Genomic DNA, 72,089 nt, shown 5'->3' with positions numbered 1-72,089 from the left:
CCTTCTGAATGACTCAGATATGGCTCCACTTACAATCTTGCACCCACCTTGTCCCCATGCAATTTAGGCTATTTTTTTTTCTTAAAAAGAATTGAGGGGCAGCTAGGTGGCACAATGGATAAAGCACTGGCCCTGGATTCAGGATGACCTGAGTTCAAATCTGGTATCAGACACTTGATACTTACTAGCTGTGTGACCTTGGGCAAGTCATTTAACCCTCATTTCCCCCCTCCCAAAAGTATTGACGCTATCCTTCAATCTTAACTGGCCGCAGGGGACTAAAGGCTTGTACTATTGACATTCCAAGTACAAAACAATCACAACAAACGAGGCACTGTCTGATGCTTTGCTGGTGTATAACCATGGGCAATTCAGAAGTGGGAGAGCTTCACTCAGCTGATTCAACTCAAGGGGTCCTCAATGCAAATCCTTGTGTAACAACCTTCTTCTGTTATCTCCTTTTGTAACCATGAGTGATCAATGGATGTTTCATTTCATTTCAGTATTGTATTTAAACTGTTAAAGGGGATTGCAGGGATTGAGACCTATCAGGCCACCCCAATTGTAGGCTCAGCAGGTTCTCTCTTCTATACTTCTTGAGACAAATGTCCTTTGTCCCATTCACTTCAGATTCTATTCTCTTCTATGAGGCTTCATAGCAATGTAGACAGAATGCTGAATTCAAGATAGGGAAGACTTAGGTTCAAATACCATCTCCTGGCTCTCAGTAATTGTAATTATACTCTAGTGAACAAGTCATTTAACTGCTTTGAGTCTCAGCTTTCTCATCTGTAATAGGGGGATAAGGTTGGTATGAGGCCCAAATGAGATAATGTAAAGAAAACATTTTTCAAATTTTAAAGTGCTATCTAAATTTCAGCTATTTTTATCACATGAAAAGGGATAGTCATAAACTAATCATATAAATCATTCTCAGCAATTGTTTTTACTAGGGAATGCTATCCCTCTATTAGAAATATTAATGAAAATGTTCTTTGCATTTGGGGTTTGAGAGCCAAGAGGCAAGACCTGTGAGTAAAAGTCTAGGCATCTCTTGCCTCCTCTTGTTAAAGGAAGGAAGGATCAAAGGAAAATCACAGCAAAGGAAAATCACCACAGCATAGTGGAAAGAATTTTGGATGGGAATTCAAGTAGATTTTGCTTCAGGCCCCAACTCTCTTAACAACTTGATGGGTGGTTTTGAGTAAGTCACTTAATTACTCTGGGCTTTCATTTCTTTATTTGTAAATGATAAGGTCGGACTAAATGATTTTCAAAGGTCACTACTGAGCTAACATTCTATGTTTCATAGTGGTTAGATAGCCCCTATGAATTTGCACAAGTCATTGTAGCTATCTGGGCCCTAGTTTTATAATTTTTTAAATTAAATTTTATCTTTTATAGTAGAAAATGATTTTGTATAAAATTGTGAATTATTATAAATATAGTTTTAAATTACATATTAAATTTAGCATAAGAGTGATAAAAGCTCTTTCCTTATAATAAAGTTTCCCTTTGAAACTTTATTCTGGCTAGGAACACTGAAAAATATTTTGGCAGAAAAATGGCATAGACCAGTATCTCCCACAGTATACCAAAATAAGATCCAAATGGGTACATGATTTAGAGAGAAATGAATAGTTCACTTGACAGATCTATGGAGAGGGGAAGAATTTATGACCAAATAAGACATAGGGAACATTATGAAATGCAAAATGGATAACTTTGAGTTTTGAAAAAAACAACAACAACAATGTAACCAAGATTAGAAGGAAAGCAGAAAGCTGGGAAACAATTTTTTTAGAGTTAGTATTTCTGATAAAGGCCTCATTTCTCAAATTTGTAGAGAACTAAATCAAATTTATAATGTTAGTCATTCCCCAATTTAGAAATGGTCAAAGGATATGAATAGGCTGATTTGGGGTGAAGAAATTAAAGCTATCTATAGTTATATGAAAAAATGCTCTCAATCACTATTGATTAGAGAAATGCAAATTAAAACAACTCTGAGCTATCACCTTCACACCTGTCAGATCAGCTTAATATGACAAAAAAAAGTAAATGATAAATGTTGGCGGGGATATAGGAAAAATTGGAACACTAATGCACTGTTGGTAGAGTTGTGAACTGATCCAACCATTCTGGAAAGCAATTTGGAACTATGCCCAAAGGGCTATCAAACTGGGCATTCCCTTTGACCCAGCAATATCATTATTATGTCTGTATCCCAAAGAGATCATAAAAGGGAGAAAGGCCCCATATATGCAAAAATATTTATAGCAACTATTTTTGTGGTGGCAAAAAACTGGAAATTGAAGGGGATGTCCATTAATTGGGGAATGGCTGAATAAGTTGTGGTATATGAATGTAATGGAATACTGTTGTACCTTAAGAAATGATAAGCAGGCAGATTTCAGAAAAACCTGGAAAGACTTACGTGAACTGATGCTGAGAGAAGTAAGCCAAACATTGTACACAGTAACAGCAACATTGTACAATAATCAACTGTGATGGATTTAGCTCTCTTCAACAGTACAATGATCCAAGACAGTTCTAAGAGACTCACAATGGAAGATGCTCTCCACCTTCAGAGAAGGTACTATTGGAGGCTAAATACAGAGGCATGCTTTTTTCACTTTTTTCTTTGTTTTTTCTTTCTTGTGGTTTTCCCCTTTTGTTCTTATTGTTCTTTCATACCATGATTAATGAGGTAATATATTTAACATGATTGTACTATATAACCTATATTAGATTGTTTGCTGTCTTGGGGAGGGGTGAGAGAAGAGAAGGAGGGAGAAAGATTTAGAACTCAAAATCTTACAAAAATGAATGTTGGAAACTTTCTTTACATGTAATCAGGAAAAATAAAATACTATTAAGTGTAAATAAAAAGTGAAAAAAAGAAAATTTATTCTGCTTTCTTCTATATATAATATTTCATTTTTTATTTATTTTCTCCTTTTTTGTTTTACCATTGTCACTACCCATCAATCCTTCTTCCTCCCCCACCAAATGTCCAAATGTCCCTACACACACACACACACATTCTGGACCTTAGTTTTCTCATTTGCAAAGTGATATAGTTGAACTAGAGGTTCTTTGAAGTCCCATTTAACACTAGCATATTTGAATTTCATTCTATGAGAGCAAAAGTCATTTATTTCTTGAACTCCTTAATGGAATTTAGATGTTTAGTTAATCTAGGAAATCAAATCTTCTCTACTATGGAGTAATCCAAGTCTTCTCTCTGCAGTGTCATTCATTGAGAATAGGTAGTTGTAACTATATAAACAGATTAGTAGAATTTGAAATGCAGAGTAATTCAGTCTAAGAATTCAGAGCAATCATTCAAAAATAAAATTACTTTTGCAAAAGTTTTGGAGTTTGTGTGTTTTTTTCCTTATAGGACCTATTTTTTCATTATTGTAAGGAGCTACTCAGGAGAAACTGCTTGTCAATGTAGACTGCATGTTCTTTGTAGTTTAAGATCTTAGAAAGTTACTGAAGGTCAGCCTCTCCATTAAGTGATTTGTCTAGAGGTCATGAAGCCAGAAAGTATGGGAGATGTGACTTGAACCCAGGTTGTCCTCATTCTAAGGACAACTCTCTCTCCCCTCCACCACCTACTTCTCAAAAGTGTCAGATGTAGTGCAAAAATATAGCAACCTAAATATTAGCCCTATTCAATAAAAGCAATTAAATCAATTTAACTAAGACAAAGAGGATGTTTAATTTTTAGAATATTAATAGCTAATAATTGCTAGCACTTGTATACTGCATTAAAGTTTGTGAAGTCACAACCTATGTTATCTCATTGGATTCTCACAACAACCCAGGGAGACAAGTGCTATTATTCCCATTTTACAGATGAGGAAACTGAGGTAAATGAGTTAAGTGATTTGCTCAGGTCACACAGTTAGTAAGCATCAGAGACAGGATTCAAACTTCCATACTCGAAGTCTGGCCCTCTAACCATAGGGCCACCTACCTGATAGAGATGGTATTTTGTTTACATGGACCAAAAAGATGACAGATGACCCTGGATGCAGTGCATGACCCTGGCATCTTCCATGTCCGAACAAGCTCTAAGGGCTCCATATTGCCTGCTTCAGCCACCTTCAGGGCCACTGAAACAAATTGTTCCCATCTCCCCATTCCACCAGGGAAAGTTTTCACATGGACTAACTTTTGCCTATTGGCTGCTGTTAAAACTAAGCTCACCAGCGTGAACTCAAGACCTATTGTACCCACAGGGGGTACCCAAGGAACTAGGGCTTCTAGTGTAGAGCCTTATGCTAGACCTTTCCAACATTCGGTTCACGTCTTTTACTTCTATCTTGTTTTTAAGTCTGAAAAAGGTATGGAGAGGCCTCACAGTGTAAAGGATACATTGATGGACCTGGAGTCAGGAAGACCTGGGTTTAAATCTGATCTTTGGCACTTACTAGTTTTATGACTGTGAAAAAGTAATTTAACTTCTCTAGGACTCAGTTCCCTCATTTTTAAAATAAGGACATTGGAAACAGATTCAAATGTGTGAGAACAAATGTCAATAAATGGTCAAAAGGGGAAAGGGACCCACATGTACAAAAATATTTATAGCTGCTCTTTACGTGGTAGCAAGGAATTGGAAGTTGAGGGGGTGCCCATCAATTGGGGAATGGCTGGACAAGTTGTGGTATATGAATACAATGGAATACTATTGTGCTGTAAGAAATGATGAGCAGGAAGAGTTCAGAGAAACCTGGAGGGTCTTACGTGAGCTGATGATGAGTGAGATGAGCAGAACCAGAAGAACATTGTACACAGTATCATCAACATTGAGTGTTGACCTACTGTGATGGACTATATTCTTCTCACCAATGCAATGGTACAGAAGAGTTCCAGGGAACTCATGATAGAAGAGGATCTCCAAATCCAAGAAAAAAAAAGAAAGAAAGAACTGTGGAGTATAGATGCTGATTGAACCATATTATTTCTTTTGTTTTGGGTGCTGTTGTTTTTTTTTTTTTCTTTCTATTTTGAGGTTTTGCATCACTGCTCTGATTCTTTCTCTTGTAACAGGATTAATGCAGAAATAGGATTATTGTTATTAAGTGTATATATATGTGTGTGTGTGTATATATATATATATATATATGTATATGTATAGATATATATATATATATATAACCTATATCAGATTACCTGCTGTCTAGGGGAGGGGGGAGGGAGGGGTGGGAGGGAGAAAAATCTGAAATTGTAAAGCATGTATAAACAAAAGTTGAGAACTATCTTTACATGTAATGGAAAAAATAAAATACCTCATACATTAAAAAAAAAAATAAATGGTCAAAGGATATGAAGAGGCAGTTCTCAAGGGAAGAAACCCAAGCTATTATTAACCTTATAAAATTCTCTAAGTCATTGAATAATTTTTTGTTTTGTTTTGTTTTTTTAGTGAGGCAATTGGGGTTAAGTGACTTGCCCAGGGTCACACAGCTAGTAAGTGTTAAGTGTCTGAGGCCAGATTTGAACTCAGGTCCTCCTGACTCCAGGGCTGGTGCTCTATCCACTGTGCCACCTAGCTGCCCCTAACAACTTTTTAGGAATAGTTTCTAATTACTTTCCAGAATGACTGGACCCTATGTCATAGTTCCACCACACATTAATGTGCCTATTTTCCTGCAGCCTTTCCAAAATTTCATACTTTCCTTTTCAAAACATCAATTTGACCATTCTGAAGGTTGTGAGAGAGAACCTAGAAGGAACTTTAACTTGTATTTCTGTAATTATCAATGACTGGGGGCAGCTAGGTGGTGCAGTGGATAGAGCCCTGGAGTCAGGAGTACCTGAGTTCAAATCCAGCCTCAGACACTTAACACTTACTAGCTGTGTGACCCTGGGCAAGTCACTTAACCCCAATTGCCTCACCAAAAAAAAAAAAAAAGTTGCTAAATTGTGCCTACCTCTTGATACTATTATAGGGGCCTATACTTCAGAAGACATCAAAGAAAGAGGAAAAGGACTCAAATTTATTTTACAGAATATTTATGGTAGCTCTTTTTGTCCTGAATTACAACTGAAAAAGAAGAGAGGACCCATCATTTGGCAAATGGTTGAACCTGTGTTATATGAATGTAATAGAATACTATTATGCTTAAGAAATGTTAAAAGGGACAGTTTCGGAGAAACCCAATGTGGAAATTTATTTTGATTTGGGGACCCTACTTTTAGGCTGAGATTAGAAAGCCTTAGGCCCTCAGGGTCTCTTCTGTATGGGAGGTGCTGGTGCCCCTCTCCCTCCTCTTCAGCTGAGCCCAAAAGCCCTGTGGGCTGTACAAGATGCCAGGTCAGACAGTTGGGGAGGAAAAGGCCCCCAGCTCCCTCCGACCTGAGTGGAGGTATCTGAGAGATGCTGGGCTCTGGCATAGCCTGTGCTGAACACGTGAAGCTGGAGCGCACCACCCCTCCTACAGACACACACCAGCGGCAGCCCTGGCTAGCGGATTAGGTTGGTGTGTGGGTACAAGAAGCCCTGAGATTTGAGTGGAGAGCAGAAAAGGTATATATAGACCTAGGGGTTAGGGGGGGGGGTGGGGGGCTGACAAGGTACAGGGGCTGACAGGAGGACTGGAGGCCCTCGGACAAGACTCAGAGTTCCGTCGGACAAGAAGGGAGGAGAGAGGCTGAGAAGAGGTCAAGGGGGACCAGACGAACAGTAACGCAGGACTAGGAGCAAGGAGGAAAGGCTGGCAGACAAGATTAAGAGAGGCAGACAAGATTAGAGGGGCGGCAAAGGCGGCAGAGGGGAGACTGACAGAGCAGACAGACAGGCAGACTGACCAGGAGGCAGCGGAGCACAGAAGCCATCAGCACAGGGTACAGGTTGGAGAAAGTGAAGGTTAAGAGGAGTTAGAAGAAAGTAGCTGAGCAGGGAAAGTATAATGTGCCCTGAGGTGAGAGGTGGCTAAGGCCCTTATTGTATTAAAAAAGTTCGAGGCACAGCAGGTGGGAAAGAGACTGAAGTGGAAAGAGAAGCACCACAATGCAGTCAGGTTGTACGTTTTATTTCCCTGTATTCTTAATTTGAAATAGTATCTCATAAATAAACTCTGCTTTGATTATTTAGTTAAGAGACTTCTTAATATTTTGCTTATCAATTTGGGAGTGGAGCAGTGTGGTGGAACTTTATAAATGGCCCACATTAAATTAACAGCTGTCTGGTAGCCAGTAAGTCAAAAATCCCAGATTAAGTACCCCCGTCAGCTTTAGCCCCCAAATTAGGCCTAGTCATAAAAAATATTCCACACCAAGAAGACTTGTATGAAGTAATACAGAGTGAAGTGAACAGAACCAAGGGAACAATTATAAAAAGAAATAACTTTGCAAGACCTCAGAACTTTTATCAACACAATAACTACTTCCAAAGGAGAGATAATGAAGAAAACTACCCACCCCCTGACAGAGAAGGAATAGACTCAATTTACAGAATGAGACTTACATTTTTGGACATAGTCAATGTAGTATGCTTTTTTTTTTTTTGACTATGCATATTAGTTCCAAGGGTTTTATTCTTTGGAAGGGGCGGGGTGTAGGAGGAGAGAGGAGCCCAGGAGGGTGAGAAGGAGAAAAAATGAATGCATGTTATTTTTTTAGAAGATTATAAAATAAAGGAATTAAACTAGATGACCCCTAAAGGTCCTTACAGATCCATGATACAATGTTTGTCACTCATAATTACTATGAAAAGGTCATTTATGATCCACCTAGCTTTTTTCCTTTAAGTACATATATGTCAAGGCTTTTGACCCATATGTATATTTAATATTGGCTTTTTTTTTCAACTTTGGTGCCTTTAAGCAAAATACAGGTTTTTAGTCTCTCTTGAACCAAGCATACTGTAGATTCGGTCTGAGATTATGACAGCCAATCTTTCTTTTCTGGGATTCAATGAATTTATAATAAATTCTACTTCCAAGTAATTTTCTTTATGATTTCCTAAAATGTGACATCAAGACCATTCACTTTATCATTTTTTTTCTGGAAGTTCATGATTCTTAGATTCTTCCTTAGATCTCCTATTTTCCTGGTTAATGTTTATGAAGGTAACTATCTCACTCTTCAAATTTTGCTATCAGTTGTCTTTTCTCTAATTTTTGTTTTAATGTTACTTTTTTGAGCTTTGTCTGATTTTTCCCCCCAGGTATCTATTGCTTTGTTTGTTTGTTTGTTTGTTTTTTGGTGAGGCAGTTGGGGTTAAGTGACTTGCCCAGGGTCACACAGCTAGTAAGTGTTAAGTGTCTGAGGCCGGATTTGAACTCAGGTTCTCCTGACTCCAGGGCCAGGGCTCTATCCACTGCGCCACCTAGCTGCCCCTCTATTGCTTTGTTGAGGTTTTCCAGCTTCTCTTCTAAGCTATCCATTTTTTTGTTTACATAAACATATCAGATTTCACTCTTTAACTCTTCCCTTAGCTCTTTTTATTAAGTCTTCTAGTCATTCTCAAGAGTTTTGTGGCTACTCCAATTTTCTTTTCTGAGGTTCTAGTTGTAATGATTATAGATTGAGTCTTTCTCATCGGAAGATTTCTCTTGGCATTCTCTTCCCTCATGGTATTTCTTCACTGTGGTAACTTTTTTTTTCCTCATTTCTTAGAGTCATAAATAAGAATTAGAATTAGATAGGGTGTTATGAGGCCATTTAGTTAACTCCCTTATTTAATATATGAAGAAGTTGAGGTTTAGAGAGATTAAGTGATTTTCCTAAGACAGTGATATTCTGGATAAACATTTCACAACTGATGCACCAAAAAAAAAATGTTCACAGGACACACTTTTAAATTTAATCTGAATTATTAATATGTTTTCTATCACTTTCTTAAGTCTAGACAATCAACCAAATAATAAATCAAGCCCTGAATTGTAGCATTTAGTGATTCCCAAGGCATAAATGCTCCCCTTGGAAATTTAACAATAACTCCTGTGAACAGTTCTAGCTGGCTCCAGCAATATCCCTTGCTTAATGTCACAAAAGTACAGAGTCACAATTTGAACCCAAATCCAGGTCACTTTCTGACTCCAAATCCAGCACACTTTGTACTGTACTCCATTTGCTTATTCTCCCCATTGTTTTCCCCTCTTGTAGTATTTTCTTGTAAGGATTTCCTTCTTTTCCTCTCCCAGTGGAGGGAATTTTCACATCAGGGAATAACCTACACAAATGACATTATAGGTATAGGAAAAAAGAAAATGGTATTGTCAAAGTTGGCATTGACATTATTTATTTCCATATATTTGGAAATTGTGATAAATACATAATAATTGTTGACATTTATATAGCACTTTAAGGTTGGCAAAATGCTTTATATTTATGATCTCATTTGAGCCTCACAAGTACCCTTTTCAATTCTTATTTTTCAGATAAGGAAGCTAAGCCTCAGAATTTAAGCAACTTATCACCTGACTAGTAAGTCTTAGTGGTGGAATTAATAACTGGGTCTCTTCTGACTTCAAGTCTACGGCTCTTTGTATCATATTATGCATTTCCAAATTTTTCTCATAGACATTCAAGATACTGTTTATTCAGTTGACAGAAGGTATGTTTGCCAATTTATTATATTGAGTTGTAATAGATTTTTGTTGGATCTAAATAAAGATGAAAATGAATGTCTGGGGTGCATATGGATTTATGGAGCCCTTGAAAAAAAAACTCTCTGGTCTTGATATGGTTCCTTGGCCAGAAGGGATAGATTGAGTATGTCTAATGTCAATCTATCTATGATTCATTATATGATTCCTTCTAAATCTAACATAAGAGATGATAGAAGATGGAAAGGGGGCAGGTAAAGGGAACACTCTCAACCCTTTTAGTGAGCCAGTCTTTAAAGCAATTAATATTTATTTTTAAATCTCTCTTAAGTCAAAATACTATGATTCCAGATGCCTGGGAGAAGTCCCTTTAAGAAAAGGAGGGGATAATCATCATTCAAAGTTATCAAAAAGTTCCTGATTAAATGCATAAGAACCTCATCAGTTCCTTCAAGAGCCCAAATTCAGATCACCTGCCTACTGCATATGTATAGTCTAGATTTTTATGTTTGGATCTTCCACTTTGACTTTGGTACCTTAGAATCTCAACCCCCTTTTTATTGGACCATATTATTTTCAGCACAGCTTTGCAAAATTTCCTTTTCCAGTATTTTTCCCATCTACAACAGGTGGAATGGATTGTACATTAGCCAGATACCATTTTAAGTAGCTCCCTGCTGCCCTCTGCCGGCTGATCAAAAACCCATAAGTTCAAGAATTACTTGGCTTCCCAGCCTCTATTTATTCATGTAATTGCCAGACTTCGGTACAATATTAAACCCTGAGCTGCCCTTGTACCTTACCATCCCTCTTTAATTTGACTTGCTAGTCTGTCATTGGGCATGTCTATCTGAGAGGAATGGGGGGTGAGGTGGGGTAGATCACTGTCATGGGGAGAATGGGGTAGGGGGTTTGGGTCGGGGTTGGGGTCCTTAGGAATTCCTCTTTAAAGAATTACACCCTCTTGCACACAAAAGCAGTTACAATAACATGGTAGTTTATTTAGGGGCAAGGGAAGGGAGGGGAAGGGAAACCATGAAAGAAATCCTTGGACTTCTCATGGGGAGAGAGGCATGGCACAAAGAATGTGGCTCTGAGATACCAATCTCCTAGAGCAGGAGACCTGCGGGTACTTTTACAGAGGACTTATGGGGGGGTGACCATCTGACTGTGGAAAGTTCCCTTAGTGAGGGAGGGCCATCCCCCACAGGTGGTGGCTGGAGGAGTTGGGTGAGGGGTGGCTGCTGATCTCTCAAACCATCTCCTGAGAACACAAAGGAAGCAGCCACATCTAATCTTATCCCCCCAGGGTTGAGGGAGACTAGAATGAAGGGTGGGGTCCCAAAACTAGCTCAGTCCAAACTGGTGAACTGGTTCCACTTATCTCTCTAGGCATATCTGTCCTCTGGTTTAGTTTCTCAAGGAGAAGGTTCTTTGATGTGCCCCAGAGAACTTCTGGAGTACTCTGGGCCCATAACAATCACTATCATCTCCAGTAGGGGAGGGATACTGAGGGGACAGTTACCTTGGGTGTGCAGATTATCTGACCTATTAACTGTTGGTATCATATAATCACTAATAAGCTCTTGAAAGTATCTCTGAGAGAATTGAAAGGACACTAGAACTTATTAGTGTATCTTTTCATATTGTTTAATATCTCAATCTAAAGTCTTAGTTGTGGTGCATTTTCATAGAAATTATTGCTATAAATATTTTATTAATTTGTGCAAATATATCTATCACTATAAATAATTTACATTTGTATACAATAGAATATTGTGTGTATTTAGCTATGGTTATATGCATTTCTTCCAAGTCTCTAAATTCTGAAAAATAAGCTATTTATAACATTACTATTTCCTGAAGACCCTGAGGCCACTGAAGTTTGTGGAAGTAGCATGATGTATCATAAAATATAGTCAAGTAACCTAATAACCAGGTACATGAAAAATGAATTGAACTCCATTAACTTGTTGCCTCCTTTACCATATATGTAACACATTCATTCTGAAATTTCCATGTTACTTGGTTCAATGCAGGAGTAATAAATGGCTCAAGCTCCCCATCTAGTGATTAATCTATTAACAATCCAGGTAGGAACCGTAAACTGAATAGTCAAGTATTTAATTCTGACAGAATATCAAAGTAAATAACTGGAAAAGCTCAAGCACCAAAAACAATCTCAGCCACCATGTATAAATTACTATCATCACCCACAGAGATCACATGCTAAATGTAGAAGAGTTGTTTAGGGTAAAAGACAGTTCCTGCTCTCAAGAAGCTTACAATCTAATGGAAGAGAAAACATGAAAATAAATATATGCGAACAAGACATATCATATGTGTGTGTGTGTGTGTGTGTGTACATATATAAGATAAACTTGAGATAGTCTCAAATAATGCGGTTAAAAAAATAAAGAAAGAAAGAAAAGATAAACTTGAGATAATCAAGATAGAGAAGACACTAGCAATAAGGGGAATTGAAAAAACCTTTTTGTAGAAAGTGGGATTTTAATTGGGACTTGAAAGGAGCCAGGAGGAAGAAATGAAGAAGGAAAGTATTCCTGGCATGGGAAATAGTAAAATTTGCACCAACTCAGGAAATAGTGGCTTTTTCAAGAAACAACAAGGCCCTGGATCATAGAATCCATAAGGGGAGTAGAATAATATATAAAGACAGAATGGGGCTAAGTTTTGAAGGGTTTTAAATGACAAACAGCAGATTTTATATTTGATTCTAGAGGTGATAAACAGCCCCTGAAGCTTATTGAATGTGTATATGTGTTTATGTTGGTGTTGTGTTGTGTGTGGGGATGTGTGTGTGTGTGTGGGGGGGGTGTCTGTGTGAGTGACATGGTGAGATCACAACCTGTGGGCTGCATTGAAATGTAGGCAACATCAGGAAATCTAGAGGAAGCCCTCTACTACATTGGTCTGAGTCTTGAATTTATGAAATTATAGAAACAAGAATTGCAAAGATTCAAAAGCAATAAACAGGTTGGGTTCTTAAACCATTAGGTGAATATCACCTAATGAGATAATAGATTTATCAAAGCATTTAAGTATTAAATCTAATTTTTACCTGAATAAGACCATGTTATATGAAAATGTCTAACATTGAAAAAACTCTCACTTGCCTGGGTTTCCTAGAGCTAATTTATTCTTGTTTGACTACATATTTCTCACTCATTTTCAAAAGAAGGCAGGTGTCAGAAAGAAGGAGGAATAGCAGCCCAGGGCACTAATTATGGGTGCACTGAGTACAATGGAGGAGAAGGATTTCAATGAATATTTATCAAATACCTATTGTTAAAAGGTACAGCTTGATTTACTGCAAGGAATTCTGAATTCCAAGTCAGTGGACTTGGATTTGATTTTTCCCTCTTTGACTTACCACCTGTAGGACTCTGGAAAACTAATTTCACCTCTCTGAGCTACATTTTTCTCATTTTCAAAAGGAGGATATTGCATTAGATAATTTCTAAAGTTCCCTTTAGCTCTAAGTTCTATGATCATATGTACTTAGCACTATCTTCAATGCTGTGGGAGACACAACAGAAATTTTATTGTTACTGTCGCATGGAGTTAAGATACACAAATCTCTATTTTTTATGTGGAGATAAGATATATGCAAAATTAAGAAATAATGAGACCCAGACACTAAATGCTATAGGAATTCAAAGAAATAGGGATCAATGATGGAAATAATAGTTAAAGAAGACTTCATGGAGGAGGTAGGATCTAAGCTGGACCTTGATAGGCAAGATTTGTATAGATGGATGACAAAGAAGAAGGAAAGTTTAAAGCAAGTGAAATATCAATACAGATTCAGTAAGAAGGACGCTATATTTGTAGGATATGGAGCTCTAGCTTTCTAGAATGAAGGGGATTTCTAGAATCCTGGGGATTAATAGGAGAAGGGATTGGTTATCCAGGGTGATGCTCTCTCTACTCTCTATCTGCTCCCTTGAATGATCTCAACTTCACAGGAACAAGATGCCCCTTTCAGGTTAAATTCCTCATTTCTAATCTCATCACCATGCTGCTAATTCAAGTCTTGCTTGATAGTTCCTTCCTCAGCCTCCTTTCTCATATGATTGAAGTGCTAGAGAGTAGAGTACTAACTGCCTCCCATTTCCTTCCTTAATAGAGGACAGAAACTAGTCTTCTACACTCACTCCTCTCTATATCTGCTGTTTTTCCTGGTCTTACCTCCATGGAACAATGTCCCCTTGCCAGGTACCCCTTAATGTGCCTCCCTTCCCTGCCTCTTTTTGTGTGTTGTCTTTCCTCATTAGATGGGAAGCACCTGGAGGCCAGGAATTCTTTTTTTTAATTAACTGTGTCCCCATCACTTAGGACAGTCCCTGGCACATAGTAGGCACTTAATAAATGGTTATTGGATTAGATTGGACTAGGTAGCACTGGCCCTGGATTCAGGAACACCTGAATTCAAATCCAGCCTCAGACACTTGACACTTACTAGCTGTGGGGCAAGTCACTTAACCCCAATTGCCTCACCAAAAAAAAAAAAAAAAAAAGATTGGACTAGGTTTCTGAAGGGCTCAGGAAAAAATTATTCATAGATTGAAACTGTTGAGGGTGCAGAGCATCCCAGAAGTTCTCTGGGGCACACCAACGAATTTTCTTGAGAAACTATATTTCCTTCCCTTCCCTTCCCTTCCCTTCCCTTCCCTTCCCTTCCCTTCCCTTCCCTTCCCTTCCCTTCCCTTCCCTTCCCTTCCCTTCCCTTCCCTTCCCTTCCCTTCCCTTCCCTTCCCTTCCCTTCCCTTCCCTTCCCTTCCCTTCCCTTCCCTTCCCTTCCCTTCCCTTCCCTCCCCTTCCCTTCCCTTCCCTTCCCTTCCCTCCCCTTCCCTTCCCTCCCCTTCCCTCCCCTTCCCTCCCCTCCCCTCCCCTCCCCTCCCCTCCCCTCCCCTCCCCTCCCCTCCCCTCCCTTCCCTTGCCCCTAAATAAACTACCATGTTATTGTAACTGCTTTTGTGTGCAAGAGGGTGTAATTCTTTAAAGAGGAATTCCTAAGAACCCCAACTCCTACCCCTAACCCAACCCATATCCCATTTCCCCCATAACAAAACCAATCAGAATATTTGGAGAAGCTATCAAAATATTTCAAAAAACTGAAAGGATACACCAACCAAGTCAAAGAAAAGGAAAAGGATTCATATGTACAAAATATTTATAACTGCTCTTTTTGTCATGGTAAAGAAACTAGGAATCGAGAAGGTGTCAATTGGTCAATGGCTGACAAATTATGGTATATGAATATAATGGAATACTCTTGTGCTGTAAGAAATGAAGAAAAAGATGGTTTTAGAGAAATCTGGGAATATTTGTATCAACTGATGCAGAGTGAAGTGAGAACTAGGAAAACAATATATACAATAACAATATTGTAAAAACCAAGAATTCTGAAAGGTTTAAGAATTCCAGTCATAAACAAATATTTATTAAATAGCAATATGTTTCACTTGACTTCACATGTATAAAGGGTATCATTTTTCTTGCCTTCTTGATGGGTGGGGGATGAGCTAAAAGGAGGGATTTGAATTTTTAAAAAAATTTTTTAAAAAGAAGAGAGTGGGAAGAGAAAAAAGTAAATAAGTATTTTTAAGTGCCTACTATGTGTCAGGCACTGTGCTAAGGACTGGGGATACAAAGAAAGGCAAAAGACATTCCCTGCCCTCAAGGAGCTTGTAGCCTAATGGGGGAAAGCACATGAAAAGGAATTGAAAAGGGCAGGGGGAGAGGGAGGCATGGGAGCATAATGAAGTCCTATAGTCAGGTAACTGGAAGCAGAGGGAACCTCCTTAAATGAGAGATACAGGAGGATCTCTCCCATGTCTACCCTCCACCTTTTCCAATCAAAGAAAAGCAAGGGACCCAGAGGGAATGGGTATTGAAAGAAGGGGAGGGGGATAAACATTTATATAGCATCTACTAAATTCCTTTTACTGTGTTAATAGCTTTATAAATATTCACTCATTTGATCCTCACAATCACCCTGAGGGATGGGTGCTGTTAATTATTCCCATTTTACAACTGAGGAAAGCTCACTGAGTTTAAGTGACTTGCCCAAGGTCACACAGGAGCAAAATTAGAGCAAAAATGGACATAGAAACAAACTAAAAGATCAAAGGCTAGATTTGAACTCAGGTCTTCCTGACTCAAAACCAAGTATTCTATCCAGTGTATCACCTACCTGCCTATGAGAGGTATGAATTTCAGAGTTGATGTAATCTTTCAGGATGGTGAGTTTCTAGGGACAATCATGAAATCTAGGAAAACAGTCATGTGGGAAACCTCTTTAAATGATGGATGGAGGAAGAAGTCACCAATGTCCATCCTCTACCCTCTTCAGTAAAGAGGAGGGAGGAGCTCCAGAGGCAAGGAATACTGAAGGGGTGTTTCAGCATTGATGTGATTTTGCAGACAATGATAATTCTGGAGTAAGGATAATAAAGAATGCTGCTCACCTACGGACAGAAGAGATAGTGGGACAATACACAGGATGAGGTAAACATTTGGACATTTCCATTGTGGAAATGTATTACAAGGATTTAAAAATGTTTTTCATGGGGTGAGGGAGAGTGTGAAAGAACAAAAATAAATAAATGTTTGATAATTGAAAAAAAAAACTGAAAAGCAAAATATCCATAAGGTACTTAGGAAACGTTCTCTAGTTCAGTCCTCCCATTTTACAGGTGCAGAAACTGAGATTCCAAAAGATTATGTGATTTATCCAAAGACAGCATCAAAGATCTAGAGCTATCAAGGAACTTAGATGCTATCTAGTCCAAACTCCAATTTTACAGATGAGGAAACTGAAGCCCAAAGAGATCAAGGGTCTGGCCTTAGATGACACAGATAATGAGTGACAGGGCTGGTATTGAGTTAGGATTTCTGATAATAGATTTAACATCCTTCTCACTGAACCCTATTATCATCCATCCCACCTCTCAGAGGTGGAATGAGAATGCAGCAAGCATTTATCTGGCACCTACCAGGGGCAGCTGGGTGGCACAGTGGATAGAGTGACAGACCTGGAGTTAGGAAGATCTGAGTTCAAATTAGGTCTCAGACATTTGTAGCTGTGTGATCCAGGGTAAGTCATTTAAGCCTGTTTGCCTCAGTTTCTTCATCTGTAAAATGAGCTGGAGAAAGAAATGACAAACCACTCCAGTATCTTTGTCAAGAAACCCCCCAAAATGGGGTCATGGAGAATCAGATACAGCTGAAAAATGACTGAACAAAAATGTGCAAGCAACTAGAGAAGGTGATGAATTTAGAAAGACAAAATAAAATCTCCCCTGCCTTGAAGGAGTTTATATTCTATTGTGAGAAAATAATGATTAATAATCAATTTCTTGGGGGGACCCAGAGATCAGTTTCAGTCCCTTCCCCACCCCACCCCACCCACTCCAGAAAGTCCAATTCTTGAGGAACTCCATCAAATCTTGTTTGGGACAAGCCCAAGGGAACAAAAGGAATGTAGATTGATTCTTTTATCTTGCTCAGTGAGCTGATGGGATTAAACAATAACCTAGATACTGGATTTACCTTTGCCCTTCAGGGAAAGTCTCTTCCATTAAGTCAAACGTAGACCTTATTTTAATTTGGACCACCCTCAAGTCATGTCAACCAATGGAACTGAATGATGCTAGCCAATTAGCTTTGATCAATGTACAATGACCTGCCTCTATCAAAAGAGGATAAAAACCTTGGCCACAAGAGCCTTCCCTGGTTTGGAATACTGTCTCTTGGTGTGAACTCTCTCTCTCTCTTAGGACTATGTAGGTATATAGGCCTGAAGGCCAGAGACTATGAGAAGTTAGGGAGACACACAGTCTCATATATACACTGGTATATATGATATTAATTTATAATAATTGCTTACTGCCAAAACAGATGCAATTGCCATTAATATATAAATAGCAACTGGGGCAGCTAGGTGGCACAGTGCATAAAGCACCAACCCTGGATTCAGGAAGACCTGAGTTCAAATCCAGCCTCAGACACTTGACACTGTGTGACCCTAGGCAAGTCACTTAGCCCTCATTGCCCCCCCATATATGTATATATCAACCAATAATTTTTTAAAAACACAGCTTAGCACAATAATTTTTTCTTATTTAGAATTTTACTTTTCCAAATTACATGTAAAAACAAATTTTGATATCATTTTTTAAAAACTTTATGTTCCAACTTCACTTCCTCCCCCTCCCTCCCCCCCAAGAACTCAAGCAATTCAATATAAGCTATACATGAGTAGTCATGCAAAATATCTCCACATTCTCCAGGTTGTGAAAGAAAACAGACAAAAACAAAACTTCAGATTAAGGAACTATCAAAAAAATTATGCTTCATTCTGTTTTCAGATACCATCAGTTCTTTCTCTGTAGATGGATTGCAATTTTCATATAGCACAATAAATTAAAAAAAAACACTACTAAGCATGGGGTGGGAGAGGCCATATAAATTTATTATTATTATTATTATTATTATTATTGATATTTTGTTATTGATTAGTAATCATTCTTGAACCCAGGTTTCCTAACTGCCCATTCAGAATAGGAAAGGAGATACAAAAGAAGTTTAATTAAGCTACTGTCCCTGGTAGATGAGATACACAAATATATCTTTTATGAGATAAGAAAGCCACACAATTAGGGAGTCCTTGGGACTATACTCTACTACTGCATTGTCTTTCCCATTTCTAGCCAAAGTACCACATTAAAAAAAAAAAATCACTACTTCCTTGGTGCTTTGTGACAATCTGTCGATGCCAAACTTCTTTCTGCCTTGAACCAATATAGCCTTCAATTCCCCCAGAATAGCAGTGTCAATGGAAAAGCAAGCTGGCCAAGTGTGCTCAGCACCACCTGGTTGCAGTTACATCACTCAGCTCTAAACGCACTAGCTGTGTCAGGGTTGAACACTGTCATTCTGATGAAGTGGTGAGTGTGCTGGCCTGGTAGGAAGCCTTTTAATGGAATGACAAGATTTTTCTTATTTGTTACATCCCCGGGCCATTGTCAAATCATATAATGCCAGCCCAGGAAAGTAATTACAGAACTGTTGTGAGGCTGTTAGCAGCTGCTTTTCATTTTTTTCCCCCATTATGCCTGGGCTGTGGCAGAGAAAAAATAGGAATGACGAAGACCTACAACAGAAATGCTGTCCAGTCCACTGGCCTGTCACATGAGGCATGCTGAAACTTCCTTTAAGGCAAGAGAAAAGTCTTAGGTCCAAATAAACTGCTTGATGTTGTGGCCTTGAGCATAATAAATGATCTACAAACAACTGTTGTGGGCTAGGAAAAGCAAGGGGACCCCCTTTTTATAGTTTTAAAATAATTTGTAAAAAATCATAAGGCTGGGGGCAGCTAGGTGGCACAGTGGCTTAAGTACCAGCCTGGATTTAGGAGGACCTGAGTTCAAATCCGACCTCAGACACTTGACACTTACTAGCTTTGTGACCCTGGGCAAGTCACTTAACCCTCATTGCTCTGTAAAATTAAAAAAAAAATCATAAGGCCCCAAATCCTATTTCTGGGGTGGGAGGGGGACCTACATTGACCATGATTTAGTATCACCTGTCTTTCTTTTCTTTTCTTTCTTTTTTGGGGGGGGGGTGGGGCAACAAGGGTTAAGTGACTTGCCCAGGGTCACACAGCTAGTAAGTGTCAAGTTTCTGAGGCTGGATTTGAACTCGGATCCTCCTGAATCCAGGGCCAGTGCTTTATCCACTGCACCGCCCAGCTGCCCCCTTCACCTGTCTTTCTAAGTAATGTCACCAATTTTCAGGATTTCCCATGCTGTTTGACTGAGAAAGCCAAGGCTTTTGCCTGCCATTAACATAGTTTAACTCCCCAAATGCAGGCTCTCATTTACAACTAGAAATAGTATGGCATAGTGGAGAGGGACACTAGACTGGAAGTTAAGAAGAGCTAGGTGTGATTTCTGCCTCACATAACACCTTTGTGACCTTGGGGGAAATCATTTAACCACTCTATGACTTGCTTTCTTCATCTTTAAAATGAAGAATGAAACTGATGAACTCCAAGGTCCCTTATACCTCTCCTTCCTTCTCTCCCTCCCTCTCCATCATTCTCATCCTAAACTGAAAAACAATATAAAGAGGGACTCAAGCACATCACATCTCATTTAATCCCAATGTCTTATTTTTATTGAACTCAACATCATGTCTGCTATTCTCTAAGCATATAATAAAAGGCCAATTTTTGTGACTATAGTTTTTTCCCCTCTTTTGGGCTAGAACTTTGACTATACCAGTGAGGTACACTCCCAAAATGGAATTTCCTTCCACTAATGCAGATCAGCAATTTTTGTATAACTTCCATCCTGAGAGTTTCCTAGGACACTGAGAGGATATGAGACTTTCCTATGGTCATATAAGATAGGTATGCATCAGAAATACGATATTAATCCACGTCTTTCTGACTCTAAGGCCGGCTCTCTATCCACTCCATCATATTACTTATTTAGAAAAAATAAAATAAAAAGCAGTTCATCATTCCTTAAGAATTTATTGAATAGAGAATGGAGCTACTTTTGACAGATTCCAGACTTGAAATCAAGGTAAAGTTGTTTTTATGTGATGACCATTTCAAGTACAATAGAAACTCCTCAAGATGCTTAACACAACAGAAGAAATGCAATCAGACTGATCTGCAAAGAAGCAGACTTGTAGGATAAACCTTAATGTGATTTATTCATTTTCTTTGAGGGAAATTATTTAATGTCTTGGTTTGCCAGTAAGTAATCAATTCCCCAAACATCTCTTTCTGGTTCTGAAAGTCACTTTTTCTCCCTCCTTTTCTTGGCTATTGAGAACAGCTAATAGCACTTTTTGGAATCTTCTAAAAGCTTCCTAAAATACAGCTACACATACACTGTTTTCTAAGTACCCCATCCCTTTCCCCCTCCCTCTAACACATGAGTAGGCAAAATTCTTTCCTATTATAAAGGCCATTTCCAGGTGATAAAAAGGTTAGAAGCTTGGGGTCCAGAGTCAACCCAAATGGCAATAATTGCAATTTATCATAAAGACAAGAGTGAAGCTTGAAACCTGTCGGTACATATCACCATGAAGAAATAAATTATGGCTTGTCAGGAATGACAGATTTCAGCAAGGTGCTTCCTTTTCACTCTGAGTAAGACCTTTTTTTTTTTTTCCACCCAGCAATTAACTTTATTCCCATTAATATTCAGCAGTGTTGACAAGGCTGACATAGTAAAACTGGGTTTTATAAAAGTAAAGACAGATTGATGTAGACTCATTATTTTGTCTAATAATTTCATCACTGTGTGTTGGATCTTAATAAATGAAGAACAAAGCTGTTGACTCCAGCCTTGACTTGTTGTGCCAGGTAAAGGACGCAAGTTTTTCAATGTATATTTCCTGTTTTTTTGCGATACACAAATTTATTTTTTGAAATAAACAGTAGTTTTGCATAAAAGGTTGCAGAGATGCCAGGGTAACCCATTCATACCACGCCACAATACTGTTAGCTCTGGCATGGCTTCCTTTGGTTATTTCTTGAGAATCTATAAATAATAATTATGCGACATAGCTCTATTAAATAAAATGCGTCACAGCACTTCAAATTCCCTTTGATTTCACATGGAGGAAAAGCTTGTGTGTGAGTATTTGCTCTGTGTGTGTGTGTGTCTGAGTGAGTGTGTGGTGGGGGGAAAACCAAGGAATGATTCCACTCCTTAAGGGAATGTTAAAAACCAAACATTTTTCTCTGTCCCTCCTTCCTGTTTGAGAAAGTTATAAGGGAAACAGAGCAGGTTTCACAAAATTTCAAGATGTGTCAAAGATGATGTTGCTTGGAGACATAACATCTGTTCTGTTTTGTATTTGCCATATTTCCTAAAAGACTAAAAATGAAACATTCTCTGACTTTACAAGCTTATGGACACAGATTGGCTTTTCTTTCCTCCCTCCTCCCATTTTTTTTTCATAAAGGACACTTTGGCTGAGTTTAGCCTTGCCTTCTCCTCTAGAACTGTGAGAAAAAAAAAAAATTCTCATGATTTGTGAGAAAAGATGTATTTGCCTAAAACCAATCAATTTATAAGGTTTTTGGGATTTTTTTTTTGACCACTCTTCCCCTCTAATATGACAGGTGACTGCACAGGTGAAAATCTGTCATTTTTTCCCCCTTTTTCTCCCCACCCCCACCCCTTAACTCTTTATTACTCTACAAATTTTTGCCTGGGGCATCATTAGTGAGCTCCTGATGTCTTACCAACACGGAGCTTTGCCACTTTTATTTATTGTCGGTGCTGTGACAACCTACTGTTTTATGGTAGAAATGACACAGTTTTTTAGCCTTCATCAAATTTAAAGTTTTTGCAAAAAAAAAATCTTTTTTCATAAGTGAAAATTAATGTAGTGAAGAAAGAATCAATTCACACAATTCTTGTTTCATGTCCCTACTCACAAACTCTGAAGAGCAACTGAGTATAGCAATCTCTAACTTTACCAGTATTATAAAGTCTACCCATTTATAAAACACACCAATATATCCAGACTAGTGAGATTGAGTGTGGGATTGGGACTGTAACAAGAAATGTTCTGGTTTTCATTTCTCTATATAAAAAACTCTCTCTCCTGGACTGGGATTTTACATTCCTCAACTCTTCAGCCTTTATTTCCCCTAATGCATCTATCCCTAACTCGAGCATTACTCCTTCCTTTTATATCTCACAATACATCCCTGACAATTCTATTAGTTAATGGCTTTCTTTCACTCTTGGCTTTGGTTTCTTGTTCTAATGAGTCTATTTTCTAGCCTTTATCTCATCTTACTTCTGATCCCCATCAATTGAGACTTATAGGTGGAAGCAGCAGGTCATGCTATTTAATGATGCTCTGCTTTTATAATCTGCTTCCTACTGGTACTTTACTGGATTGTGATTCCCATTAATAGTCTTTGTACACAGTTCTTGCCACCTCTTGGGAAGCAGCAAAATACAATGGCAAGAACACTGACTATGGAGCCAAAGGATCTGGGTTCCAATCTGTGTTCTCCTCCTTAGTACTTGTGAGACCTTGAACTTCTCACTTGACATCTCTGGGTTTCAAGTCCTTCATCTGTTAAATGACAGGATTGGATTAGATTACCTCCATGATCTTTTCTAGCTCTAAGTGGTTAATTCTCTAATTTTGATTCTTTCTGGAAACGTTTCCCATCTCTCCTGTTAGAGGCAGCTAGGTGGTACAGTGGATATAGCATTGAACCTTCAAATCTAGCCTCAGAGACTTATTAGATATATGAACATGAGTAAGTCACTTAACCTCTGCCTTAGTTTTCTCATCTGTAAAATGCAGATAACAGTACCTACCTCCCAGGGTAGTTTTGAAGATCAAATGAGATATTTGCAACTTATTTGGCAAATCTTAAAGCAACATAAAAATACTAGCTATAATAATAATAATAACTATTATTATCCTCCTCTCCTCATTCACAGGAAGATCCTACAGTAAGGTCCAAAATAAAAAACAAAACGATTATTATTTTTTTTTTTGCAGGGCAATGAAGGTTAAGTGACATGCCCAGGGTCACACAGTTAGTGTGTTGTGTTTGAAGTCATATTTGAACTCACATCCTCCTGAATCCAGGGCCAGTGTTTTATCCACTGTGTCATGTAGCTGTCCCCCAAACCATTGCCTTTTTTTTGGAGGGGGGGGAGGCAATTGGGGTTAAGTGACTTGCCCAGGGTCACTAGTAAGTGTCAAGTATCTGAGGCCAGATTTGAACTCAGGTCCTCCTGAATCAAGGGCCAGTGCTTTATCCACTGTGCTACCTAGCTGCCCCATTACTTTTAAACCACTAAGATACAATAATGGCAAGAGAAAGCTATTTAAGCTTTTTCTGCTGGGGGTAAAACAGTAACAATAACAACAACAACTAAAGCAACTTCCTACTCCTCCCCAAATTCAATCCCTTTCTGCTGGTTTAAAAGTAGGATGAGTTCTGAAGAAATCATTCAGAAGAATTTGAAGTCAGACTAGAAGTCCCAAGGCCAATATAGATGGTGGGCCTTGAAATTATTATAACTTCTAAATTTAAAAAAAATATAGGGGCAGTTAGGTAGTGACAGTGGATAATGCACCAGCTCTGGATTCACGAGGACCTGAGTTCAAATCTGACCTTACTAGCTGTGTGACCCTGAGCAAGTCACTTAACCCTCATTGCCCTGCCAGGAAAAAAAAATGCAAAGGTGGTCAATAACAGTTTACTGCAGTTATCTTTTTTTTTTTTTATTTTTTTTTTTTTAGTGAGGCAATTGGGGTCAAGTGACTTGCCCAGGGTCACACAGCTAGTAAGTGTTAAGTGTCTGAGGCTGGATTTGAACTCAGGTACTCCTGACTCCAGGGCCGGTGTTCTATCCACTGTGCCATCTAGCTGCCCCTGCAGTTATCTTTAAGATAAAATTATTAAAGATACAGAGCATATTTACATCACTCTGATTTCTCAAGAGACCAAAGAGTTTGATATACCTATCTTTGCTAGAGGCATCCAACAAAAGTATGGAGGCCACCTGGGACTCACTGTCCTCTGCATTGTCCATCTTCTGCTTCAAATAATTCAAAGATATTCTAAAATTACTGAATATGCCACCTGTTGCAAGCCAGGGATGACCAGTAATCTGGTACTTCTGGTTTGATATTGAAACAGAAAGAATGAAACACATAGATCTGACAGTTAACAAAAAGGAGAAAAAGCAGAAAAAAATGAGATTATGTAGGGTATTAGGCAGAACCATTCAAGGCAAATTTAGGGGGCCAAATGGACTTTCTATAGTTGGTTGAATTATTCTTGGAATCTATTTACAGGGTTCTTTTTAACAAGCTCTGACAAATCGAACACCTTATTTCTTCTAGAATTCTCAGTAGATTACTTATACCGTTATTTCTATGAGGTTCATAATCTTTTCAACTCATAAAGCTATAATCAAGGTGGAATTCCTCTAAAGAAGAAATATCTACATTAACTGAATGGGTTCTCTCTTTGGGAAGGGAATAATATTCCATTGTCAGAGTGAAATACTAGCCTCAAAAGGAAGAGAAAAAGATACTGAGAAGTACCTGACATAGCTTCATCCCATCAAACTAATCTTACTTCTTTCTTTGATAGCCTTTTTAGTTTAATGGATAAAAGGAAAGCAAGAGTTATCTTGACCCTACAAAGTCTGTGAACTCTGTCTTCTCTTCCATACTATCCAACTGACTAGGACAAATACTTCAAAACCATAATACACAATAGTGGGAATAGTACTAGAATGAGAAGCATGGAATCTGGGTTCTAGTCCAAGTTCTGCCACTATCTTGTTGTGGTGACCCTGGACAAGTTGCTGGTCTTCTCTATGATTTAAGTTTATCATGTTTAAAGTGGAAAGGTTGGAAGAGATTAAGGGTTCTTAGCCTGGGTTCTGGGGACAAGCTTCTGGGGATAAGTAAAGTTCTACAGAGAGAAATTACGCCTTTATTTTTACTATCCTTTAACTGAAATTGAACAGTTCCTTGAGTTAGAAGTTAAAAAAGAATTCTGAGAAGGAATCTGTAGGCTCCACTAAATTACCAATAGAGTTTATGTAATACACACAAAAAGATGAAGAATCCCTGTGCTAAATGATGTCTGAAGTCCTTTTGGGCTTCATGATGCTGAGTTCTATTTTCAATTGGAAATTACTACTTTACCAGTAGTAATTGATGCTCAGAGATTGGTCTACAGAGACATGACAAGTGATGTTCTATAAGAATCAGTCCACTAGTAATTAATATTTCCCCATCAGTGCTTTGTATTCATTAAATATCATTAATTTGACATATGACCCCAGAAAGATTGGTTAGCATTTCAGAGAATAGGTTTGGAATTTTTAAATCCCATCACAAAGGCTGACAAACAGGACCATCAGTTAAAACACTTCTTAAGAGCCCTCTCTTCTGTTTCCATTTGTTGTTCTCATACCCATGTTAGTACATTCAATGTGGTAGGTGTAAGACTCAAAGAATAGATATAAGGGTAGGATATAAGTCTGAAGGAAGCAAAATAGTGGTCCCATTGCTGTGATAATACCACCTGTTCAGATGCTGCTTAGGTTAGAATTTCTTTCAGATCAATTCCAACTCAGAGTCTATGATTCCATGTGAGTAATTATCTTACTATGGACATGGAAATTATCAGAGTCTAGAAACTCTGGTATACACCTCAGGTGTACAAACAGGTTTTGTGCATGAGGCAAATGGTTGGTCTAGAAGAAGATTCTTTAGATCCTTTTCAACTATAAGATTCTATCATCTATGGAGAAGTTCAGAAGGGATTTAAAAGAAACTCAAGATGATGAGTTTCTGAAAATCTTGAAGATCTGGGAGGATCTTCCAGATATCTACCACCCACCCTCTCTAACCTGAGGGAGAAAGGGGCTCCAAGGACAGGGGCTGCTGAGGCAGTGAGAGTTTCAGAGTTAATTTCATCTTGCAAAATGATCAGGGTACCCCATAGTGGACACACACATGCTGTTTGTGAAGTTAAAATTTATCAGGGTAGCTGAAGGAAAATGAAGCTAACTGAAAAGTTCTGAAACCTCTAGAAAGCGAAGGGTTTATTGCTCCTACTTCTAACCTTCAAGTTAGAAGAGAGAGGAAATTAAATTTACTGAGAAGCTATTTGAGTATTAAAGCTGGATCAAACTCCAAATTGATGAGAGTTCAGGTGATGAACTTATTCTGGGGAAGGCCTGATATTTCTTGGGTTGAAAACAAGCAGAGCAGCTAATGAAAAATGAAATAACTTTGCCACCACAACCCCCCCACCCCACCCCGCCAAAGCCAGAATTACAAAAAAATCTTGGGCATTCGCCCCTATCACATCATGAGCCTAATCTGTTGTGACTTCTAATGTTACACATTCATTCCTTCAGCACCAAGATCAGAGATTCTTAACCTGGGTCCCAGACTGGGAAACAATCCTCTGGATAGATTTCAGGGGTTGGTAAACTTGGAACATTTTGTATATTCATAATTATATTTAAATAAATTTGTGTCTTTTATAACTATATGCACTTTATTTTATGCATTTAAAAACATTCTTCTGAGAAGTGGTTCACAGGCTTCACCAGACTGGCAAAGGATCCACAATACCCAAAAGGTTAAGATCTCATGACCATGAGGCTGCTTCAAGAAAACTTTCTTAACTTTTCTTAATCTGCTCTAATTATTTAGAGCATCAGAGAACTTAGAGAAGGAAGGAAACTTATAAGTCAGGCAGTCTACTTCTGTTATTTTTATAGATGAAGAAACGACTTTTTCCAATATAATACAGGTAGTAAATAGCAGTTTGGACAGCTAGGTGGTACTGGGCATGGAGTCAGGAAGACCTAAGTTCAAATGCAGCTTCAGACACTTACTAGCTGTGGGACCTTGGGCAAGTCACCTAATCCTGTTTGCCTCAGTTTCCACATCTGTAAAATGAGGTGGAGAAGGACATGGCAAACCTATTGAGTATCTTTCCCAAGAAAACCCCAAATGGAATGAGATACAACTTTAAAAAGACTGAACAACAACAAAAGTAAACAGGAAAGCCAGGATTTGAATCCAGTTCCTCTGATTCCAAGTCTAGGTTTCTTTCACACCATGCTTCTTCTTTGACTGTACATCCTTTAAGACCTTTTAGGTACTTATTTTTTTATTATGTTGCCATTTGCCTTATGTGTTGTAATTATCCTCTTATTAGGCATTTTCTGTTTGTTTGTTTTTGTTGATCAAGAACCAACATGTGGAAATTGTTTGGCTAGGAAGCTCTCTACCCATATGAATTTCGAATTCTTTTTGTGACTTACAATCTTATCAAGTTTCATGTAGCATAGAAGGGGCTAGTGACTTGCCCATGGTCACAGAGATAGATGCATACATAAGAGGTTGAATTAAAACTGAGGCCTTCCTACCTCTGAGGCTATTTATCCACTATACCATGTTGCCTCTCTAGAGTGCTGTATCTGTAGTATTTTATCTCTCCCATTAGATAATGATCTCCTTAAGGGCAAGGACACCAGGTTCTGCTCATATTGCACTCCTCCTTACCACCACCCTTTCCCAAAATAAATTCCTTCTGGAGTGCTTGACACACAGAAGTCATTCAATAAATGATTAGTGAATTGCTCCTCATAGCTTGGAAAATGGGGTTTTCCATCTCTAAGAAACCATGAGTACCTTAGGGTGACTTCTTAGATATACTCCTGCCATTTATTTCCTCAATTAAGTCTGTCCCTTCATAGATCTTCAGGGTCCTGGTGACCTGGTACTCATCCTTCTTATTTTCTTTCTTTAGGAAGCTTTTATTTCAGAAAGGTATTAGCCTATCTCCCTTTACACTGTCTTACTTCTCTTGGAGCCACAGGTCAGAGTTTAAAAATATAGTAGGACCATTCACATTAATGGGTGTTCAAATGCCTTTCTTACTTGACAGAAAAAGAATGTGGTGATAAAGCTGAATTAGGGCTCTGAGGGCTTATGGTTTTCTCTATCACTTAGTAAATTCTGTTCTCCAAATGGATGACTTTCATGGTAAGTCAGCAGATACACCAGGGAAATGGAAAAAAAAAAACATGCAAAAAAATTCATACCTGAATAAAATTTATTGGAGTGAAAATTTGGGGTGCAGGTGGTATTAGGATGAAGTTTTCAGGTATGGTTGTCTGACTCGTAGTCTGACAGTGAGAATAAGGAACACAGCTACTGATTTTGACCCTGAATATTTTCAGTTATAGGGTCCAGGCCTGTGGTGTCTTTGAAATTGTCATGGGACCTAGAGTCAAATCCTAACTCCAATATTTATTACTTATTTCCTGCTGGTCTAATTGCCAGCTTAAATAATTGGGATGGAGGTCGACTATGTGTGAGTTTTGGGGACTGCTCCGGCCATATGTGATAGAGGGTTAAATGGCTTCCACTTTGAAATGAGAGGATCATCGAAAGCCTGGCCTTTTACCAGCAGACATGTACCAGAAGTTGTTTGTAAAGTGCAAAGCCAAGGAGAAATGTGAAATGCCTAAATAGCAGTCCTACAGACTGTTTTTTATTTTGACAAGGTTGAAGTATCAATCTCCCAGCAGGTTATAACAATAATCATTAAGTTACTGAATCTTTTTTTTTTTTGGATCAAATGTACTTGTAAGTCTTTTATGTTGGGTGGGGGTGGGGTTGTAGGAATTAATTACTTGTCCAGGGATGTACTGGAACCAGACTATACTAATTTGTAAGAGCTGATTGTTAAATGTTATACATGAGCATTTATACCTTATACCTTGAAAATCACCAAAGACTATAAATGAGGGCTTGGTTTAATGTTTCGTTCATTGTCTAGTCTGTGTGTGTGTGTGTGTGTGTGTGTGTGTGTGTGTGTGTGTGTGAGGCAATTGAGGTTAAGTGACTTGCCCAGGGTCACACAGCTAGTAAGTGTCAAGTATCTGAAGCCAGATTGCAGGGCTGGTGCTTTATCCACTGTGCCACCTAGCTGCCCCTCATTGTCTAGTCTTAAGAAAGTGATGGAGAAAACGCTAATAATATAGATTAAACAGAAGCTTGTTGTGCATTTTTTGAGATTGAGTAGTTAAACATTTACCAGCACACCCCTGTCTACCCCATACCAGATTTGTACTGTATGTTGGGCAACTCTTTATTCCCCCTTCTTAGGGGAGGTCTAGGATTGATCCATAATTTAAGATATCTGTCTAATCTAAGTAAATTTGTCTCATGGAGTGTCAGGTGAGATGAACTGAAAAATGTGAGAAAGAGGAGCCTAACTTCTCACTAGAGGCTAGGTTCTTCAAGACTTAATCTGCTTTAAACCACATGTCTGGGAATAAAATATGAAGTGTCCCAAGCCTCTGTGAGCCTAGCAACAGTTTCTAAGGTTGCTCCTCTTTTAAAGCCTTCTGGAATTTCTTGTTATTGTTTTATGAGCTCTAGGAGATCCTTAGGATTCTAGCTTTCATAATTTAATACTATTTCATTCTTCATATATTTTCCAACAAATTTTGGTTTTTCTTTGACATTTCACATATTCTTACTTCTGTTTTTAGGATCCTCTAGGTTGGTGTATCTGCTTGTGAACTGGGTTTTTATTCAGACATTCTTGATTTCCTTGTGTTTCAGGTGTTTTTTCTTTCTTGTTAATTCCCCATTCACTCACTCTTTTATACTTCTCTTTAAATTGCTGCAGAGTCTCTTCCCCCTGAACATCTCCCCTCTAACCCCACCCCCACCCCAAGGTTGGGCTGCTAAGTGTCCTCAACCTCCTGAAACACATAGATATGGGATTAAGCTGAGTGTGTTATCTGGCCCAAGTAAATTTTATGGAGTGTGGAGGGTGTGGAGAGAGTGGTGTCTTCCACTGGTTTTCCAGTCCTTTTGCCTTTGGTTCCCTCCAGCTTATGTCTCCTTGAGAAGGGAGTCTACAGTTGGTGCCTCACTTCCTTTCTTCTCACTTCTTAACTCTCTGCAGTCTAGCTTCCAAACTCATCATTCAGTTGGCACTGCTCTCTCCAAAGTTACTAATGATCTCTTACTTGCCAAGTCCATCAACCTTTTCTCAATACTCAGCCTTCTTGACCTCTCTGTAGTCTTTGACACTTGATGGTTCTCTTCTCCTTGATAGTCTTTTCTCTCTAGTTCTTATGTCACTACTCTCTCCTGATTCTTGTCCCACTTATCTGTTCTTTCTCAGTTTCTTTTGCTGGATCTTCATTCAGATCATGCTTGATAAGCATGGGTATCCCACATAATTCTATCTTGGACCCTCTTCTGTTCTCCCCCTATATTATTTCAGTTGATGATCCCATCAGCTCTCATGGAATCAATTATCATCTCTATGCTGAAAAATCTCTAATCTATTTATCTAGTCATAACTTCTCTGCTGACCTTCAGTCTCATAGCTCCAATTTTATCTTAGACATCTCAAACCAGATGTCGTACTGGCACCTTAAACTCAACAGATCAAAAATTCAACTCATTATATTTTCCTCCAAACTCTTTCCCCTTACAAACTTTCCTATTATTGTCAAAGGCACCATTAACCTCCCTGTCCCTCAGGCTCACAACCTAGCTATCATCCTCAGCTTCTCACTATCTCCTTACCTCCTCATATCCATTTTTTTTTGCCTGTTGATTTTGCCTTTGTAATATCTCTCAAATATTGCCTCTTCTCTCCTCTGGCATTGCTACCACCAAGGTGGCATCTTCTCATGATTCAACTATTATAATAGGCTACTATCTGGTTTGTCTGCCACATGTCTCTCCCTATTCCAGTCCATTCTCTAACTTCTAAAGTCATACTTTTCCTAAAGTACAAATCTTCTGAGTCAGTCCTATTAAATAAATTCTAGTGGTTCCCTATCACTTCCAGGATCAAAGTCCTTTATAAACTGTTCATCCCTACACAGATTTCTAGTCTTCTTATATCCCCTTTCATGTACTCTTTGATCAAGTGACATTGACCTTCTTGCAGTTCCTCAAACAAGATACTCACTTCTTGGCTCTGGGGATTTTCTCTGGGGGTACTCCATGCTTGTAATACTCTTCTTTCTCATTTCTACCTCTTGACTTTCCTGACCCTTCAAGTCACAGCTAAAGTTCTACCTTGTACAAGGAAACACTTTCACATAGCTGTTAATAGTTTGTTATTCTTTTGAGAGCTGGTTTGTTTTTTTCCATAATCTTTGACCACTTATCTATTGGCTTTTGGATGTACATATATGTGTGTGGCAGACACACATACAATATGTACATATATGTGCTATATCTCTCCATATATACAAATCACTAGTAATAAGAGAAATTCAAATCAAGACAACCCTAAGGTTTCACTTCATACCCAACAAATTGGCAAAGATGACCAAAGATGGTAATAATCAGTGTTGCCAAGATTGTGGGAAGAAAGGCACACTAGTGCTTTGTTGGTGGATCTATGAATCATGCCAATCATTTTGAAAAACATTTTGGAATTGAGCAAATAAAAGTGACTAAAATACCCATATCTTCTGACTGAGAGAATCCATTACTAAGCTTATGTCCCAAGGAAGTCATTAATAAAAAGAAAGTACCCAAATACACCAAGATACATAAAGTAGCACTTTTTGTGGTAGCAACAAATAATGTCATCATTATAATGGCTAAACAAATCGTGATATGTAAATATAATAGACTATTACTAAGCATGCTGTAAGAAATGACAAATATGATGAATATAAAGAAACATTGAAAAATTTAAATAATGTGATAAAGAGTGAAGGAAATAGTGCTAAGAAAAGAATATACAAAATGACTACAATATTGTAAAAGAAAAATCATCTACAAAATAATAAAAAGTGAATTTAGTAAAATTACTAGAAACAAGCGTGGCACCAAAATGAGATATGAGACATTATACCCACTCCACTCCTTTGAGGAGGTAGAATGTTCATGAGTGTGATATATTGGATTTATTTTATTTAAAGTTAAATAAAGGGTTGAAGGAATTCTGCTGTATATTATTTAAACTTTTTCAAATTAAACAGGAAACAGTATACATTGATGCTCTTGCTACTATTTCAAACTTGAGGCTGGTTAATCAAAAAAGAAAGAAATAGAAAATGAGATTATCTGATTGATTATTCCATTTCTGAACACTAGAAAAAAGGGAAATAATCAACTGGCAAAAAATATAAAAGATTTCTAATATTCAGTAGGATGTGAGTGTTAAGGGCTAAAATTCTAGCTAAACTGTCTAAAATATCTAATGAGTGGTCGCCAATAAATTATAAACTTTAGCAAGAGTTAGGCTTTTAAGCATTTATTAAGGAAAACAAGAATTTGGTAAAGAGAGAGAAAGGCCTAGATTCCTATCTATTAAAGGGAGAGCACATTTCTAGCTCCGCTCTCCACCCGAGTCCAGAGGAAAGAGAGCGAGACTGAGCACCAGTCTCTTCCTTCCTCCTCCCACTAGCCCGCGTCACTTCCTGACACCAAAGAAAAGACTCCTGGTCTTGTCCTCAAAGACCTTCGCTTCATGGGCAGAACTCTTCTACAGTAAGTCTCCAGCAGGTGGCGTCATTCCAATCGTTACATGAGTAAGGGACAATTGTGTGAAAGAGGATACATTGATGTCTCGAAGATTTCAATCTGACTTTCTGTAATTTCCACCCATTGGTTCTAATTCTTCTACCTGGGCCAATCAAGGAGGTTGCTACACTGGGATTCATCTCTAGATTAAGAACTATTCAGCAAAATAACTACATAATAATGCCAAATAGAGGCATTCTCTGAGTCTTAGCAGAGAACCATAAGGAGATGTAGAAGTTTAGGCCAGTTTCTGCATAAAGAATTAATTCTCCTAGGTGGTATAGTGAATAGTCTTGGAGTCAGGAGGACCTGAGTTCAAATCTGACCTCAGACACTTACTGGCTGTGTGATGCTGGGCAAGTCACTTAATCCCAATTGCCTCAACAAAAACAACAAAAAAGGTTAATTCTCTTTATAGCATCCTGAGACTTGATCATTTACCTTCTACTTGAATATTTCCAATGATAAGGAATCCTTTGCTGTCAGACACAGCCCAATGCACTTTGGGACATTTATAAATATTAGAAAGTTTCTCCTGACCCGAAAAGAGGTAGAGAATAAGCATTTATGAAATACCTCCTATTTTTCCAGACACTGCATTAAGCACTTTCCAGATATTATCTCATTTCATCCTCAGAACAACCCTGTGATGTAAGTGCTACTCCATTTTATAGTTGAGGAAACTGAAGTAAACAGAGTATAGATGACTTGACTAGGGTCACACAGTTGTTATTTGTCTGAGGGCAAATTTGAACTCGGGTCTTCCTGACTCCAGGTCCAACACTCTATCCACGCACCACCTTCCTGTCTTTAAGTTGACATGCAACTTCTACCTATAGATCTTGCCTCTGCTCTCTGGGGCCATGCAGAGTAATTAAATTGACAAGGCACAAATGTTAGGTTATCACTAACATTGGCAGGTCTGTCTTGTATTTTCTGCCTCCTTTGGGGCTGATAGAAGACTTCTCATTTGGCAAGAATATCAAATCCTTAAGCACATAGAAGTGAAAATGGTTTATACCATAGACTCTGAGATAGAGTTGAATTTTCCATGGGGAATGGAGAGAGGAGAGGCACAAAAACTACTTCTGCCCACTTTCAGTTAGATAGATGTTATAAAATCATTAGAAATTGGGAGAGATTATATCTCAACAGTGTTGTTTCATCCTGTGTATGAGTTTATTGGGGGCTGAGGTGAGGTATCATAACCTGCCCTTTGTCTCAGAAGCAGTATGGTGCATTGAATAGGGCCCTGAACCTGGAGTTATAAAAATCTGAGTTAAAATAATGCTGTGGATCCTTACTTAGTTGTGTAGCTGTAGGCAATTCACTTAAGGTTCTCTGCATTCATTTTTTTCATCTGTAAAATGAAGCTCTAGGATTATGATCAACTTATGATAATGGTGAATTTTGTCTGTAGAAATCACTGGTAATTGGGAGAGTGTGTCAACAGCAAATGAGAGTGGTGATTACAGCCTCTGGGAACTTTTGTTCATACATGGTCAGGATCGGGAGATCATAGAATTTTAAGATAGGAAGAGAACTCAATGACTATCATGTCCAACTTTTACCCCTAAAAGAATCCCTATTACAATCTCCCTCCCCACTCTACAAATGATCAACCCAGTCTTGCCTAAAGACCTATAATAAGGAGGACATCACTACCTACTGAGGCAGCCTGTGCCATTTCTGAATGGTTCTATTTTTTTTTAGGAATTTTTTTCTTTTATCAAGCCTTAATTTGCCACCTCACAATTTCCCCCTACTGATCTTAATTCTGCCCTCTGTGGTCAAATGAAAAGTTTATTCCCTCTTCCACATAACATTATTTCACGTAGTTGAAGATATCTATTCCATGATCCCAAGAATAGTGTCTCCTTCAGAACTATGTTTGAATTGTTTCAGCAGATCCATAAAATTGGTGTCTGCCTCTGAGGCTGCCCCTTCTGATTGGTTGCTTCCTCCAAGAACCTCTCATTTAAAGAGGAGGTCCAGGCCAAAAATGCCTTCATCCCTCTCCAAGCCTGCCTCTTCTCCACAGAACTTTCTCTATCAAGCCCTTTTACTAGATACCTTCTCTACCCCATCTCCTTTTTCTGCTCCTCTTTATCTTTCTTCATTAAAATATAAGCTTGAGTCTAGGGACTCTTTGTTTCTGTTTCTTTTGATATCTCCAGTATTTAGCACAGGGCCTGGTAGCAGCAGCAGCAGCAGCAGCACTAACATTTGTATAGCACACACTATTCACCAGACACTACAAAGTGCTTTGTGAATATTATCTCATTTGATCATCACCAACCCTATGAGGCAGATATATGATTATCCTCATTTTATAGAGGAGGAAACTGAGGCAAACAGAGTGTAATTGACTTTCCCAGGGTTTCAGTAGTGGCACAGTGTGTCTAAAGTCACATTTGAACTAAGGTCTTCTTAACTCCAGGCCCAGTGTTCTTTATCCACTGTGCCACCTAGCTGGCCCATAGTAAAGAAATAATAATTTTTTTATTTATTGACTGACTAATGCAAAATTATTTTCTTATTTCAATTCTCTCATCTCCTCACTGCCTCTTGTTCAATTGTTTCATTTGTGTCGGAGTCTTTGTGACCCCATTTGGAGTTTTCTTGGTAAAGATACTGAAGCTGTCTGCCATTTCCTTCTCCAGGTCATTTTATAGATGAAGAAACTGAGGCAAACTGGGTTAAATGATTTGCACAGGATCATACAACTAGTAAGTGTCTGAGGTCAGATTTTAACTCAGGAAATTAGTCTTTCTGACTCCAGGGCTGGTACTCTAGTCACTGTGCCACCTAGCTGCCCCATCACTGCATCTAGCGATTTTGTATTCTCTGCTGTGAGAGGTTACTCCTGTAAACCTCCCTTTAAGGTATACTACTACCCTACATTCTATGCAGACAAAGATAGTTTTGGTCTTATTTTAATTTTTAAAGCAAAATGATGAAACTGCATCTGGATTAAATTCCCTAAATGGCAAATTGGCTTACAGCCTGGAAACAACTTTTGCTTAATAGAAATTATAATCACTGCTGTTTTTGTTTTCCACCTAACCTGGATGCTGAGAAATATATTTTTGTTGGTAATATGGCTCATATGAAAATATGCAACAGATTAAAAACCTTTGACAAGACTGCCTTTAGAAATGGTGGTAGTACACAGTATGGGAAGGGCAGGTGCCCAGATTGAGCATTCTAAGCTCAAGCTGCTCTTCCACAAGACCCTCATTGGGCTTCATTGAGAAGCAGCTTTGTTTGTAAGAAAACAAGCTTGAAGTTGAAATAAGCTCAGTGAAGTATATAGGCAGTCTGTAGGCCATTCCTTATTCTTGTCATATAGGTACTAAATTGGGTAATACAGACAGTAAATATTATAGCAATTGTGGAAATTTATTTTGATTTGGGGACCCTACCTTTAGGCTGAGATTAGAAAGCCTTAGGCCCTCAGGGTCTCTCCCCCCCCTCCTCAGCTTCAGCTGAGCGGAAAAAGCCCCGTGGGTTAAAGAAGACGCCAGGTCAGACAGCTGGGGGAAAAAAAAGCCCCCAGCTCCCTCCGACCTGATCGGAGCTATCTGAAGGATCCCGGATGGCTTGTGCTGAGGCATAAGGCTCGAGAGCACCCCACACACACACACCACCAGCTGCAGCTCTGGCTGGCAGATTAGCTTGGTCTGTGGGGGCGAAGGAAGCCCCGAGATTTGAGTGGAGAGAAGAAAAGGTATATATAGACCTGGGAGGTAGATAGGAGAGAGGAAGGAGACGGACTAGATAAAGAAGGACAGACTAGAGGATGGGCTGAGGATGGACTAGATAGACAAGACTCAGGGTTTGGGATGGACAAGAAGAGGTCAAGAGGCAGCTGAGGAGACGGCAAAGATTGGAGACTAGAGACGGGGCTACAAGGACTCAGGAGAAGATGAGAAGGACTAGGAACAGGCAAAAGAGAGGCCGAAGGGCAAACTGACAGAGCAGACAGACAGAAGGTTACAGGCCTTAATACAAACCAGGGAAAGTGTAACGTGCCCTGAGGCCGGGGGCAGCTAAGGCCCTTATTGTATTCAAGAAGTTCCAAGCGCGGCAGGTGCGAAAGAGACTCAGTGGAAAGAGACCGCAGGAAAACAGTCAGGTTGTACTTTATTTCCCTGTATTCCTAAATTGAAATAGCATCTCTTGAATAGAGTCTGCTTTGATTATTTAGTTAAGAGCCTTCTTAATCTTTAGTTTATCAGTTTGGGAGCAGTGTGGTGGAACTTTATCAACGGCCCACATTAAATTAAACGCAGTCAGATAGCCAAATAGTCACAAGTCCCAGATTAGTCCTCCAGTCAGCTTTAGCCCCCCAAAATTAGGCTAGTCAATTTAAAAATATTTCTACACAATGCAGAAAAGGGAATGATCAATGAAGGCCAGAGTACTCTTAGAAGACTTCACTGAGTGGTCAGTATCTGATCCTTGAAAGATTATTAAGATTGGATAGGGGCAGCTAGATGGCTCAGTGGATGGAGCATGGGCCCTGGAGTCAGGAGTACCTGAGTTCAAATCTGGCCTCAGACACTTAACACTTACTAGCTGTGTGACCCTGGGCAAGTCACTTAACCCCAATTGCCTCACTAAAAAAAAAAGATTGGATAGATGAGGTGATCATAAGATGAGAGGTTTAGAGTTATAAGGGAACTTAGAGGTTATCCAGGCCCCTTATTTTTACAGATAGAGAGACTGAGGCCTGGGGGATATTAAGTAAGGGGCAGGATATCCTGTTTGTTTTTCCCAACAGATTGCCCCACTGTAATTCCCCCTCTCTCTACATTTCTCCTTCCCTCCCTCCAATCCTTCCCTATTTACTGGTTCTTTTCCTAGTCATTAGTCTCCTCCATTTAAAATGACAACACCTTTACTATATCCCACAATCTCTTATAGTCTATATCTCTCTACTAATCATCATTCACTACATGTTCACTACATCTTCTCATCTAGTGACTTCATTAGCTCTCATACATTCAATTATCTCCATAAAGATGACTCTTAGATCTCTAGATCTATCCCTATCCTTTCTCCTGAGCTCTAGTCCCACATTAACAACTGCCAAATGACATTCAAAGCAGATGTTTCATAGACACCTCAAATTCAACAGGTCTAAAACAGGACTCATTATCTTTTCCCTAAATCCACTGCTATTATAAAGTTCCCTATTACTATCTAGGGCACCACCATCCCATCTCTCAGTTTCCCAACCTTTGTCTCATCCTTGATTCCTCACTCTCACTAATGCTGCATATGCAATTAGTTGCTATGTTTTGTTTCTTTCTCCACAACATCTCTCAATAAGCCCCCCTTTCTTCGCTTTATCAGCCCAAACCTAAGTCAAGTTCTTATTACCTCTTACTTGGACTATTTAAGTAACCTCTTAACTGTTTTCCCTGTCTTGGGTTTCTCCTCATTCCAGTCCATCTCCTCCAAGGCTGGCAAAATTATTTTCCTAAATCACAGTTGTGAGCATGTCATCTGCTGACTCATTAAGCTCTGATGACCTCCTTCATTTCTCTAAAATCAAATATAAACCTTTTCTATTTATCATTTAAAGCTCTTCACAACCCCCCTTCCAACTTTTTGAATTTTCTTGTATTTTTCTTGACACTATATATTCTACTCTCCAGTCATAGCAGTCTATTTGCTGTCCTGCACACACAAGATTTAGCTCCCTTCTTTTTCCCTTTGCACTAGTTATCCCCTATGCATGTAAGTCACTCTCTATTCACCTCTGCATCTTGGAATTTCTGATTTCCTTTAAGACTCAGCCTATGTGTCATCTTCTTAATTAAAATTCTTTTGATCCCCCCAGTTGTTTGTGCCTTCCCTCCAAAGCCATTTTGTAAGGATCTTGTATATATTCTGTATACACTTATATATGTACTTGGAGATGATATCTCTTTAAAGAGAATGTAAATTTGGGGGAAGCAGGGAATATTTTTCTTTTGTCTTTGTTCACAGAACTTAATGGAGTGCCTGTCATATGCTAGGTACTTAAAAATGCTTGTTCAAAGCATTGTTGTTGAATGCTTATTGTTGAAAAAGCATTCATCATGTACTCACTATTTGACAGATACTGCACTGAGCTCTGGTGTACAAATGTAATAGAGATGAACTGGTCTATGGAAGCCTTGTCCTTAAAGTATATACGGGTGCAACCTGCCTGATTTCAGTCCTTCAAAATGTACAAATATTCCTCCACTTGATTTCTGTACAAATGACCATGTGGAAAATCAGGGGGAGCTCTTTTCTGATCATAATGACTCATGGGTTGGTACTATTTGATGATAAAAGTCTTTTAATTGGCCACAGAGTCGGAAGAATGGATCACTCAGGCATTACTGAGCCATAACAGAGTATACATAAATAAAGTGTAGTGGCAGTTGGCTTGTTGGCTAGATGACAGAGGAATGGAAGAGGAGGAGAGGGGAAGGAAGGGAGACTTAATCTTGAATAATAATACTAGTATTGGGGGTTAAGATGAAAAATTCAGTGAGGAAAGGAAATAGAAGTGGTTGGGTATGGGGAGAGGTAAGTCAGGGAACTCTAATGTTATAAAATCAAGGAGGAGAGATTTTCAAACTGTCACAGAGAGACCAAAAATGAGTATAGGGAGTATGCTGTCCAGTATTCTTGGGTTCCATTTCAGCCTCTGATACTTATTAGTTATACAACCATAGGCAATGCCCTTAATGTGGCAGCTAGGTGGCAAAGTGGCTAGAGTGCTGGGCTTAGAATCAGGAGGACTCATCTTCCTGAGTTCAAATCTGGCCTACTACCTCATACCTATCAGATTGGCTAATAGGGCAGAAGAGGAAAATGACAAATATTGTAGGAGATGTGGGGCAAAGGAGACATCAATGCACTGTTGGTGGAGTTGTAAACAGATTCAAGCATTCTGCAGAGCAATTTGGAGCTATGCCCAAAGGGCTACAAAACCTTGCATACTCTTTGACCTAGCAATACCACTACTATGTCTGTATCCAAAAAGAGATAAAAACCAAAAAAGGACCTACATGTACAAAAATATTTATAGAAGCTGTCTTCTGGTGGCAAAGAATTAGAAACTGAGGGGATGCCTATCAATTGGGGAATGGCTGAACAAATTGTGGTATGTAATTATAATGGAACACTATTATGCTATAAGAAATGATGAACAGAATGCTCTCAGAAAAACCTGGAAAGACTTACATGATCTGATACAAAGTGAAATGTACTATATACAGAATAACAGCAAAATTGTAAGATAATCAACTGTGAATGACTTGGCTATTCTCAACAATACTCTGGTCCAGTGACTCTGAAGGACTCATGATGAAAAATGCTATCCATCCCCAGAGGAAAATCTGATGGTTTCTGAATACAGATTGAAGCATAAATTTTTAACTTTTTTTTCCTGAGTTTTTTTTGTCTGTTTTATTTCACATGACCAATATGGAAGTGTTTTGCAAGATTACACATGTATAACTTATATTAAAGTGCTTGCCTTCTTAAGAGGGGGTGGGGAGGGAGGAAGGGAGATAATTTGGAACACAAACTTTTAAAAATGTATGTTAAAATTGTTTTTACATGTAATTGGGGAAAAATAAAATGCTAAATATGAAAAAAAAAAGAAAAAGAAAATCCCTAATGGAGTCAGAGTCAGACATGACAAAAATGAATGGATAACAAGAGCCCTTAACCTTTTTGAGCCTCTGTTTTCTCATCTGTAAAATCTGAATAATAATACTTATACTTTTTACCTCATAGATTAATAGAAAAATGTACTCTATAGGTCTACAAATATGAGTTATTATTGGCAACTGTAACGATTGGAATGATGCCACCTGCTGGATACTTACTGTAGAAGAGTTCTGCCCATGAAGGGAAGGTCTTTGAGGGCAAGACCAGGAGTCAGGAAGTGACGCGGGCTAGTGGGAGGAGGAAGGAAGAGACTGGCGCTCAGTCTGGGGCTCTTTCCTCTGGACTTGGGTGGAGAGCGGAGCTAGAAATGTGCTCTCCCTTTAATAGATAGGAATCTAGGCCTTTCTCTCTCGTTACCAAATTCTTGTTTTCCTTAATAAATGCTTAAAAGTCTAACTCTTGCTAAAGCTTATAATTTATTGGCGACCACTCATTAGATATTTTAGACAGTTTAGTTAGAATTTTAGCCCTTAACACAACTGAGATAATAGACTATAAACTGACAAATCAATGTTTTCAAGGCACATAAAAGAGAACATCTCCATTCTAAATCTTTTAATTTTCTTATTTGTGTTAAGGCATTGTGATCTTTTCAGCCACTCAGGCTTTAAACCTCAATGTTCCTTGACCTTTCCCTATTACTCACTTGCTGTACCCAATCAGTTACCAAGTCCTGCCAATTCTACCTCCACAAATCTTTTGTATCTATGCCTTCATCTTGATTCAGAATGCCACCACTCCAGCTTGGACCCTTTGACTAGATTATTGTAATAGCCTCCTAACTGGTCTTCCCACTGCTAGTCTTGTTACTTTCTGCTTTTTTCCTTCACATGGCTACTCAAATAATTTTCTTAGTAAGTCTGACTAGGTAACTCACCTGCTCAAAAACTCTAGGAGGTCCCAGTTTAATGTAGGTTAATGGATAAGAGAGCAGTGGATTTGGAGTCAAGAAGGTCTGAGTTCAAATCCTACCTAGACACTTTCTAGGTCTATGACCTTAGGTAAATTGTTTCACCTCTCTGTGTCTCATCTGTTAAATGAAGCCATCCATGGCTTTAGGCACTTCCTACCTTTGTGAACATGAACAAGTCATTAAATATATTAGAGCCTCAGTTGTCTCATCTGTAAAATTAGGATAGTAATAACTGTTATGCCTACTTTGAAGAGTTATGAGGATCCAATGTAAAGTGCTTTGAAAACCTTTAACTGGGGGCAGCTAAGTGGTACAGTAGATAGAGCACTGGTCTTGGAGTCAGGAAGGACCTGAGTTCAAATCAGGCCTTAGATACTTAACAGCTATGTAATCGTAGGCAAGTTATTTAACCCTAATGAAAGGAAGGAAAGAAGGAAGGAAGGAAGGAAGGAAGGAAGGAAGGAAGGAAGGAAGGAAGGAAGGAAGGAAGGAAAGAACCTTTAAGTGCTATATAAGTGTCTATGATTAGATGCTTAATAATAACTCTTGACTGGTGGGTTATTATTTCTTGCTCCAAATCTAGCACTCTTCAGGGTCCCTTGCTGTCTCTTTAGCATTTATTAAGCAGTTCCAAAAATGGACAAGATGGTCACACTCATTTCTTAAGCACATCATCTGCTGATGTCTTTCTTACCTCTGCTGTAAGTAAATTAAGATAAGTATTTACATTTTTTTTTTAAGTAGAACTCTACTCCGAACTTCTTTTCATCTCAGTTTTAGAAAAGCTGGGTGTCCTGATTTTCTGCTTCCCTCTACCTCCAATAAAGTTACGACAACATGCACAAATAGTTGTTATTGTGTTGGATTTTTGCCGCCAATACTTTCCCTTCGAGGTTTCTCTCTTGTTTTCTCAAGTCCAAAGGAAGTTGTTGCTTTGGTAAAAGACCAATTGTCACTTTCCACTGTGGTTATTACTGTTTGTCATAATTTCCTAGGTATGTTCTTCCTGTTGTTAGCAACAAAACACCTCAAAAATTTGTCATGTAACTTATCCCAGAGCTCAAGCTTCATTAAGTTTCAGAACATTTCTGTGACCGAGAGAAATTTAACTGATTTTAAGATGTAGAGAAACAGAATCACTGAGATCTGGGGCTGTCTCTCAAGATCATTGTGGGTGTAGGAATGGCTTATCATCCAATTCCTCACTTGCTGCTTTTTTTCCCACTAGTGTCTGATAACTTTGACTCAGTGATCACTATTATTGATACCTCAGAGAGTCTGTCTCTTTGTATTATCCCAAAGAACTGTAGGAAAAGTTCATGGACATAGTAAACATAATATTTTAACAGTTTCCTGGATAAATGGAATATCATTTTATCTTATTTGACTCTGAAAAATCTTGGCATCATCACATTTCTTCAAACTTCTGTTTTGGGGTGATCTATGCTATTAATTGAGTATAAATATAATAGAATAATTATTGATGTGTATTAATGTAATTAATGTGTTAATTTGTAATATGTTATATGTTTGTGTTATGTATAAAAAATAATAATTATACATGCTATTATTGGACAGCTAGGTGGGACAGTAGATAGACTTCCAGCCCTGGAGTCAGGAAGACTCATCTTCCTGAGTTCAAATCCAGTCTCGGGCACTTATTAGCTATGTGACCCTGAGCATGTCACTTAACCCTATTTGCCTCAGTTCCCCATCTGCAAAATAAGCTGAAGAAGGAAATAGCAAATCACTACAGTATCTCTGCCAAGAAAACCCCGAATGGGATCAGGAAGAGTAAGACATGACTGAAACAACTCCACAATAACAACAATGCTATTAATGTCACAGGGATTTTGGAGAAACACAAGATCACAGAATCTAGAGTTAGAAGATACCTCAGAGGCCATTTGTCCAATGCCCTCATTTTACAGTTAAGAAACCTGAGTGCTAAGAAAGTTAAGCAATTTACTGGTGGTTATACCAGAGATATCAGAGGCAGGATTAGAACCCAGGTGCTCTCACTCCAAAGTCAGGGTCTTTTCCTCAATACCATTCATCCTAAATTATCAAAAGTAAATTATAGATTACTCACAAGCCAGGCAGGCTTAGAAGAAGCCCAATCACCCCCTGGGTCACTGTAGCACCAACAGTGTGTCCTGGAAACAGCGCTACACTTTTAGAAGGAGTAAAAAGTCAAGAAATAGTAAGCCAGGATGAAAGGCAGAGAAAGCAGAAGACCATCGAAAACTTCTTTGGGGGAAAGGTAGACCACAGTACATCCTCAGAAGAAGAAGATAATAACAGGGTCAAAGCTCCAACATCCAAAGCTTCCAAGAAAAATATGAACTGGTCTCAGGCCATGGAAGCCCTCAAAAGGGACTTTGAAGAGAAAGTAGGAGAAAGAGAGCGAAGACGTAGAGAAAGAGAGGAAGGAATGGAAAGAGAAATGAGAGCAATGCAGGAGAGTCATGAGAAAAAAGTCAAGAGTTTGAAAAGCCAAATGGAAAAGGAGATTAAAAAACTGTCTGCTGAAAATAATTGCCTAAGAATTAGGATTGAACAAATGGAAACTAGTAACCTTATGAGAAACCAAGGCCCAGTAAAGCAAATCCAATTGAATGAAAAAATAGAGGGCAGTGTGAAATATCTCCTTGGAAAAACAGCTGACCTAGAAAATATATCTAGGAGAGAGAATTTGAAAATCATTGGACTACCTGAAAACCATGACCAAAACAGGAGCTTAGACACCATCCTCCAAGAGATTGTGAGGGAAAATTGCCCTGATATTCTAGAAGCAGAAGCTAAAATAGAAATTGAAAGAATCCACTGATCACCTCCTAAAAGAGATCCCAAAAGGAAAACCTCCAGGAATATTATAGCCAAATTCCAGAACTCCCAGGTCAAGGAGAAAATATTGCAAGCAGCTAGAAAAAAGGAATTTAAATATTGTGGTGCTCCAATAAGGATAAAGCAAGATCTAGCAGCTTCTACATTAAAGGACCGGAGGGCATGGAATATGATATTCCAGAGGGCAAAGGAACTGGGACTACAGCCAAAAATCACATACCCAGCCAGACTAAGCATCATCTTTCAGAGGAAAACATGGAATTTCAATGAGAAAGAAGACTTTCAGGCATTTGTTATGAAAAGACCTGAACTGAATAGAAAATTTGACTTTCAAATACAAGACCCTGGAGAAGCATAAAAAGATAAACAGGAAAAAGACTTCATGAGGGATATTAAAAGATCAAACTGTTTATATTCCTACATGGGAAGATAATACTTCAAACTCATAAGAACTATCTCAGTAAGGAATTAACAGAGGACACAAGTCTGAACTGAATACGAAGGGATGATATCTGTAAAGCATTTATGTTTTGTTCTTTGTGGGGTGTCTTATGTCTGGGGCCAGATTTGGGCTTGGGGCCTCTTGGGTCCAGGGCTAGTGCATTGTCCACTGTGCCACCTAACTAACCCATAATGACATCTTTAAAATAGGGTTGAGGTGTAGAAGAAATAGACTGGGGGAAGGGGAAGGGGAGAGATGGTCTGGGGAGAGGTTGTTCACATGAAGGAAACAAGAAAAAAGCTTATGGAGGGGAGGGGAAGAGAGGGAAGGAATTGGGGAGTGAGTGAACCTTAATATCATCAGAATTGACTCAAAGAAGGACTAACATACATACTCAAGTGGGTATGGTAATATATTTTTGCCCTGAGGGAGGGGAGGGAGATAAGGGGAGGGGGGGAGAGGGGAAGGAGGAAAGGGCAGATTAGGGGAGAGAGCAGTAAAAAAGCAAAATATGTTCGAGGAAGGTAAAGATGTTCTGCATAACTGCACAAGTATGACATAGTGAATTGCTTGATTTCATAGGGAAGATTGAGGAGAGAGGGAAGAAGAAAATTTGGAACACAGAATTAGCTCAAAGACCTTAAACTCATCAGAGTTGGCTCATGGAGGGAATAACATTCACACCCAGATGGGAGGAGTAATCTATTTAACCCTACAGGAAAGTATGAGGGGAAGAGGATAAGGAAGGAAGGGTGAAAAAAAAGGGAGTGCAGAGTAGGGGAGGAGATAGTCAGAAGTAAAACATTTTTGAGGAGGAATAGTTTAAAAGAAGATAGAAAATAGAGTAAATACCATGGGAAGGGAATAGGAGGGAGGGAAATAGTTATGATGATTGAATATAATGGCAAAACGTATGGTACCTACTTTGCTGGACTAATATGAAGAAAAATCTTTGTCAAGTTTAAGGTACTTTATTTATGTTATGATGAACAGGATACCATCAGAAAAACCTGGAAAGACCTACATGAACTGCAGCAGAGTGAAATGTACTGTATACAAAATAACAGCAATAGTGTAAAATGATCTGCTGGGAAGCATGTGGTTATATTCAGCAAGGCAATGATCCAATATAACCCTGAAGGACTTATGAAAATGGCAACCCATCTACAGAGAAAGAAGTGATAGTATCTGAAAATAGATGGAAATACATTTATTTTATTATTTTGTTGTTGTTGTTGTTGAGGCAGTTGGGGTTGGGTGGCTTGCCCAGGGTCACATAGCTGGTGAGTGTTGAGTGTCTGAGGCCAAATTTGAACTCGGGTACTCCTGGTTCCAGGGCTGGCGCTCTGTCCACTGCACCACCTAGCTGCTCTTGGAAACACATTTTTAAGAATTTTTTTTCTCTTTAACAATTCCTCAATCTGAAGTTTGGGGATTTTTTTGACTGTTTTCTCTCTCAACCTAGCTAATGTGGGAATGTTTTCCATGACAATGCATGTATAACTTATTTTGAAATGCTTGAGTTCTATTAGGTGGAGGGTGGGAATGGAGGAGGAAGAGAAGTTGGAACGCAAATTTTTTAAAAATTGATGTTAAAAGTTTTTTACATATATTTTGTAAAATAAAATTCTATTCAATAAAATTTTTTTAAAAAGTAAATTATAGGGGCAGTTAGGTGGCGCAGTGGATAAAGCACCGGCCCTGGATTCAGGAGTACCTGAGTTCAAATCCGGCCTCAGACACTTGATACTTACTAGCTGTGTGACCCTGGGCAAGTCACTTAACCCCCATTGCCCCGCAAAAACAAACAAACAAAAAAGTAAATTATAGGGGACTGGACAACAGGTCAGGTTGGGGCTCTCTTAACCTGTAGTGAAGTGAAGCTTGAAGACACAGTAGAAATGAACTACTTCTTAGTGAATGGAGAGGGACAGGTTTGCATCAGAGGCACCAATGTATTCAAAGGCTACCTGAAGGATCCTGAGAAAACAGCTGACACACTTGACAAAGATGTTTGGCTTCACACAGGAGACATAGGTCGTTGGCTACCAAATGGAACCCTGAAAATCATTGACCAGAAGAAGAACATCTTTAAGCTGACCCAAGGAGAATACATTGCCCCAGAGAAGATAGAATATGTGTACATCAGGAGTGGTCCAGTATCCCAAGTTTTTGTACATGGAGAGAGTTTACAGTCATCCTTAGTGGGTGTGATTGTTCCTGATCCAGATGTACTTCCTAAATTTGCAGCAAAACTTGGGGTCCAGGGTTCTCATGAGGAGCTTTGCTTAAATGAGCTTATAAAGAAGACCATTTTGGAAGACATGCTGAAAATTGGCAGGAAGGTGGCCTCAAGTCCTTTGAACAAGTCAAAAACATCTACATTCACCCAGAAGCATTTTCTATTGAAAATGGACTCTTGGGGGGCAGCTAGGTGGTGCAGTGGATAAAGCACCAGCCCTGGATTCAGGAGGACCTGAGTTCAAATCTGGCCTCAGACACTTAACACTTACTAGCTGTGTGACCCTGGGCAAGTCACTTAACCCTCATTGCGCTACCCACTCCCCAAAATTAAAAAAAGTTTAGCAGGAAAATGGACTCTTAACACCCACACTGAAGGCAAAGCAGGCAAAGCTTGTCAAATACTTTCGGAGCCAAATTGATAGCCTATATGAAACTATCAAGGAATAGCTTGAGTGTGTTGCTGACTTGGAAGCCACAAAGGGAAAAAAGTACTCTTCCAGTAAATCAAGCAAGTCCTAGGTAGAAACCAGTCAAACTAGGAATGAAGACCCACTGACAAGTGAGATGTTACCACAAATGTAGATCGAGAAGGAATTTCCTTCCACAAAGGAAATGATCCTTTATGCATCTCAGCTACCATCCCACCAACCCAACTCCCCAGAAATTATATATGCTAATTCTCCTCACAAATGTAAACATTTTACGATAAAATATTGGAAATGTTTAAAAAAAAGTAAATTATAAAGTGAAATATAATTAACTAAATACAACAATGCTCAGTTAAACACAAAAATAGCAGCTGTTTTAAATTCACAGTATCATAAGATCATAGAGTTGGAGTGAGAACCAATCTTAGAGGTCATAGAGTCCAATTCCCCTCATTTTACAGATGAGGAAGCTGTTGATAAATGATTAATAACCAGCTGCACAACATACTTTTACATTTAATGTGCATTATTAACATTTTCTCCATTACTTCCAATCTAGGCAATCAACAACAACAAAAACTTAAATCAAATCTAGAAATTAAATCAATTTCTAAGGTGTAAGTTTAAAGGTAATAGCAAATTTAACAACCTATTCTCCCTAGCTAGTTCAAGTTGATTCTGGTACTCTCCTGCTAAGTGAACAAACATAGGGAACCTCATCACCAGGCTGCAGGGAGATGAATTTATTAGCTGCAGAAAATCTAGAAGACACAATCTACTGAGTCCTAGAAGGGTAGAGAGTCAAAGTAACCTTCAAAGACAAAGGTGATTTAGTCTTAGGATGATTTGATGATCCCCACTAGTGGAGGGACTTTTCATATCAGGAATTGCTCACCCTGTTGAAATCACAAGTCTTTAAAGTTAAAAGGGCATTTTTCTCATCTTTCTTGAGTCTCCATCTCTTCATAGTGAAGTACTACAAGCCTGGTAGATCCAACTAGAGTTTGTGTTCTGTTGACATGGCCTGCAGGATCCTAGGGTAAGTGTCACAGCATGATATGTGTGTGAGATTTTGCTTATCTTGCTGGAGTCCAGGGCTCTGAGAAACACTCTTGACCTCCCCCAACCATTCCCCTCCCCCTCAGATACCTTTTTCTCCTTTCCTTTCTCTTCCTCACTTCTTTCCTTTTCACTTTTATGTGTTGTATTCCCCTATTAGAATGAAACTTCCTCAAAACAACTTTAAACTACTTAAGATCTCAGACAACTCAACAACCAACCATGACTCCAGAAGACTGATGATAAAGCCTGATATCTCTTGACAGAGATGTGATGAGTTCTGGAAGCAGACCGAGACCTACATTTTCAGACAGGGAGAATTTGTTTTACTTGACTGTGCATATTTGTTACAAGAGCTTTCTTTTTCTTTTTGTTTTTTTTTTTTAATTCTCTTTCTTGTGAGGTTTGGGGCATGGAATTAGGAGGGGAATAGAGCATAAGAATAGTGGAATGAAGGGACAAAAAAGGTCATCAAAAATCTTTTAAAAAATAATAAAAATAGGGGGCAGCTAGGTGGCGCAGTGGATAAAGCACCGGCCCTGGATTCAGGAGTACCTGAGTTCAAATCTGGCCTCAGACACTTGACACTTACTAGCTGTGTGACCCTGGGCAAGTCACTTAACCCCCACTGCCCTGCAAAAAAACAAAACAAAACAACCCCCCCCAACCCCCCCCCAAACAAAACAAAACAATAAAAATAATAGCTAATAAAAGTTAGTATGTATATGATACTTACTATATACCAGTTACTGTACTAAGAGCTTTACAATTATAACCTCATTTGAGCCTCACAACTCTGAGAGGTAGGTACTGTTATTATCCTCCTTTTTCAGATTATGAAAATGAGACAAACAGAGGTTAAGTGACTTGCCCAGGATCATATGCTTAGTAGTAAATGTCTCAAGTCAGATTTGAACTCAGGTCTTCCCGACTAGTGAATAAGGATGGCAGCAGTGGGAAGGGCAAAAACAAATGATTTGGGATTTTTATTTTAAAATAATCCTCTATTAATTTTAGATAATGCTTTAGTAGTGGTTTTAGATATTTTGGCATAAAAAATATATACTGATTACATAAATTATGAGACATAATGATTCTAAAGAACCAAAGAACCAACCTAACATGAGACAGTTCTCTATTTCATCCAGTCTTCTTTACCACACTCCCCATGAATTTTGTCTATTTTAGTATTCTAACCTTCTCATAAAAATGTAGATAGACATCATGGACTCTACTATAGGTATGATAAAGGTTCACATAATATTAAAATAATGTGTATAAATCCCAATACTATTTTGTGGGGAGTAATTTGATTGCCTTTCCATTCAAACTCAAATCCTTAAACTGCACAGTGTTGGAGATAATTTAGAGGGCATGAATAATAATGCAACAAATAGAAAAACGTTATTTGGTCCATTATTAGGTAAACCCTTCCTGAATGCTTTGCTTCAAAAAATGATTCACTGAATTCCTGAGGCAAGTGGAGCTGTCTTTAAAATTTTACATATTTAGTTAATAATGTCACTGACCAGATGTGGATAGTGATCACATATTTGGAGAAATAGATTGCAAAGGCTGTAGGCAGTGATTTGGGAATTATCTAAAAAATTTGCTTGGTCTAGACAACCAAGTCAGTCTAAAACATCCTTGGGACCTGATTCATCTCTTGTATCTCATTAAGGAATATAGATCACAGAGAACATTTTCTGAACCAAGATCTTCAGAAAGTCTACCTTGAAAGTCAGTGAATTTGACCAGTATAGAAAGAAAAACCAATTCAACCCCCCAAATAGATTTTTCAGGGGCATTGTAAGTGGTGTACTTATAGGTACTGATAGGTTATGACAGTGAATAAATTGATTGAGTAATTTACTAAGTCTAAAATTCACTTTGGAGTCAAAGAGTAAAGACAAATGATGAGAGAAAAAAGAGGCTTTTGAGGGTTACTGACAAAATGAGAACCTCAAGATGGTTAGTTTTGACAATATGTTCTTGTTATTATTATGGTTGTTGTTATTATTATTATTATTATTATTATTATTATTATTTGTGGGGCAATGAAGGTTAAGTGACTTGCCCAGGGTCAGACAGCTAGTACGTGTCAAGTGTCTGAGGCTGGATTTGAACTCAGCTTCTCCTGAATCCAGGGCCCGTGCTTTATCCACTGCGCCACTTAGCTGCCCCTTTGACTATATATATATATATATATATATATATATATATATATATATATATATTATTGATATATATATATATATATTATTGAATGAATCTCTGAGTCAAAAGAGAACTAGATTGATTTCTAGAAAGAGCTCAAAGACAATTAGTATAGACAATATGTAAAACTGAAAAAGAGCCCCAAGACCTAGGGGACAGAGAGATGGACTTGAAATCAGGAAGACCATATTGAATCCCACCTCTGACATTTCCTAGTTGCTTGACCATGGACCATAGAATCTAAGCCTTGGATTCCTCACCTGGAAAAAATGAGATAATGTACCTGTTGTGAAGTATAGTTGAATTGATGTATATAAAACATGTTGTAAACTCTATAATGCTTTGTAAATAAATATCAATTATTATTGAAAGAAAATTAGTTGATTAGAGAGATGGTAACCTTAAGGGTACAAAAGACAAATGGAAGTATGGGCATCTTTTGGAAATCTTTACTTTTTTTTTTTTTTGTAAATGCTGTAGTTACTGGATGTTGAAGCACTTTATTCATTTTATTAGCCTTTATGGGAGAGAGTATTATTGGACTGTTCCACAGAAAAAGAAACAAGGCAGAGAGAGAGAGGTGGCATGTCTAGCCCAAAGTCTAACGAAAAAAAAAAAAGTGGTATTAGAGAAGGCCAATATTTTCTCAGCATAAGGTGCCAATGCTGGAGTAATGTTGGCATGTCAGAGCCAAACGAGAAAACAGCCAGCAAACGATGTAGCTTGAATACCTCCTTTCTTCCCTGGAGGTGTAAAAGGATGCCATGTGGGAACCTTCGGCTTTGGAGGGGCTCCAGGGAAATATCTCACCAAGGTTTCATGACAGCAAGGAGGCCAAATCTCTCCTGGAGAATAATCTTGTGGTGTGTGAAGGTGTTAAAGAGCCAAAGAAAAGTCATTTTCAGGTCTCTCCAAGCCAGAAATTCTTTTTAAAAAAGGAACCTAAAGCACAGTGTGTTTGCATGGAAAAATATATATACACCTAAACTTGTACCCATGTGACATATTAGAATACTTAGGGATTTATTGTATGAGTCCAACATCTTGATCTCAGTCTTTGCGATCTGTACCCACATGGTCCTGTTTGAGTTTTAAGCCTTTCCTTTTGCACTGGATATAAGGGATAGGGGAATGAACCTGTGATCTCATAGGTATAAGAAACTCCCTAATCCAGGGCCAGTTGACACCTTTGCAGTTTATGCTCTTAGAGAATTGCTTATGGCACTAAAAGGTTACATGATTTGCCCAGTGAAAAATGTATTAGAGGTAGATTTTAATCTTTTTCAAAGATGGCTCTCTCTCTGTTATTCATTCCATGCTATATTTCCTGAATAAAAGGATGACTTTTATTAGTCTTTCACAATCCACTTTGGGAAGAAGCAGGATGAAGAGGATAATGGGTGAATCTGGATAGAGCAGTGAAGAGCTTCATCTTCCTGGAGAGGAAAGCCCTTAATGAAAGGCAAGATGGCACAGGTGAAAAGTGACTTTTAAGTTAGAGGACTCAGGATCAAATTCTGCCTCTGACCCTTAATACTCATGAGACTTTTGGCAAGTCACTTAACTTCTGTTTCCTCATCTATAAAATAAGGAGTTTGAACTGGATGGTTTCTGAAGTTCCTTCCAACTCAAGATGTAGGATGCTATGCCTAAAATGCAACAAACACAAAACATACATCTGGGGCACAGTAGAAAAAGACACACAGGCTTTGAAACAAGTGATATCTAAAGAAAAGAATCATTAAGAAAGTGATTAAGGGTGGCGTAGTGGATATAGCACTGGCCCTGAAGTCAGGAGGACCTGAGTTCAAATTTGGCCTCAGACACTTGACACTTACTAGCTGTGTGACCCTGGGCAAGTCACTTAACCCCAATTGCCTCACCAAAAAAAAAGAAAAAGAAAGTGATTAAGTGTTTATACACTTTGACACAGAGATCCTACTGCCACTGGTAAGGTGGCTCAGTGTATATAGAGCACCAGTCTACCAGCCCTGGAGTCAGGAAGATCTGAGTTCAGATTTGAGGTATGTGGCCTTAGGCAAGTCACTTAATCTCTGTTTACCTCAGTTTTCTTATCTGTAAATGGGGATAATAATAAGCACCTTCCTTCCAGAGTTGTTGTGAGGCTTAAATGAGAAAGTAATTGTAAAGTGCCTAGCATGTAGTAAGCACTATATAAATGTTAGTTGTCATTATTATTGTTTATTATTATTATTATTATTATTCACATACTCCAAGGAGACCAAAGACTGAAAAGTCCTATCTACACCAAAATATTTATAAACAACCTTTTTTTTTAATAATAAAGAACCGGAAAGAAAACAAATACCTATCAGTTGGGAAATGGCTAAACAAATTGTGGTAGAATATCATAGAATGGTAAAAAGAGAAGCATGGGGAAGATTTATGTGAAGGAAAGCAAAATGAAGACTGTAGAATTAGGGAAACAATACACACAAAGTCTACAACAATGTAGATGGAAAGAACAACAACAAAGTAACTAAACACAATGGAGTACAGTTATAATGATCAAACCTGGCCCTGAAAAAGAGGTAGATAACACACCCTCCTCCTTTCTTTGCCAGAGTAGGGGATCATGGGTATGGAATGTTGCATATACTAAGATTTCTTTGATATGTCTCTTCATTTTTTTTTTTTTTGGTTTTTTTTTTTTAATTTAGTGAGGCAATTGGGGTTAAGTGACTTGCCCAGGGTCACACAGCTAGTAAGTGTTTGAGGCCAGATTTGAACTCAGGTACTCCTGATTCCAGGGCCGGTGCTTTATCCACTGCACCACCTAGCTGCCCCATGTCTCTTCATTTTGATGAACTGTTTTTTTTTTTCTCTCATCTTCCTCCCCCACCACGCCTTTTTTTCCCTGTAAGGGATAACTCTCTAGATGAAGAGAAGGAAGGTTTTAAGAAAGGAAAATTGGATTAAATTTTATCTTGGACACTTATTAGCTATATGATACTGAACAAGTCACAACTTCTCTGGGTCCCATTTTTCTTCATCTTTAAAGGCAGATTGTATTTGATCACATCTAAGGTCCTTTCCATCTCTAAACCTATGCTTTTATGACCCTATAGGCCATTCAACCTATCTTAGCCTCAGTTTCATTATATATAAAATGAGGCAGTTGGACCCAGTGTTGTCTAAGGTCCCTTCCAGTTCTAAATCAAGGAGTTTATCCTTTCACAAGTCACTAGACCTATTTGTGCCTCAGTTTTCTCATCTGTAAAATGAGTAGTTTGGACTAGATGATGCCCAAGGTCCCTTCTAGCTCTAAACTGATAGTCCAATGAATAAAAATTTGAAAAAAAAAAGAGATAAGGGAGATGATCAATGGTTCTATAACTATTCACCAATCAAATGATAGGCATTAGACTTCCACATGAAATGCTCTCACTGTGTCTTGGCAGTTGCCTACAAACAGGGTGTGGAGCAACAGGAGAAAATCCTTTGAAGAGCACAAAAGCTTCTAAACAGTTTCATTTTTTAAAGTGCGAGAATGTTAAAATACGAGACACATTATCAAGAGATGGAAGTTCAAAGAGGCCCGAGCTCCGTGTTGGATAAACAGTAACATATGCACAGCCTCAGAGAGATTTCAGATGTGTTGCAAAGCAAGGCTCTGTCAGAAGAAGAATGTTCAGAGTTCAACTGTGAAAAATTCATTCGCATATTTGAAACAAGCAGGTGCTGGGAGAGATCACCAACTTTCTGGGAACCTTGCCACCAGATACCCCAAGAGCAAAGAGCAAGGAGAAAAGGAAAAGGGGATGGGGATCCTTGAGGATCAGGATTTCAGGGGGAGGCAGAAAAGCAACAGGTAACCTGGAATAGTACTTAAATGTTAGCATAAGATGTCTCTTTCTGTAAGGAGGAAATCAAGGTACTGGAAATACTTTAAATCCAGCCTCTAAGCAGACTTTCTGAAGCAGTGGGCCAATGTTGGGCAGAATTCACAGAGCACTAGAAGAAATAGAGACAAGTTGAACAAGAGAGAATATCTTATTGTTGAAGCATAATGACTGAAAAAGTAATAGCAATTATAAAGCACTTTTAGGTTTGCAAAATGATTTATGTGGTTATTTTGTCTAGTTCTCACAATAATCCAGGAAGATAGGTGCTATAATTCCCATTTTACAGATGAAGAAACTGAGGCTATGAAAGGTTAAGTCACTAACCTAGGGTCACATAGCTGGTAAGTGTCTGAGGCAGAATTTGAACCTGACTCTTTCTGACAGCAAGACCAGCACTCTAAATACTGTACTACCTAGCTACCTAGGTGAAATACAATAAACACGATCGCACCGATTACAGCTATCTAGAATTGGAAAGGCTCATAAAGGCCATTCAACCACCTCTTTTTTTAATTGATAAGGAAACTAAGACCCAAAAGAGGTTAATCGACCTAAAGGATCATGGATTTAGAGCTAGACAGGATCTCAAAGATCACTAAGTCCAACCTCCTCACTTGATAAATGAGAAAGACAAGATATCTACTGTGGGTTCTCAATAAATGCTGAATGGCTAAATGGTCAAATGATATTTACTGAATCAAAGTGAAAGCATAATAGTACCAGAAACTTGACTGAGGATCAAAAAGAGTTCATGCTCATGGCTGGATCTGAGCAAAACTGTGGAATAGGTGTACTTTGTCTTCTGTGCCCTAAATCCCATTCTATTGCAATGAACTATTCAATAATCCTCCAACTTTCTATCATTTCCCTTATCTCCTCTCCAGGCACAATGAGCTCTCTGATGACTTGTGGTAATAGTCCTGGAAGCAATCCTTGCATGTACTTCCTTTCTCACTCCAGTAGCTAGGATCTTTACAATTTCTCTCTGCTTCCCTAATTAAAATTTCCAGTTTTATGTCACATTTCATGAAGACTCAGTTTTGTTTTCCACTGATTTGATAAGCTAACCCAGTCCAATGTAATAATAGCTTATGTTACCCCATAAGAGATCATATTTGAATTCAAGCCTACTGACAATGCCTTTTTAATCTGAAAGCATAATTAAGGTCAATAGGGATGATGTTTGGTAGAAGATGCACCTGTTAGGTGAGAGCTCAATTTCATTTGTTCAGTTAGGCTGGAACATCAAAACAGGGCTAATATGAAATGAGTATGGAAAGGTAGGCTGGAAACAGACTCTGGAGAATCTTGAATGCCAAGCTGAGGAATTTGGATTTTATCTTATAATGGGAAGACCCCAAAGGTGTTTTGTTTTTGTTTTAGTAAAAGAGATCATACCTATGAGTTAGAAAGTTAGGACATCTTGATTTTCTCTTGGCATGTAAGAAGTACTGAATGAAACTTATTTATATATGGTGCTTGATAAAAAAAAAATCATGCATGAATGTATGAGGAAAATAAAAACCAAATTTTTCCTAATTAAGAGTAAAGAGGTAGCTTAAATTTAGTCCAGATTTTCTTAAACCATAATTGTTCTGCTTATCTGCAGTTTACAACCCCCAAGGAAGTTAGAGGTGGATTTTCTGGGTGGTAGATAGATGTGTCATACAGTATGGGATGTTAGATTAAGAACTAATGTCCTGACTATGTAAATGGTTGGTCCAAGGCATAGACATGGAGATAAGAGATCAAAGTCCTGAATCATTCAGAATGGCATTTACACCACAGGGTATATACCCCTGTTGGAATACAGAGTGGAATTTTCTCTGTTGCTCTCAGCTCCAAGTTCCTCTCTCCTAGCCCTCATTTACATCTCTTCCATCTCATTTCTTCCTTTTTCATAATGTTCTTTCTTCTTTTCCCCTCTCCTCCTCCCTCTTTTGCTTGTTTTTCTCCCTTTCCCAGAAATTCCCATGGCCTTAGGACATTTTCCATTGCTCATGACATTTTCAATTGCTACAGAGGTAGTCCCAATGCTGAAGAACGAGCACATGTTTTCAGAGAAAAGTTGTTTTCCAAGAGCTAACTCTCATTCTGTAGAAAAGAGATGTGGTGGTTCTCAATACTTTAACACTTTGATGAAATGTGAAAGCCTAGACCAAAACCCTGTTTCTTGGGAATGTAGAGCCTAAAAGAGATAAGGAGAGAGATAGCCCTTTTCCTTACCCTTTGGTTCATGTTGCCCATGCTGTGCTTGAATAAGACCATTATTTCCTCTGGATGTCAGAGAAGAAAGAAATCATTCCAGTCTGGTTGTTTTAGAGACACATCCTATTCTGGGTACATGGCCAATGAAAAGCGGTAAAGGAATGCAGAATGTCTTCTCCCAGAAGCAGGGTACCTCTAATTTTAGGTGACCTTAGCATGTGCAGCAAAGCCCTCATTAAAATAGATTATTTTGAGTAGAGATAAAGATGTTTGCATTAAAAGAAACATATATGCACATACACATATATTTATATCATACATTCTGATACTATTACTTATTTGTTATATTCTTGAAATTTTAGAGGCCTCACTGTACAAGATCCAACCCTATAGAGCTGTATGTGTGGTTAAGATAACAGACAACTGAAAGACCTTACAATTATGCTCCATCCCCTGATTCCCCAACACATGCAGGTATTACATATTTGTTGTTGTTGTTGTTTAGTCATTTTAGTTATGTCTCTTCATGATCCCATCTGGGGGTTTTCTTGTCAAAGATGCCACCTGGAGTGGTTTTCCATTTCCTTCTCTAGCTCATTTTACAGATGAGAAAACTGAGGCAAATAGGCTTAAAAGACTTGCCCAGGGTCATACACCTACTAAGTGTCAGAGGTGGGATTTGAACTCAGGTCTTCCCTACTCTAGGCCTGGCACTTTATCCACTGTGACACCTATCAAGCATACATGACATATGACTCTCTCTCTCTCTCTCTCTCTCTCTCTCTATATATATATATATATATATATATATATATATATATATATTGCTGTTATCCCATAAAAAGGTTAAAATGCTGATGGGGAAAAAAAACCTCAGAAATCTAGAGGGAAACATAACTGGTAGCAGTCCTTCTTCCTTTCCCTCTGTTTTACCTTCAGTTGGGTTCAAGTGGCACTTGTTTCCAAAGCATTTTTTTTTGTTACAGACTGTATTAGATTGATCTAGTGTTCTTCCTTATAAATACTTGGAATGACCCTATCCTATACATTTCCTTGTATCCTTTTGTTTGTAGCATGGAGGCAATGGGATAGCTCTGAGAGCCACATAGGACTGACCTTTCCTAGCACAGGCCTTAGTTACCAACTCCCAACCAATTGTTAGAGAGTATTCTCTTTCTAACTGGGAGAATAATCATGAGCCATTCATGGGTTTCATTACAACACTCCCAAGTGAAGAATTACTATATACCTGGGACTACAAAAATACCCTAACTGACCATTAGTCCAATATGGTAACCTGGTAACCCTCAAGGTTACACATGGATTTTTAAATAGTTTTTGTCTTTTTATCCTAATAACTGTCATAGTACCTGGTGCATAATAGACATGTAATAAATGTTCACTGGGGCAGCTAGGTGGCAGAGAGGATAGAGTGCTGGTCCAAGAGTCAGGAAGACCTGAGTTCAAATCCAGACTCATACTTAAAAACTGTGTGACTCTGGGCAAATCATTTAACCCTGTTTGCTTCAGTTTCTTTATCTATAGAATGAGCTGGAGAAAGACATGGCAAACCTTTGCCAAGAAAACCCCAAATGGGATCATGAAGAATCAGACACAACTGAAACAACTAAACAATAACAATAAATTCTCACTGATTAATTAGAAATAATAACTCAAAATCAGGGCTTCTCAGGTATAGAATCACAGGGGCAAAGTCTCTGAACTACTCTGCCCATGGATATTTCATGTTTAAAATTAGTCTTGGGTACCATAAGCCCAGGTGATATGCTCCCACCTTCATCCCCAAAACTGGAACTGGTATGATTTGGGGAACAGAATCTTCCACATTGGAATTACATTTCATTCTAGACAGGTCCAGCCAGCTGTACTCATGTAACTCCATAGTTATATCTGAATCTGTAATTGCATCAATAGAGATGTAGAAACCCCCTTTACCAATACAGAGTGGCAAGTCTTTTGTAACACATAGTTTCTGAGTGTTGCTTAGCCACTGAAAGGTTCAGTGACTTGCTAATGATCTCAGAGCTAGTATATATCAGAGGCACATAAGGGTCATCTTTGACTCCAATGTTGACTGCCCATCCACTAAGCCTATTTTCTCTGAAGGTATTTTCACTTCCATAAAAACTTCAGAAGTAGAGACTAATAATAATAATAATTATAATAGTTTATAGAACACTAACTTATCCCCAGAAGATTTCAGTCTGAACATGATAAAAAAAATAAGCCTAAAATAGTCATAATCATAATACTCAGAAGATGGGCTTATATTTAATTGCAAAAACACCTCCAATAACAACAACAGTTATTTTACTAACCTTGTTAGAGTCCATGGAAAATAATAATAACAAAATAGCAATTTGTCATAGGACTATCAAAAAGATGCAAATAAATGTAAATAACCTCTATCAACTTGTTTACTGTCCTGGGGAGGAGGGGGGGGGTAAAGGAGAGAAGGATAAAATTTGGAATCCAAAATTTTTAAATGAATGTTAAAATTTGTCTTTACATGTAATTAGAAAAATGAAATACTATAAAAAAGTTTAAAACATGGACATTATAATAATAATAAGTTGCAGGGGGAACTTAGATTAGCACCCTGGTTAGGGTGATGTAACTATTTCTATGAATCAAAGAAATAAATGAGGTGGCATAGGGTAACAGACTGGCCCTTTTTGAAACCATCATGAGGATCAATTTGGCACATATGACAGTGGAAAGGCTGTTGCTTTTTCATATTTCAGCTGGTTCTGTAGTTAAGAGTACTAGACCAGGAACCAAGAAGAACCGAGTTCAAACTTGGCCTCAGACATTTACTAGCAATTGAGAGTCTTCTCTCAATCTCAGTTTCATCATCTGTAAAAATGTAGATCATAATAACATCTATCTTCCAAAGTTGTTGTGAGTATAAAATGAACAAAAATTTGTAAAAACATTTTGCAAATGTACTATAGAAATAGTTCTTCTTCATTATTATTATCATGCCATAAAAAGAAAGGACATATTGGAATAAAATAGAAATGCCAATAACCCACTTGCTAGATATACATAAAATGGACTAAAGAATGAATGCTCTCTTGTACACAGTAACAACAACATTGTGTGATGATCAACTGTGATAGATTTAACTCTTCTCAGAAATACAATGATCCAAAATAATTTCCAAAGGACTCATGATGGAAAATGCTCTCCAAATGTAGAAAAAAAAGAACTGTGGAATCTGGTTGCAGATTGAACAATGGTTAAACATCAATACACTGCTGCAGATAGCATGAGGGGTGGAAGTAACCATTTATTAAGCACCTAGCATGTCCCAGGTACTGCGTTAAGCACTTTATAAACATTATCTCATTTGATCTGGAAACAGATCTTGCCAATTAAAAGCAAGGACTTTGCATATCTTTGAAGAAATCATTTGAAAACTCCATAACATTTGTATCACCTTTTTCAATTATCACAAAGTTTTTGACTTAGTTCTGCACTTATGGCTTAGCCATGTACTATAAATATAAAAGATCTAGTCATAGTGAGAATGCTAGAATATTTGATGTAGACATGGAAAATTATAAACAGACAACCAATGCAACAAGGTTAAGAACAATTTATGTAAAATGTAGCCTCTTCCAGGGAAGCAGTTTAAGCCTTTATATATGGTTTTGCCTGGCACCAACTCTATTACTGTCACTATTGAATAAAATAAAAATCTGACTTTCAAGTCAAAGAAGGAATTATAGCAAAACTTCATGTTAATCATTTGTTGCAAATGGATGAAAAGTTTTAAGAGTCCATTGAAAAATCCCGTTAAATAGTTATTTAATCTTATGAAAACTTCTCCAGTGAAATCAGAATATCATTTGGACTTGTTAAGTATAAAATTCTTTTTTTTTTTTGGTGAGGCAATTCGGGTTAAGTGACTTGCCCAGGGCCACACAGCTAGTGTCTGAGGCCAGATCTGAACTCAGGTCCTCCTGACTCCAGGGCTGGTGCTTTATTCACTGTGCCACCTAGCTGCCCCAAGTATAAAATTCTTAATGTGTGCCAAGAAAGAGTAGGGATTGGCAATTCTGAGCTTGAATCCAGAGGTCAAACTGAACCCATGAAAGACAGTACTTAAAAATACCTCTGCCTTCTCCAAATAAGACACAATAAGTATATAGTTTTCAAAAAGAAATCTGAAGCTGAGTACTAAGAGAGACTGACTAGCATCCTGAAGTCAAAGCATAAAGGGGAGAAGACACTTAAAGCAATTAGAATCTATTGATCTAGATAGAATCCAAACAAAAACCTGCACAAAGTTAGCAGGACACACAGGGCTCATCACACCAAGGCACCAATGGAAAGATGAACACTTTCTGAACAAAAAAAGAAGAAGAGAATTGTCAGATGTTTTCAGAGCCCATAATCCATATAATAAAAATTTACAAAAATACTTTTTTGGAAAATAATTTTACATAACAATAATAATGGCTAGGAAAAGGTTATCAGCCACTGGCTTTTTCAAATACAACAAAAAATGGTTTGTCTCTGAAAGGAGTCTATGAAGCAGCTAAGATCCAAAAGTGAAATCAAAGTGTTCCATGGGCAACATTCATATAAACCCAACTAATAATATGCCAAAAAAGAAGTATCAAACAAATGAATGAGCTACAAATTTCTTTATAGAAACAATAGGGTTTGGGATAGTAATTCAGAACTCGATCATTACCAAAAGAAATTACAAATGGATTATGGTTAAGAATCCTGATTTACTGATTGAGATGGAGGTAGTAGAAACTGTGTCACATATTCTGATAGGATAAGACACTTTAACACTTACTGGATACTTAGAAAAACACGATTGGGTACATAGAATAATGCACCAGAAGCTCTTTATCCTTTGTAACTTAGCAGGCAACAAATTCTAATACTACAAATACAAACATCAAAATATCTTTGAGAATTTGACAAGTAAACTTCAACAAGTATTGAGACCAGAGAATCATAACAGATGGAACCATTGTCTACAATCAGCTATGATAATGATCCATAAAAAAATTTAAGAAAAATGTTTTTAATAAATGTTGCCATAATTTACAAACTATATTATGAAATGAAAACCTTTCAAAATGTAGGAACCCAGTGGAAGAAATTACAACTTTTTTGAGAACAGGTCAATGTACTTATTATACCAGTTGTATTATCTGGCATTGCTCTGAAGAAGCTTTCATTGAGTCTATAGAAGATGAATTTATATCCCAATGCTCTTATTTGATTACAAAAAGCGGTCATTATATTCACATGCACCATAGTCCACAGAATGCCAGATATGAAAGAATACAGAATAGTGAATATTTTCTCCTCTGATCATTTCAATCTGAACCCTATCAATATGATGAGAAGAATGTGGTAACTGATGACATTTACACAGTAATTTAAATCTTGCAAAACATTTTACGTTTACCATGACAAAAGCTGAGCATGGTGTCTCCACTCTCTGGTGCAGTCCAGCAATTCCCAGCCAGCCCCAAACATTAGTTTATGCTCTTCTTCTAAGTTCTAAAACATTTTTTCATAATACCACTCAGTTGGATGATATTTTTTTAACCTTTATCTATTTATTTAAAGTTTTGAGTTCCAAATTCTATCTCTCTCTCATTCCCTCCCTCCCTACCCCCCCATTGGTAAGAAATCAGATATAGGTTATACATGTGCAATTATGTAAAACATTACCATATTAGTCATTTTATATAAAAAGACTCAAGTAAAAAAAAAAGAAAGCACAAGATAGCATGCTTCAGTCTGTGCTCAATCAATATCAGTTCTTTCTCTGGAGGTGGATAGTATGCTTCATCATTAGTCCTTTGAGATTGTCTTGGATCATTGTATTGCTGAGAGAAGTTAAGTAATTCACAATTGCTCATAGAACAATAATGTTGTCACTGTGCACAATGTTCTCCTGGTTCTGCTCACTTCACTATACATCAGTTCATATGAGTCTTTCCAGGTTTTTCTGAAATCATCCTGTTTGTCATTTCTTATAGCACAATAATTTTCCATTACAATCATACCACCACTTGTTCAGTCATTCCCCAATTGATGGACATTCCTTTGATTTCCAATTCTTAGCCACCACAAAGAGTTGCTAAAAATATTTTTGTACATTTTTTTCCTTTCCTCTTTTTCACAGTTACTATTGTTAACTATTTCCCTCTATTCTATTCCCTTCCCCATGATATTTACTCTATTATCTATCTTCTTTCACCCTATCCCTCCTCAAAAGGAATTTGCTTCTGACTGCCCCCTCTCCCAATCTGCCCTCCCTTCTTTCACCCCTCCCTTCTTATCTCCTTTCCCCCCCTACTTTCCGGTAGGGTTAGAGAGATTACTCCACTCAATTGAGTGTGTATGTTAATCCCTCCTTGAGCCAATTTTGATGAGATTAAGGCCTTTGAGCCAATTCTGACTAATGTAAGGCTCATTAACTACCCTTCTCCTCCCCCATCTCTCCCCCCACTCCATAAACCCTTTCCTGATTCTTTCATGTGGGATTTAACCCCATTCTGCTGCTCCCCTTTCCCTGTCCCCTCCCCAGTGACAGTTGGATGATTTTAAGAAAGGATACTTTCCTTTATTTCTGTGAAAACACTAACCTCCAATAGTCAGTTCCCTAGTCAGTCATTAGAAGGTAGGAAATACTTTCTACAATACAAAGTACCTCTAAGTCCTTACATGATATTGATATTCATCATAATATCATGCTTTACTTAAAGTCAGCGAGAAGTGAATGAGGTAGCTTGATTCTGTGCCATGGTGATAATGATGATCATCTAAGAAGGTCTGTTACAGGCAGAACTGGTATATGCATTGAGATGCAAAGCAGTGCCAAGAAACAATATAAGTGTGAGAACAAGCAGTCTGAGTCACAATCTATTGCAGATCCCAAATTGTACACTTCTGTCTCTATATATAGCATGTCAAAAGTGTCATTTCTGCTGTCAGGCAAACTTTTTAGATTGTCACCTCCATCACTATAGCAGCAACAATGGCATTTCTTCATATTATCTGCATTTGAATTCTATGGCAAGATTTGATTTATCCCTCCGGCACATTTGACTTGGGAAACAGTAGGGTAGGAGAGCCTTTGGGAGAAAAAAAAAATAGATCACTGATTTTTGCTTGTGCTTGAAGTGGGATTGCTCGAGTTGACATCGTCTAGAGAGTGTTGTACATTTTTGGATTTGGCTGTCAGAAAACGTTCCAAGTATGGTGTGAAAGATGTATAATATTCTTTCAGCAATGCTATTTTTCTAACTGGTATGAATGTGGGTTTGAAAACAGAATGTGAGTTCTCTAGTTAATAATCCTTCTGTGTCCTGATTAAACAACTGAGGTGCTGGAGGCAAGGTACTGTCACATTTCCAAATGTTGGGGAAGAGAAAAACATCTTTCTTTTTTTAAGGGTCAAATCCCCCCACCCCCCACCCCCTTGTGTATTTTGCTTTTCTTAGGAAGTATTTTTGGATCCTCTTGGGCTATAATTATTATTTGTCCAGGAGCTTTAGAAAAGAAATTTCTGTTTTGTTCCACAAGGCAAAGGCAATCACAGTAGGAGCTGAGTGAACCATAATGAATGATTTCCTCCCCCCCCCCCACCCCAATTTTATTACTTGGGTGCAAAAGAATTTAGTCCTTTACAACCATACAGAAATTTAATCCTCTACAACTGATCTTACCAGATCTCATAGAGGGGGAAAAAACCTTACAATCTTCTTTTTAAAGAATTCAACAGGTATGTGCATTCAACAGGTCCATTTAAGCAGACTATACACTGAACACTCTTCAGGGCTCTGAGGTTAAAAAAAGACATTCCTTGCCCTGGAGGAGTCTAAAGCTCAGTGAAGCTGCAAAATATAAATTTATGATATAATTAAGGAGCAATCTTTTTTGTGACTATTAAGTAAATGGCCAAAGAACTGAGATATTCTTCCGGGGAAGGATCCCCTGCAACCTTTTATACTAGCACTCTGGTCTACGTACATCCTAATCTTGACTGAAGTGGTATTTGAGGTTGACTCATTTCGTGAATTGATCTTTTGCAAAAGGCATTTCCTGGTTCACCAGCTGCTACTACCTTTTTATCCAAGGAAACTTTGTGTATGTTTTGTGTCATAGACAGATACCGAAAGAGAGAGAGAGAGAGATGGATGGACAGATAGCTATCTAAATAGAGTGATCAATTGAGTTTGAACTAGATAAATTATAGATATATTTCCATCTATTTATAGATATATTTTTATTCTATCTATATATTTATATTATACTTATATCTATCTTTCTGAAGGACAGAGGTCACACAGTCCCTACCATCAAGAGTTTACATTCTGATAAATCAATCAATACATAGATCAATTGATGCAGATAGAGCTTTATTTATCTAGCTGTCTTTATAGATATAGTTCTATCTATCTAGAGATATCTCTATCGATTGATCTATCAGAATGTAAACTCTTGGCAGGAAATGTGTGACTTTTGTCTTTCTGTTCCCAGTGTGTAACACAGTTCCTGTCCCATAGTAAGAACTTAATAAATGCTTATTGATCGAAGGAGTTGTTGATACAATAGCTTCTAGATGCATATATACATATCTACATATGCATGTGCATGTGTATGTGTGTGTGTTTGTGTGTATATAAGGCAGTGAGGGTGATACAAAGTTTAGACAAGGTATAGTACCTCCAATTATGCAGCTAGTAGGGGTATATGACATAAGCAAAGATAACCATAATACATAGCATTATATTATAATTCCATTGGTAAGGTGTTAAACATATATTATATTAAGTCAAGTGGGGAGTCCTGTTTTGACTGGGACAGGAGGAGGATCAAGCTAGGCTTCATGGAGAAAGTGGCATCTGAATTGTGTTCTAAAGGATGAGTAGGGATTCCAGGCACAGGGGACAACATGAGCAAAGGCATGGGATTGGATGAGATCATGGAAATAAATAGGGTAGAGAGATAATATAGCCTAGGAAAGAGTCCTGGGGTATGACCACATTTAGGGAAGGAGACATGGATATCAATTTAGCAAAGGAGGTTAAGAAAGATGTTCTAAAATTTAGGTCAGACCATGCCACTTCCTCTCTCCCAACCCTTTGCAATAAAAAAAAAAACTCCATTAACCCCCATTACTTCAGAAATCAAATATAAAATTCCATTTGACTTTTAAAGCGTTCAATAACCTGGCCCTTCTTATCTTTCCAGTCTTCCTGCACCTTACTTACCTGCTTGTACTCTGTGATCCAATAACATTCTACTCTTTGCTGCTCCTCAGATATGATGCAATCTCCCAACTTCATGGTTTTCACTGGTTGCCTCCCATGCCTGGAATTCTCTCTCTCATTTCTGTCTCCTAACTTCTTAGGCCTCCTTCAAGTCCTAGCAAAAATCTTAACTTATACAAGAAGTCTTTTCTTATTCCCCTTGATGCAAATGGCTTACTTCTATTGATTATCCCCAATTTACCCCATATATCTTTTTTTGTACATAGTTGTTTGCATATTGTCTCTCCCATTAAATTGTGAATTCTTTGAGGACAAGAATATTTTTTCTTCCTTCCTTCCTTCCTTTCTTTCCAGGGCAATGAGGGTTAAGTGACTTGCCCATGGTCATACAGCTTGTAAGTGTTGTGTCTGAGGCCAGATTTGAACTCAGGTCCTCCTGAATCCAGGGCCAGTGCTTTATCCACTGCACCACCAAGCTTCCCCTCTTTCTTTCTTTATGTCCTCAGAGCAAATATGGTGTCTGGCTCATGGTGGGTATTTAATAAATACTTCTTGGCTTCATGATAAATAGCTAGGAAACACAGTCTCATGAAAACTTAGGAATGGAGCACATTTAAGAGAATGGGGTGGTCAATAGTTCCAAATGCTATGGAAAGATCAAGAAGAATGAGGACTCAAAAATGGTCAATAGACTTAGCAATTAAATGATCTTGGTGATCTTGGAGAAAGTAGCTTGTTGAGTCATAAAGACAGAAGCAAGATTTCAAGGGGTGGAGAAATATGGTAGAAATGTATTCCCTTGCCCCAGTCATTCTTTCTCCAGACTAAACATCTCTAGTTCTTTCAAGTGATCCTCATGTATCATGACTGCAAGGCTATTACTCATTCTGCTTGCACCCTCTGTATGTTCTTTATCTTATCAATATCATTCCTAAGATGTGACCACCAGAATTAAACCTATGTGATTTTAGGATTTCATTAGTTTTTTTGAATGCCCTATCATATTGTTAACTCATATTATTCTTGTGGTCCTCTAAAACCACCAGGCTTTTTTCAGACTTTAAGTGCCTCACCATATCCACTCCAATTTGTGATTTAAAAAAAAAAAAAACCTCAAGTGTAAAAATTTACTTTTATCCCTATTATTATATGATATAGCCCAACATTCTAGCCTATCAGGCTCTTTTTATAATCTAAGTCTCCTCTAATTCATTAGCTACCTCTCCTGCCTTTGTGTCCTCTGTACAAAATATGTCCAAATGATATGACAAACATATCATACAGACTTTTATCCAAGTCACTGATGAAAGTGTTAAATACTGTAGAGCTAAGGGAAGATAGAGACATATGCTGCCTCACTAGAGCTCTCTTTTCAAGTTGTTATTCAACAATTAGTGATTATAACACTTTACTAATCATAAAACCAGTTCAAAAACCACTTTACCCTATTAATGTTTAGCCTATATATCTCGAACTTGCCTATAAGAATGCCAGGATTGGGGGTAGCTAGGTGGCACAGTGGATAAAGCATTGGCCCTGGATTCAGGAGGACCTGAGTTCGAATCGAACCTCAGACACTTGACACTAGCTAGCTGTGTGACCCTGGGCAAGTCACTTAACCCTCATTGCCCAGCAAAAAAAAAAAAAAAAAAGAATGCCAGGATTGTTCAAATGCTTTGCTAGCAAAAAATATAAACAATAATATACAATATCCTCTGGATCTAGCAATTTTAAAACCTTGTAAAAAAAAAAGAAACCATTGTATATTTCTTGACCTGATCTTGATAAAACCAGGCTTGCTTTTTCATCACTCCTTCTTTTTCTGAATGATCACTTACCATCCCTTTAATAATATTTGGAATTTTGACAGTATAACATCAATGATGTCTGTGCAATATGGACGGACCTTCCTATAGCTACACACACCCCAGTGCCAGACCATATTGCCCATTGAACAGGGCATGTAAATACCAACCCACTCTCTGTTGGTGTACTCATTCCAATCTTGGCAGGTCTGGGTTTTTAGAGAGAGAATGCCACCATATTATTATATTATAGTTCTTTCAGAGTCACCCTGTTGAAGAGAAACAAACTTCCTCTACTTACCACTCTACCTCTTAGAGCCCTACCAAGGTGTTTTCTATTTAAATAACCAGCCACTCACAATGTAACACACCTACACAGTGTGTGATATTTATATGCCAGTCACTCCCAAGAGTGATACTTTTAGATTTTAAAAACCATTTACTTAGCAGTAAAACAAAAAACAATTATATCAAAGATATAATATATATTTTAATATATATATATTATATATATTAAATATATATATATTTTAATATATATATTTATATTTGATTTAATATATATATATTAAATCAAATGCTTAAATAATAAGATGTATCACAATCTGCACACAAACCTGGGTCACGCTGTCCCATCAACATGCTTAATATCTCTTGGAGAGAATGGACACACAGTTTTAAGAATTGGGTAGAGAAATATCTGAGAAAGGGAAACTCATGTGTTTGTGGGAGCTTAAAGCTCTGATATGCAGGTTTTCATGTTGTTGGTCCATTCATTTGGGAATATCTGCACTATAGCAAAATTAATTATCTGATCACTCTATTGGTCCTTATTGCTTATTACTATCAGATAGTCAACTTCTTTTATTTTCTTTACTTGAATATAGCATTTACAAGCCTTTTCAACTCATGATCACCTTCGTAAAGGAGTTCAGACATATTTACCTCAAAGTGAATTAAAGTTCTCTTTAAGCCAAAGAACTGCAAAGCTCATCAGATTGTGATTGTCTGGGTTATACATACCAGATCGGAGCAGCTAGGTGGCACAGTTCATAGAGCACTGGCCCTAAAGTTGGGAGGATGTGAATTTAAATTTGACCTCAGACACTTACTAGCTGTATAACACTGGGCAAGTCACTTAACCCCAATTGTCTTAAAAACAACATCTGGGGTCATTTCCAGTCATCCTAATATGTATCTTGCCACTGGACCCAGATGGCTCTGGAGGAGAGAGTGAGGTTGGTGACTTTGTAGAGCCTTGCCTCACTTAAATCCAATTCACTGCAAGTCATGACATCATCACCTGTCATGGTCCTCTTCAAAGACTAGGGACAAACAACAACAACATACCAGATCAAGTAGTTATACCCCTACCAAGATGCTTTATTGTAAAATCAGAACAGCTCATAGCAATAAAACTTAAGTTGACTCTAAACCAGGCAAGCAAACCTAGCCAGAACATCAGGTTACAAAAACAGCTGCAAAACCTATGTTCCCTGCTTTTCCTTCTCAAACCAGAGGTGGCAACAAACAAAAACAGGCACTTATGGGAAGGCTCACTTCTCACCAATTCTAGGTGATACAAAGGACAGTAGCTGTCACTGATGCTCAACTAATGAAAGCAGCCAATCAGGAATAAGCCTGATGAAGCCTACTGTCTTAGTTTAGTTCAGCATCAAGATGTCTTGAATATACCAAGAAGGTAAACAGTACCAGTGTATCACTATCTCTACTGGAATTCCAGTCAACTTCAAGGCATTTCTAGAGTCTTAGAACTGATTTGAGATTAGGGAGATGATTCCAAGGATGTTATTGTGGGAAAGAAAATCTTTTGGATCTTCTTTCTGGGACTTATTGCTTTTTACTTTAGTTGGTTACCAAGTTCATAGAGCAAATGCCATTCACATAACCATAGTCATGCCATTTATCCTGGTATTTTAAGAGTGATCTGGAAAAATATTGAGATTCCCCAAACTATTCCAGGACATTATGTTGGTGAATTTCTTAAGATATCTATAAAACTTAATATTCTGATTTGCATATGAACAGGAAGTTGTATGTCAGTAAAAATCACTGTAACAGTGAACTTTCCATTTTTATTCTTTGTCAAAGCCATCATTTTCATTGCCCATGAGGACTGAACTGCATCAAACCCACAGCCTCCTTCTCTTGCAATAGCCCAGTCTATTTGTACCAACTAAAGAACCACAACACAGCTGCTGGGGCTAAAGCACATTGAAGACCTTCCATTGGATAAGTTCCCAGTCCCAAAGTGGGAGAATGTTTGGGCTTATGAAAAGGAGACTAAGCCTCTTGTGTTCATGTGTTTTGGGGGCCTTTGAGTTTTCTGCTAAGTTGGTGCCATACAGAAAGTACCCTTCTCAGTGCATCAGCCTGAGGTCTATTTGTTTCTCCTTTTCAATTGAGTTGTCTGATATACTGCCAGTTTTACTGGTTTCCAGGATGTTACCCCTGTGGACATGCTGAAACTCATTTTAATTGCACCAAACTATGAATGGTCACTGCCTACCTACAGTGTCACTGTCAATATGGAGTTGGCAAGCCTCCCAGGACATTTTCAAAAGAGGCCTCTGGATGTAAGTGAAGCTGTGGGGTTTTTTGCACATAGTGAGGAAAAAAAATAAAAGAGAATTAGTGATTTTTTTGTCCTATTGTCATTTTCTGGCATTGTTTTTAATGATTTTATATAATACATGTTGTTTACACCATTACAATTATTCTCTCTTCCCCCTTCCAACCCCACAATTTGAAAATGGAACTGCCAGTGGTTTATTAACAATAATGTACCAGCTAATTACTACACATTCCTTAAACATCTATATTTAAAAATTGTTTGCATCCATATCTTAAATATAGATTTGTCAGTTTTATAACATATATGATGTTTGTGTTTGAAAAGTAGAGGAGTTTGTATGAGATTTGTTGTTTTCCCCAAATCCCTTCCATAAGACTTTATGCCTTTGGACATAAGACAAAGACTTCAGTCTTTGATCAGACTAATGTAGAACTTCTCACAAGTACCCAACAAATTCTCATTTTGCCTGTGACAGGATCTTCCTTCAAATCTGTGGCCTATGGGATCCTAGCTGGTGCAGTCTTCATTGGCCACTTTTTGTTGTGCATTTTGGGAGGGGCTGAGGGAGTGTTAGCTGAGCTCTGGTTCTGCTGTGATATAAAAACACTTCCAAAAGAAGAGCTTCTCTAAACACCTGGAATTCCTCTGTGATTGTGGATAATTTTCAACTTATCCAAATAGCTGAGGAGCTTCTTAGAAATGTGGCTTTTATTTTTTTTTGGAAGGAGGGGGGGATGAGGAGAAGGCATCCTCTCACAGTAAAAAAACAAAAAAACCCCCCAAAAATCCCCCAAAACTATTATGTAATCATCAGACAAATTGAGGGCTGTAATAGAGTGATTGCTCCTGGATTATTTTTTTTTTTTGCAGTCTCCAATTTCAGAAAAGTGCCTAATGAAGGCCCAAAGTTACCCAAAAGTACATAATACAAAAGATATCAGAAAGAAAAGTGGCAAAGAATGTGGCATTTACTACAAAATGGCTCCAACAGCCTTTTAAGCTTCCCAGAGGCTTTGGGACTCCATACAGCAGCAGTGTTTTAGGGGAATTCATATGTATGCTTGGATAGCTCACACAGAAAACGTCATAAAAGCTATCTTCTTGCCTCTAAAAAAAGTATGTATAATGTTAAGGGTTTAAAACCAAAACTTTATTTGTTTTCTGGAATTATGACAGCCTAAATTATCTTCAGTCATGAATAGTTGCTGTCCGTAAGGTGGCTAAGATTCTAGCTAGGCTGTCTAAAAATCTAATGAATGGTTGCCAATAAATTAGAAGCTTTAGCAAGAGTTTAGACTTTTAAGTATTTATTAAGGAGCCTAAGAATTTCGTGAGGAGAGAGAAAGAGGCCTAGATTCATCTATCTATCCAAAGGAGCCAGTGTCACAGCTCCACTCCACCCCAGGTCCGAGGGAGGGAGGGAGGGAGGGAGGGAGAGAGAGAGAGAGAGAGAGAGAGAGAGAGAGAGAGAGAGAGAGAGAGAGAGAGAGAGAGAGAGAACGCCTCACCACTTCTTCATCCTACAAGCCTCCTGTGAAAACTGGAAACATCCCATCCCCCCATGCACAGCTCCAAGCTAAATGGCTGGTAGTTTTGATTGACAGTACCCACAAGCAAATGTCACTTCCTGATGCCAAGGAACTGACCTTGCAAGCCACATGGCTGGCCCTCAGGTGCCTTCTCATGGTGGAACTTTCCTATAGTATTTCTCCAGCAGGGGGCATCAATCTAATTTTCA

The sequence above is a fragment of the Dromiciops gliroides genome, chromosome 2 (genome assembly GCF_019393635.1).
Source record: "Dromiciops gliroides isolate mDroGli1 chromosome 2, mDroGli1.pri, whole genome shotgun sequence".
Taxonomy (NCBI): Eukaryota; Metazoa; Chordata; class Mammalia; order Microbiotheria; family Microbiotheriidae; genus Dromiciops; species Dromiciops gliroides.
Note: the sequence above shows the minus strand (reverse complement) of the source record.